This window comes from Phyllostomus discolor, chromosome 7, assembly GCF_004126475.2.
Source record: "Phyllostomus discolor isolate MPI-MPIP mPhyDis1 chromosome 7, mPhyDis1.pri.v3, whole genome shotgun sequence".
Lineage (NCBI taxonomy): Eukaryota > Metazoa > Chordata > Mammalia > Chiroptera > Phyllostomidae > Phyllostomus > Phyllostomus discolor.
This window is the reverse complement of record NC_040909.2, coordinates 98873599-98945687: the sequence shown is the minus strand read 5'-3', so window position 1 is coordinate 98945687 and position 72089 is coordinate 98873599. Positions and strand designations below refer to the sequence as shown.

The 72089-nt window shown below is 34.9% G+C and overlaps 1 non-coding gene and 1 pseudogene across 1 annotated transcript; both read right to left on the bottom strand.

Moving 5' to 3' along the window:
• Nucleotides 1–28390: 28390 nt before the first annotated feature.
• Nucleotides 28391–44339, bottom strand: LOC114514812 (annotated as a pseudogene).
• LOC114514929 lies at nt 29331–29437 on the bottom strand. Its single transcript, XR_003686148.1, has one exon. It is a non-coding gene; the product is annotated as a U6 spliceosomal RNA (small nuclear RNA).
• Nucleotides 44340–72089: the final 27750 nt, after the last annotated feature.

Below are 72089 nucleotides of genomic sequence, written 5' to 3'. Positions count from 1 at the left end.
TTCCCAGAGAGGAAATATATTACAGAAGAGTCTAAAATAAAGATGAAAGGACTTCTATTCAACTCTTCCATCCCCAGGGTAGAAGTAGAGGCTAGTTCCCTCCAGCATCTTTTAATGATGTTTTTCAGTCCTGTAGTCCAAGTGAAGGAGCTTGGAATCATTTCTCAATCACAATCATTTCTTGAGGAACAGTATAGAGAAATTGAGATATTTTAAATGAAAAATGTTCTGGCTAATTTTTTTTTGAGAGGGAGAGCATATCCTGACAGTTGCCCTCATTGTAACTCTGAAGAAAATCAGAGCCTTAAATATTCCTTTCCTGCACATTTTATAATCATCTTTTATAAACAACATAATTATTTTTTTCTATTCATTCTGTGTAATTATCTTTACTGAAATTTGGTCTCTTTAAGACACACGCAGTTACATCTCTCTACAACAAAATATCCTGTTTTGTATAGCTTTTCATATTTTAAAGTATTTTCATATTTAATTTTTATCTTTATCTGATACTCATAAAGCTGCTGCTTGTCAGACTTTTTGCTTTCAATTCACAGAAACATGATCAGATTACTTAAGCTAATGGGTGTGGTAAAGATCAATAAGGAAATGAAAAAAAAAACATTTCAACAATCTTGTAGGCAAAAGTCAGAGATCTTAGATTTCAAATTTACATAGTTTATTTAATGTACTTTGGATCGTATTTTAAAGCAGGGTTTTTTTTCTTGACAGTCTTGATGGAGGGTAGGTAGACACCTATTTACACTTTCCAGTGTCTCTCTGCCTCTGAATTTACTCTTTTCTACAATACTTTGAGCTTCATGTTCCTGCTGATTCATGATTTCTACCCAATTTGTAGGGTTTGCTTATTGCCTTCTCTCTGTGTTTCTTTTGAATTCAGTCTGTCCTAATACCTGTGAGTTCTCTGTGTCCATGAATATTGGATCAGCCTTTTTGTGTTGATTTCATGTCAGGCATGAATTCCTAACACAGAGATAGCAGGAAGAAGGATTTGTTTCCAGCTCCTGTACAGAAGGGGGTTGTGGGTGTAACAAGCACACGGAGTATTGCACTTTTCTCCCCCATTAGAGCCTGGTATTATTTTGATATGACAAATATAGAATGAAAATCTCAGAAAAGTTTCATGTTTAATTTATACCCATGCAGTTACTAGAGGCAGGCGTGGAATCAGAGCAGTTTTCCTGAATATTACATCCCATAGTCGTACAACTGCTTGGTTTAACTTGATAATATAAGCGCTTCTAATAAGTTATTCATCTTTATGAGCTTCACTTTTTTATTTGTAAAAGAAGAGCCTCCTAGAATTGTGAGATTAAATGAGGTCGTATCTATAAAGCTGTTAGCACGATGCTGTGGACTAATGATTCATAGCTGCTGTAGTTAGGCTCTGCAGTATCTAAAGTATTTGAGCATTTACATTTTATACTTTGCATTATTTTTGCCAATATAATCCACCACTCTCTTCTTTTTATTTTCTCATTTATTTGTCCTTTAAGAAATGTTCTCCTGTTTTTAAAAATTCTTTCAGGGTATTCAGCAGCAATGATAGAGATGAAGCTGAGGATGATGATGATAACTAAGATTTATTGAAAAGTAATCTGCAAAACACTTTACCTAGGTCAGTGACCTTTTAAACACTTCTTTCTAGTACGTCCTCTTATTATCTGAATTTACAGATGAAAAAACTGAGGCTCAGAAAGGTTAAGTCACAAGGCATTGCAAGATCCAGGTCTGTCTGACTTCAGGTCCGTAGGTTATAACCAGTATACTTGCTGAGACATTTGTTATTTTCACTTATCTTTTTTGGATAATAGAATCTATTCTTAAGTAGTCAAAGGACCATAATCTCCCAATCACTGAATATCATCACTACAGCTACAGTGATTATTCCAAGAGTTGTTTATCTGACCTGTGCATGACAAAGTAACCATTCTCTTATTTTATTATTATTATTTTTACTTTAACACAAACCTAGGAGGCAATAGTCTTTACGCTAATAATATGCTAAAACTCTGGATGCTAATATTGAATCCCAAAGCTGTACATGGCTGTGTTTTCAGTGCTGGGGGCAAGCAAGTCTGAGAATGAATTGACAGCAGAGGAGGTGGAGCAGACTGAGTCCTACTGGGTTCCCATAATTGCTTTCCGTTGCTCCTAAGGTAGCTGTGTCCTCCTTTAACTACTTTGGGTAGAACTAAATTTAGTTAGACATAGCATTCACCATTTTTTTAAAGCTAGTTCAACTTGCTAGCCAAGTATTTTGACTAATAAAATACTATGACTGTTAAAACAAAGAGAAGCTGAGTATAAGAGCATACAACTTAAAAAATGAGAAAAATAATTACAATATAAAAGAAATGAGCAAAAAGATATTGCAATGAACAATATAAAAATTTAGTGAAAAATTTAAAAAACTGAACTATAGGACATGATTATTAAATAGTGGTTAATTTTAGAAATGAAAACTTTATGATCTTTACATGAATGCATTTAATTCCATAACACAGTTATGAATTAATTTTTTGGTAATAATGCTGATGCTAAACTATAAATCTTATTAATTCATTCACCAATACCTTTATCTTTATTTATATTCATTTACCAGCTATTATTTATATGTCATGCTATATTTTGGCTTCTCTGCTGACAGGAACGTAAAAACCAATAGACACTGCCCTGTTGAAGCCCACAATCTAGTGATGGAAACAGTTAATTACAGTACAACCTGCTGGTCCTGTAGAAGGTAGTACTATGGGAGCAATGGGAACAAGGTGATTTTTTTGCAAATTAAAACATTATGTCAAGGAAAATCTTTGTGGGCATGACACGAAAAATAAAAATCATAAATGCAAAGGCGGCAATAAATTTGACTCTGTAAAAATAACAACTAGTGTACACACTCAAGCATACATGGGAATATTTGTAGGAACATCCAGTATGTACCAAAATGTTGTTAACAGCCAGTTTTAAGGTGTAGTTTAGTGATATAGGCAGAATGGAAAATCTTAGTTTCTACTTAGACACAGCTGCATATTTTTGTCCATTTAAAAAAATGAGTGTGACATAATCACATATTGAAATGCCATAAAAAGAAATATATTTTAAACAAAAATTTATTCAAAAGAGGAGGCAAAATGTGATTTTCCTAAGAAGATGGCATTAGCGAAAGGCAAAATCATTAAATGAAAGTGAATGTGGCCTTGCAAAGTGAAGAATAAATTGGTTTGAACATAAAAAAAGAGATTGTGTTGGAACTGAGGGAGTGGCTAATGGGAGGGAGACAAAAACAACCCAGGAAACAAAAGAAAAATAGGAGACAAGAGTCACCTCAGATCCCAATGCTTTGAAAGGCCAGAGTGCTGTTGATAGTTTAAGCCTTTATCACTTGCAGATCTCTTGTGGCTTGGGTATATGTATTTTCCCCTAGGATCTTTCCACTTAAGATTGCTTTATTAAGCAGAAATCATTGTAGTTGTCATCTTTAGCAAATCCCACATAGAAATTCTTCTACCTAAATTTTTGACACTACAAAACAGCATCTTTGGAATTATGGAAAGAACCAATTTATGAGCACATCCAGTCATTCCTTCCTTTCGTCTTCTATACCTCAGTCCTTATCATTTAGTGTTATCTATTTCTAAATGACTTAAACAGTTGAGATCCGAGCAGACAATAGATCTAATTTTCTGGAAATGTTTGTGATGTCCAGCTGAAATACACTGGTCTCTAATGACAACTTCTGACTTTGTTATACCTTTCTTCATAATATTTGTATCTTTAAACATATTTTTGAAGTTCTCTGAATGTTTTTTGAATGGATATTTCAGTTTCTTCTGCTTTTGTCATTATTTCTTGATTTAACGAATGAAATATTTTTCTGCTAGTTGAATTGACACTATATTATGTAAACCATGGTACATTTCTCAAAAAAAATCATTGCTAACAATTAATTTCAATGTGCACAGCCACATCAAATAAAAATGTTTGATTTTAAAGCAAGATTTTCAATACCTAGCATTCTCCCTAATAATACTTTGCTTTGGGTGTAGGGTAGTTGTTGAGAAAGTAACCGTCCTCTGCATTCTGACACATGGTTTAAAATTCATGGCTATTTCTCTTACCTTCAAAAGCATTTTGTGGGCTGTATAAGGGAAAAGGTGGGGATGGAAGGCAGTCTCAATAGGTTCTGCATTAGCTCATTAAATACTAAAATACCATTTCTATTTTACATAATTTAACATGGCAAACTATAAAAAAGGTGAAGCCAGCAACCCCTAGGCATGCGTTTTAAAACATCCTCATTTAGATGCTAATTTTGATTCTAAGTGTATGACTGGTTTAAAAAAAAAAAGCCATTAACAACGTCCAGATTACTTAAAGGGGATTATTAGGCAACTATGTGAGGATGTTCTGATATTAAGTGGTTCCTTTTATAACTGAATGCAACTACCCTAAGTAAAAAGGGATGAAAGTATTTGTTTTAAATTAAAAGAGAAAAATCATATATTAGATTTGAAAAAATGATAAAATTAGATATTAATCACATACATACGTCATGCAGCTAAAAATTAAGGTTAGCTGTCCTTAGTGCTAGAAGAACATGGGTAACTGTAACATCTATAGCCGTTAGAAATACAAGACACATGCTGGCTTGTGAAGCAAGCCTAAAAGAATCTGATTAATAACAATTTCACACCCTTCCTTTTGTGTAATGAAATCCATCATGACAGAAAAAGTGAAACAAGATAAATACAGACAAGAGGGAGAGTGTGTTGTTACCTTCAGCTGAGACTGAACTCAAGACTGGCAAAAATGATGCTAATAATGATATGAAAATGAAACCTGTCAGGCAAAAGAGGCCTACATAACTGTACCACACATACTGCCTGCATAAATAAGTGGAAGAGGAAGGGAGATGGTTCTGTAAGTGCTTCAGGGCCGAGGGATGCTGAACTGGCCTTGACTATGTTTTGCAGCCAACCTTATACAAATTTCTCAGGGAAAGGAGGCTGACTGGCAGAGCTAAAACATGCCAACCTACAGAAGTGGTTGCGTTTCACTTTTGAACTTACTAAACAATTAGTATTTTCCATTTCATAAATTGGCTTTTCTTATTTTCAGTCTCTTATAGCTTGAAGCTCTTCAAGAGGTTGCCAGATTAATTTTCTAACATGGCTTTGCTTTGTGTTATTACTAATTGTTTAATAGTTTTGTATGTGTTTTTTTTTTTTCTTCTTGTAAGAGTATGAGAAGTAAAGGGACAGGGGTTGTTTCTTAACCATTTCCTCCTGTACCTCATAGAAGAACATGCCTGTTGCTGCTTAATAAATTCCTGCTGTCTCTCTGGGTGGATGAATAGATGGACAATTTTAAAATTTTCCTCACTGCCTACTGAATTTTAAAACAATGTTCACTCTGACATCCAAGGTCCTTTTCCCCGCAACATTCTCTTCTATTACTTCAGATTACACATTATTCTCCAGCCAAATAGATAACTCACTGTTTCCTAAACCCACCCCTCCTTTCCCTGTTTGTCTGTGCCTTGGCCCATGCTTCGAACTTCATCTGGCATGTTCTTTCTCCTCTGTGCATTTGCCTCTCAAAATTCTACCAGCTTTCAAGTTCCATCATTAACATCAGCTTTTCCATTAAACCTTCCTCTTGTCATCACTTTTTATAATTTTCATGATGCCTGTAATATTCTTTTATTATAATCTCTCCTTCAGTTAAATTCTCAGGCTGCTTCTTTATCTCTTCCTTTTATTCTTATTTATTTATTCATTTATTTTGTTTTATCTTCTCTGTTTGACCTTAATGGCAGGAAGTAGAATATTATTTATCTTGATATCTTTTTCGTTCTTGTTTCAAACTGCAGATTTCAACCCATTAGTAGGTTTTAAAGTTAATTCAGTGGTTTAATTATTTTTATTAACTAGATCATTACTATGAATGATTAATTCAAATAGGTAGAAAATATCAAGATATATCACACATATTAAGGTTAATATTATTTCATAAAATATTAAGTCACATAAGTATATTTGTATGTGTATATATACCGTGTCATAAAATATGTTTCTTACTATCAAAATGTCCAAAAATCATTGCCCTACAGCCTTTAGCTCAGTTATTTGTACATAAATAGGCAATAAATAAACACTTTTAATGAAAGACTGGAATTCAGTGAATTTCCTCATTTGTTTTAAAACACCCCTATGTACCTATTTCTGTTTCAGTTCAGAAATGATGGGAGTTTTAAACATTAACAATGCTGTTTGAGAACAGGAGAGGAAAATTTCGGCTAAAGTGGAAAGTATAGTTACTTTTTAGAGGCACTTCAATGCTTAGCATTTGAGATTTTTTTATTTCAATAGTGTGGTCCATTTCTATTCATTCCTAATGCTTTTTGTTTGTTAATTCTAGACTCATGAAAAGGCTCTAAATAAATGTAGATTTCAATTAAAAAAGGCTAGACTGTTATTTATAATTAACCATCCTAATAGTGTGAGATTGTTTACTAGCCAAATGAAATAGAAATGGTGGCTTTTACAATAAATTTAGGGTTGGAGCTTGTTGCAGCACGTTTGACTTACTGTTATGCCAACACAGCTGGAGGCAGATGGTGCAAGTGGTTCCCAGCAGCCTGCCCATGAATAATGGTAGGCAAGGGGAGACCGGCCCTGCAGGAGGGCTCTGGCTCTGCCACTTTTAGGAGAGACTTGGAAATACCTCTTTGTATTTGCAGTATTGTTACCTTTGAACGAGCTCTAAACCTCTGCTAAAAAAAAAAACCAGGAAATAGGGAGCAAATGCAGTTTGAAATTAAAGTGACTACTTCACACATAAAAACACCCACACCCCTTAGCCAATGACAATGGGCTGTGGAGTTGCTCTCCCCCGGTCAGGCTCTCTGGAAGCCCTAAGGCTGTTTCACCTCCATGGGATCTTCTATCCATGCAGTTTGTGTTGCCCTACCTCCAGCCCTGCACAATGATGGTAAGAAGACTAGGGTGATAACAGTAGGGCTTAATGTTAATAAGTTTATCCAACTTGATAAGAAGTTAAAAAAATTTACTTCTGATTTGACAATACTGCACACACATTCATGCTGTTATGTCCACTATGGTAGCCCACACCTCTGTTTTATACACTTTTATGTCTCATGCTCCCATTTGTCACTGCATTTTCTCACTTCCTTCCTCTCAACATTTCCTGCTCATTGGTACAATGGCATTGGCAGGATTCTGGTCAGAGTAACACTTTGGCCATCTACAACTCTGGCTATCACTGCCATGCCATTGTCATAGACAACACCACCCTTCTATTCACATATGTCCCCTACTGGTAGTGATGGGAGGAAAAACTTTTCCTGGGCCCCTCATAGGGTCCCTGGCTTGTCCTGAAAATTAAACTGACGAAACAGATTAACAATAGAAAAGCATTTAAATTTATTTAATATAAGTTTTACACTATATGGGAGCCTTTATAATGCGATAAATCCCCAAAGAAATGATTGAGGCTCAGCATTTTTGTACTAGGTTTGATAAAGAGGAGAAAGTCATGGAAAAAATGTGATGACACAAGAGTACGAGCTAAGGGTAGTAAACTGGGGGAAACGTACCAAAGCCTGTGTGTTCGGATCCCTCTTTGTCTTAGAGACAAGGATGCTTCTTTCCTCCAAATGTGGGGGAGGCGCTTCTCACCAAAGGGCATTTGACCTGCTTCAGGGGAGGTGGGGAAGGTCAGAGAGCCCTTCCAGTACATGTCATTTCTCAATTCCTTCAGCTGAAAATATCCAGTGTGCCAAGGCACCATATTTCAGGGAAGTGTCCTCTGAACCCCATCACTGACATGACAAGAAGGCGGGACTGTACTGGCCTTTGAGAAATTGTAAAGAGATTTAAATGATTGAGCTTGAAGGATGTTGTTTACATTAATTAAAGACTTGAATTCAATAAGAGTTATTTTTCAGAAGATAATATTCTATCCTCCAGTCATGAGAGAATAAGGTTACTTTTGTGAAAATGTTAGCATGATTTCCCCTTAGCAGTAGCACTACTTGTTTGGGCTGACTGTGGAGTGTCTTGGCACCCAGGGCCTCCCTCCATGTTGGCATGTGGCCCAGTGCCAGTTTTTAAGGTGGAGGCTTTCTGTCTAATGCGGTCGTTTCTAATCACATGTAGTGATTTAATCCTTACTTAAATGAATGGAAATGATATAAATTTGATTACTTAATTGAGCTTTGTCAAGTGACCAATAGCCACGTGTCCTTAGTGTTTATGCTATTGGACAGTGTAGATAGAGAACATTTCAAAGAACTGCAAAAATTTATGGCTAGCACTGTCCTGGAGTCTTCTATCCTTAGTCCCACACTAGTATTCCAGGATAGTAAATGGAATTCCAGCGGCCATTTTGAAGAGCTGTATACTAGCTGAAGCTTTTTAGTGTCCACTTAATGTTTACATATTTTTTCTTTTTCCCTTCCTTTTTAAGGAATTAGAAATACTTAAGGGTATTTTGTTGAGATGATGAATGGGTAAGATAGAAATTAATATATTTTCTAGTAAATATTATTTGACTATGTGCCATGCAACGTGCTAGATATTACAGATAGCATAGCTATAGACACGATTCCCACTCTTATGGTGATAACATTATAATGAGGGACACAAATAAAAACTAAATATACATATGTCTAAGTGATAGAACCCCAAATTCCCTTCTTTCTTTAGTGGAAAATGAAAGGGAAAAATCTGAATCTGGGAGTGCTGAAGATGAACCAAATTTTCTAAATCAGTCCACTAACCTCTTGGTAATTTATTTAGTTGCAGGAGTACCTAGTGTATTTAAGTTACTCAATATAACTTAAGCTAATAATAAGTTACTGAATATAACTTAAGATAATAACTGAAGATAATCCTTAAAACCTAAGTACATTGCAGCCTGTGGCCAGGGGAAGGACATAATAAGAAAGAAGAGATGAAGCTAAGGAAGGATGGAAGGAGAGAACAAGGTCCACCCCCATTTTGGAGTTGACCCTTGGAATGGACCTCGGAAAAGGCTTTCAGAACTTTGACTCATCTTAGAAGTACATAAGCCATGCGTTCATTCATTTGCTTGTTCATTTATCTATTTAGTATTTTCTGTTTTTTGGTAATATGATAAAAATCCTTGAAGTCAAAGAACTTCAGGATCTAGTGTCACAATATAACTGGAATGCAGTGCAATTATATCTAAAATTTGAATGTTCTTGCCACATAGTTAAATAAAAGTGATGGAATATCCCTGTTCCATTATGTCTTTATGATGCCCACTTAAAACTTAGAAACCTTGAAAAAAGGCTCATATAAACCCAAATGAATTTGGTTATATCCTGCCTTTGCCTGGTTTAGGAAAGTTTGGTTTAACACAGGTGTTTGCTTGATCCATTGGGTCCAGTGGGGGATAGACCTGGATGAACATGCTGAGTATCTCCAGGACCTTGTCTAAATGGACATCTGGGTTCTTAGAACACTATATTTGTTTCCAGTAACTCAGAAGCAAATGGCCCATTTGCGGTCAAATACAGTCTGGTGTCAATAATACTTCATCTTAGCTCCTCCAACAACTTCTAAAAATCTCAAATGTTGCTGTTTTTATTCTTCTTGGTAAAAAGCACCTCTGCCCAATTATTGTATGCTTTGCTGATTTTTAGTGCTTGTAATCCTATTATATTATATGACCTCCTTTACAAAATTAATATATTGCATTAATTTTTGGGACTGGTACATAAGGAACATTTGTTGACTTCAACTATCCTGGGATCACACTTAGAGTAACAAGACTCTGAAGCCTCATTTCAATATTTTTGTGTTGCTTATTTGTGTGGCTACTTGAACACTGAACCTGTAAGTCCTGTGGAGGTGGGGATTGAATTTGTCTGATCCTCCTCACCAAACATGTGACTGGAAGACTAGTACATAACTTGCCCTGCCAGCACTACCCACTATCAGTTTTGTTGAAGAGATGAACATGGATGAGTTAATCGGTAATCATGTAATCATGACCTTTTCTTTTATACATAGCTCTTCAGAATTTTAGTAGGAGTACTTGAAATGACACTCTAGTGTATATTACATGTTGTGCAGATTGTATTCCTTCTTCCCTGGTGTATTTCAAAAGAAATTCCTCTGTATTTATTTTCTTGTCTCTCAAAAGAAAGGGGTAGGGCTATTAAAATAATTGTACCTAATTGTACACTGTAAAATACTTAAAATTGTGCCTGGCACATTGTATTTAATTAATTTTAGTTGTTATTCTTTTATTTCCCCAAGATTGTGAGCCTGTACTAAAATGTAGTAAATGCTAAACATGTAAATGAACAAATGAATGACCCCATGTTGAACACCTTCTTCTAGATTGAACTGAGTTCTGTGAGATTTTTTTCTAGCATTCAGGGTCTTTCACTGGTATGGAAGAGAAAGGTAAGAACCACACATGAAATAGCCTCTTGCTCTCTTGCCTCCTAAAACTGATAATTTTACTGGTGTACATGAATTGATTCCATGCTGCCAGGTTGATTTATTATTAAATTGTATAAAAATACCATATTTACATGTGAGAATGGGAATGAATGCAGAAATTAATTTTATTCATTAAAACTAAAATTAAAATTAAAACTAAAATAATACTAATAGCATCAATAATAATAGCAATTAGCATTTATTGGGTACTATGTTCAGTCATATATTTTATATATATTATCTCATCTAATCTCCATAAGACCCCTATGAGATGGGCACCAATATTACCTCATTGCGATAAAACTGTTGGGGAAATTAAGGACCTTAGTCAATGTTACATAGTAAAATGGGTCTTTCGACCCAGGCAATCTGATTCAAGAACAGGCAGCATAATCTGATACACTCACAGTTGGGAAGAAAGATTTGTCAATTAAGAATATTATGGTGAATTGGCTGTCTAAAAAGAAAGAAACATAAAACTTCTGTTTTGTAGCATACGTTGATTTCCATGGTAGAAATGCTCCCACTGGGGTTACCTCAGGTGCCAGTGTGACATCACCCAGCTCCCAGAAACCTGGATCTTAACAACCTGCTTGAGCACCAGTGGAGACACCCAAGCCTATCAGAGTGGCCCAGGAGCTTCCACACGGTGTTCAGTAGTTACTGATAAAAGGCAACAGGCCAGCGTGATGCACAGCAGGGAGGACATTTTGCCGCACTGCACATGAAAGTGCGAGAAAAATCTGGGCTAGGCAGAGAATGTCTGTGGTCTTCAGAAGGAAGAATTCGAATTTAGGATTATTTGGCAGAGAAAACCAGGAGCCAGTTCCTGGAAAGGATTTGATCTTAGTCTAGGGACTTAAGATTTTAAAAAGCAAGCAAGCAAACAAACAAAAACACAACTCCCTTATTAAGATAGAAATTTGATAGCAGAAACACTTGCTATTTTTCTTACTTGAGAGAGAAAACAGATAAAAGAATAGTCATATTTCCTATTTTTGTGATTCATAGGAACTTTTTCATGGAAATGTTTTTAAGCTTTGTCTGCAGGTGAATTAGACTTATGAAAGTAAAACTAGAAATTCACAGCTTCTCTAGCTGCTTTAAACCATTTCTAGAATAACAACTGGTATATTTATATGTGTGCATATAGATATATAACATGTATATGCATATACATATGTACATATAGTTCATTAATATGTGGCTGTCTGACAAAGCACCATCTAATATATTGAAAACACTTCTATGTTCACTGTCTAGAACCATGCAGGTTACGAAGTGAATGGAAATTAGCTGTGTATGGGTGCTCATCAGACACCGAAGGATGCAGTTGGGTTTTAGCAGCTGTTATTTTCTGGCAGAGACAAAATCATTTGGAATGCCATAGAATAAGAAGCTTCCTGTGACCTGGTGGCACTTACTCCAAGGGAGCAGAGGCCTTTTACTCCTGCCTTCCTCTGTGACTCTAGGAATCATTTGGTTTTCTCACTCAGCAGTGTCTGTTTTTCTCATTCACAAGGAAAAGCTATGAATAGACTGACTTTATTGCTCCTGTAGTAAAGTGTTTATATGTATGGATGGCACAATGGGTGGAATCAGCTCCTTTTTAAGATTTTTCCTGTAGTTTTCTGTTTAACCTGAAATAAGTCCTTCATGTATATAAATGGCCTAGTCAACAGGAATTAGCATTTTCTCCTGGGTATCTGGGAACGTTGTCAGACTTCAGGGATGGCAAAAGAAAGATCAAAGTAAAAGGGAAGGCACAATTGGTTTAATTATTTCAGATCCCACAAAGTCAAAGTTATGATATTCTTTGTTCTTCAACAGGTAGAATTGGTTTTAAGCCTCCTACACTCAAGTTCTTCTTAATAAAAAATAAAATCTTTTTAAAAAATGCCTCTTTGTGGGACATACAAGAATTTATAAAAGATGATGTGGTTTCATATGAGATTCTAGTTGTCCCCCTTTTATAATACCTGTGTCTCCACCTCCACATCTCCATCCATGATAGAGCTTCTGAGATGCTGAGGCCCCACCTACAAGGTGATCTACGAGAATATCTCATGGGTTTACCCGAGTTTATTATCTTTGGATTATTTTATGTATTCATACATATATACACTTGTCCTTCAGTTAGGTGATATTTGAATTATGCTTTTGGTTTAGTTATTAGAGTTCATGAACTTCCTGAAAAATCAGTCCCTAACTTTGTTTTCCTTTCAAGAGTGTCAGCAAAGCTGACTTCTGAATTTATTCCATTTACTTTGTCCCAGAAGCTGGGGAGCCTGCCACTCCTATCACTCCTTCTGGTCAGTCAGAAAGATGCTTGTATTTGGTCAAACTACTGTAATATATTTACATATTGATTTATTTTTCTCTTAACAGTCACCAAAATGGAGGAAAGGAGGGGAAATCTGTCCTGTTTTGAAAATAGCGCTTTATTATCTACAATCAAACATCTGTTTTTTTAAGAAGCCATAAAATTCAGCTCAATTCAATTCCTTTTTTCTGAGTACCTACAGGGTCATGTGGCACTGTACTAGTACCTATCAATACCCACTGTCTAGGGAATGTGACAAACTATTGTTGCCTCGTTTCAAGCCTCCTTAGTACCTTAAGTATGAACAGGGACTCAAAAATTACTCCTTCTCTTATGAAGTCTTATCTTTTTACTAACTACATAATAAAGCACTTTAAACTTCTCTCCATCTGGTTTATAGGTGGCTCCTTTAATGAAAATTTTGTTAGCTGCTAATTGGCAACTTTTCAAAAAGGTATTCAAGGTTATTCAGTTTTACTGCATTCTTTTTCATTTTGTTTAATAACTTGAGTAGCAACATTTACAAATTTTTAAAGAGTAATAGATGGCCTCATATAATGTTACATGTAAAAAAAGCAATGATCTAGTATACCTCTACAATATAAACTTAAAAAATTGGTGAAAATTTTATTTACTTAAATCATGTGTGAATTTCACAGAGGGCTTTTACAAATTTTTCCCTCATTTATTTAAAATTCAATTCCAGAACTTAATAATATTTTAGTTAAAAGCCTTAACATTTTTTATTTCTCTATGTAAATAATACATTAAACAGCACCATAAACAGACATATCACTAGTGTAGAAATGTCATTGTAAAAAATCAATTTTAATATAATCACTTAAGGAATTGTTTCAAATCCATTAAGGTTATTTCAAGTCATAACAATAATGGAAGGTAGGAAAGCAAAATAGGTTCAATTGAGTTGATTTTTAGACAAACTTATCCCATATTTCTGACATCCATCCTGTTTGAACCGAATAATGCAAAAGTGAGAAAGGGACTCTGGATGGTCTCGTAAGTGTTTCTGATTCAGTATGGGGTCTGAAAATAATGGGCCAGATGCATGTACTATAGGATTCTTCCCACAGTTGTATGATTAAGGGCATGCATCTGATCCTTTACAGAAATGGATTTACACAAAATTCAGATTTTTCAGTTTAAGGGAACCATCAGTTTATTTTGTTGTTTTGTGTTACATGAATAATGTATGTTGGCTTTTAAGTTTAGTTGGAAGTTTAGCTAAGTAAAAAAGTTGCCAATTTAATAAAACTTTATTTTAATGAGTAAAACACCCCCTAAGTTGCTTGTTCTCATAATTTATAGAGTATTTTCAAAAGATGAATAAGCTTTCATTAATAAAAGCTTTAGATTTAGCTTGTATAGTTGAAGGCATGCTGTATATATATTTGTAAACATTTTTGAATATACATTGTTATTCGGAATTACTCAACAGAAAACTTTATCTATTGAAAATAACATTTTTTACCTTTCTTCAGGTATCTCCACGCTGCTTCCCAAAGTGGCTGCACCAATCTGCATTCCCACCAATAGCGCACCAGGGGTTCCCCTTTCTCCATATTTTCACCAACACCTGTTGTTTGTAGAATTATTAATGGTTGCCATTCTGACGGTGTAAGATGATATCTCAATGTGGTTTTAATTTGCATTTCTCTGATGATTAGTGACATCGAGCATCTTTTCATATGTCTACTAGCCATCTGTATGTTCTCTTTGGAGAAGTGTCTATTCAGGTCCTTTGCCCATTTTTTAATTATTTTTTGGAGGGTGTTGAGTTCTGTAAGTTCTTTATAAATATTGGATATTAACCCCTTACCAGAGGTAATGGGAAATATATTCTTCCATTCTGTGGATTGTATTTTTATTTTGTTGATGTTTTCCTTTGCTGTGCAAAACTTTTAAGTTTGATGTAGGTCCATTTGTTTATTTTTTTTCTTTTGTTTCCCTTGCCTGCAGAGAGATATCTGATAAAATATTGCTACAAGCAATGTCCAAGGTTTTGCTCTTTTCTTCTAGGATTTTTATGGTTTCAGGTCTAACATTTAAGTCTTTGATTTATTTTAAATTTATTCTTGCATGCAGTGTAAGAAGGCAGTCTAGTTTAATTTTTCTGCACTTATCTGTCTAATTTATCCAATACTATTTATTGAATAAACTATCTTTAGCCATCGTATGTGCTTGCTTTCTCTGTCAAATATTAATTGGCTATAAATGTATGGGTTTATTTCTGGGCTCTCTATTCTGTTCTATTGATCTATCTGTCTGTTTTTATGTCAGTGCAATGCTGTTTTGATTACTATGGCCTTATAGTATAGTTTGATATTAGTGTGATTCCTCCAACTTTGTTAATCTTTCTCAGGCTCATTGTTGCTATACGGGGCCTTTTGTGGTTCCATGTACATTTTTGAAATATTTCTTCTAGTTCTGTGAAATATGTCATTGGAATCTTGATAGGAATTGTGTTGAACCTATAGATTGCTTTAGGTGGTATGGGCATTTCAATGATGTTAATTCTTCCTATTCATGAGCATGCTATGTGCTTCCACTTATTTGTATCCTCTCTAATTTCTTCAGTGTCTTATAATTTTCTGAGTACAAGTCTTCTACATCCTTTGTTAGGTTTATTTCTAGGCACTTTATTTTTTTGAGGCAACTGTGAATGGGATTGTTTTCTTAATTTCTATTAGTTCATTCATGTAAAAATGCATCTGTTTTCTGGATATTAATTTTGTATCTTGCTACTTTTCTTAATTCATTTATCAGTTCTAATAGTTTCTTGGTGGAATCTTTGGGGTTCTCTATGTACAATCTCATGTCATCTGCAAATAAAGACAACTTTACTTCTACCTTTCCAATTTGGATATCTTTTATTTCTTCTTGTCTCATTGCTGTAGCTAGGACTTCTAGTACTATGCTGAATAAAGGAGGTGGGAGTGGATGTCCCTGTGTTGTTCCCCATCTTAAGGGGAATGCTTGTAGTTTTTGCACATTAAGTAGGATGCTGGCAGTATGTTTGTCACACATGGCCTTTATTTTGTTTAGTTATGTTCCCTCTATTCCCACTTTGCTGAGAGTTTTAATCATAATTGGGTACTGGATTTTATAAAATACTTTTTCTTAATCTATCAATATGATCATACAGTTTTTATCTTTATTTTGTTTATGGGGTAAATCACATTTTATGATTTTTGAATGTTCTACTGACTTTGCATTCCTGGAATAAATCCCACAAAAATGGATCTGCCTTTTGATCAGTGGTCCCACTTCTGCAAATGTACCTAAAAGAATCCAAAACACTAATTTTAAAGAATATAAGCACCCCCATGTTCATCGTAGCATTATTTACAATTACCAAGATATGCAAGCAGCCCAAGTGTCCATCAGTAGATGAGAGGATAAAACAGCTGTGGGACATTTACACAATGGAATGCTACTGAGCCATAAGAAAGAAGAAAGTTTTACCCTTTGCAACATCATGGATGGAACTGGATAACATTATGTTAAGTGAAATAAGCTAGTCTGAGAAAGAAAAATACCATGTAGTTTCATTCATATATGGAATCTAATAAACAAAATGAACTAACAAAGAAAATAGAGACAGATGCATAGACAGAGAGCAGGATAACAGCAAGCGGGGAGAGGAGAGTAGAGAGTAGAAAGATTGTACAAAAAGGAAATAGGACACATGGACATGGACAACAGTGTGGTGATTGCAAGAAAAACAGAGTATAAAAGGACAGGGCACTAAATGATAATGGAAATAAATACAATTAAAAATTTTAAAAAATATTTACACTGGACTTGCCATGTTTACAAAATGCTTTCACATGAATGACTTGAACAATGTCTGTTGCACTTGAATGAAAATATGAAAGAATTATTTGTCTCAGTTTATTCTCTGAGAAATTCAGTTTTTTACTCCTATATTTCACAACAGGAAACTGAAGTTCAGTAATCATAGAACTTTTATTGGCAGAACTGAATCTAAATACCAATGTAATTTATCCCCAATCCAGTTTTGTTTGCTCTACATTTTTAATTAATAAGATAAATTGTAACTCCATCCTATACAGAATAATAGGATATACTATATTCTTCATTTCTTCCTGATTCTTATTCATAGCTTCTATGTCCTTTTTTCACACTGCTTTAGTTTCCATTTAGTTCCTTGTAATTGTCACTGAGTTCCTTGAGCATCCTTATAACCATTATTTTGAATTCTATGGCTGATAAATTGTTGGCCTCAATGTCATTCTTTTTTTTTTTTTCTGGTGATTCCTTCTTTCCTTTTGATTAGGGGTAATTTCCTTATCTTCTCATTTAAGAATACTCCTTTAGTTTGTTTCTTCATCTCAGGTTGCTCTGATTTTCCTGCCTGTCTTCATGATGTGGTCTTTTGTGGTAAGGAATTCGGTGAAACTCAGTGGTACAGTCTCTTTGATTCCTGTTCTGGGTGCTTTAGAGTTGCCCTTTATTCAGTTTATGTGGGTTGTCTTATTGTACTTGGGCTTTGATTATTGGTGGCTCATTCCTCGTTTGGGATCTCCCAACCCCTGCCACATCTTATATGCTGTTGTATAGGTGTTGGTTACAATACTACCAGCAAAAAACAAACAATACTACCAGGAAAATAAACCTACACCAGCAAACATACCCCCTGCCACATCAGTGATATCAAGAGCAAATGAACAGAGATTAATAAAGGTGGAAAGAGATTAAGAATATTATAAGATAGGGAAAATGAACTAGATGACTAAGGGAGAGAAAATTGATTTTGAGAGGGAGGAGGGAAGAAAAATAATAAAAGGGAATAGAAACAAGATAAAAAAAGGGAGAAAATAAAATTGTAAGTAAAAAAGGCAGGGTGATCAGAAAGTGGAGTAAGAAAAAGGAAGAGTATAATATGAGGTTTTAATTTAAAAAGTAGTGAAACAAAGGAGCAAAATTTTGAAGATAAACCACAACAGGGTCAATAATAATGACAGATGAACAAAGATTAATAAATATAGAAAGAGAATAAGAATATTATAAAAAAGAGAATTTGAGATCTACAGTAAAGAAAAATGATTTTGAGAGGATAGAGGGAGAATAAATAATAAGAGTAAGGAATAGAATCCAGGCTAAGAAGGGGGGAAAAATTCCAAACTCAAATAAGCAAGAGCCAGAGGAAAGCAAAATGGAGTAAGACATGGGGAAGTAACCTGAGATTTGAAATTAAAAAATAGTGAATAAACGGGAATACAACTGAAGAAAAACAGCAATAATCACAATATCATACCAAACAAATCATAATTAATAGAAGTAGAAAAAATAACAATATTATAAGAAACGGAAAAAGACTGGCAGTTGACTAAAGGCAGAAAGAATGATTTTGAGAGGATAGAGGGAGGAAAAATAGTAAGAGCAAGGAATAGGAACAGGGCATAAAGAGGGGGAAAATAAAATTTACAAGGAAAATAAGAAAGGGCCAGAAGAAGGCAAAATGGAGTTAAGACAAGGAAAGCTACTATATGAGGTTTTAAATAAAAATAAAATAAAAAATATAAATTAAAAGGGTGAAAAATACAGGACAAAAAAATAGTGAATTAGTTGGAATACTTTTGAAGAAAACAATGTTAAAGGGCTATGTGAGAGAGAAAAAATAACACAAATTCTGAAGAAGAATAAGGTGGAATTTGTCTCAGTAGCCTTTGGTGTTTGCCTTCTGTCTTCTTCTGAATCTGCCTCTGACTTTTTATCAGTTCGAGGTCCCAGGGTAGGTAGTTCGACTTCTAGCAGCATCACATATGACACCTTGACCTAATTCCAGACTGGGCTTCTATTGCTATTGTGAGGTTGGGACCCCTGGGTATCCCCTGGGAGGCACTGTTCAGTCCCCTGGGAAAATTGTGTGTGTGTTCTCCTTGCCCTTGCACCACCAATCCTGGTCCATCCCAGCTTATTTCCAATAATCTACAGTTTCTAGTGAACAAGCTGTTGGTTTCAAGGGAGAGGTCAGTCTGTGTAAGAGGGTCAGATCTTTCCCGCCTGGTTCTGCCTGCTCTGTGTGATAGCTGAGTCTGAGCAGGGTCCTGATTACCCCTTGCTTTATTGATTTCTGATCTCCCTGCTTTGCCAGCCTCAGTGGAATAGGGCCATAGGAACAAGTGTATTTTGTCTTCCTGAGAAAAGTTTAAAATGGGTCCTTTCTCAGAGATACTCTTCCTGACTTTTTCCTGCAGATATGCACTCTGCAGGGGGTTCTTGAGCCTGTCTTACCAATCCTGCAGGAGGTGGTGGCCGGGTAGTCAGTCCTCTTTCCAGGGGTCTTATTCCTGCCAAGCAAGCAGTTCTACCTGGCTGCAAATAATCTCAGGCAGTCAACTCTTGCCCACCTAATTCCTAGTCCACTGCCCTCATAATAGACACAGTCCTGAACTCTCCATTTTGCATAGCTCCCTGCTTGCTGGCCATGCTGGGCTGAGACCAGAAATCCCTTTGCTGTGTGATTTTCTGATCTCCCTCCCCAGCTGTATTCAGCGGGAGCAAACTGCACTTTCAAAGTTGTCCCTCTGTTGGCAAGGCAGCTTCATATGGGGTCCCTGCTCAGTACGCTTCAGCTCCCCTTTTGAAAAGCCTTTCTGTGGCACATCTACTGCAGCACCAAGTCACTGTGTGGCCTTCTGCCCACACCACCTCTCCACAAAGCCAGAAGTCTCTCATGGCTGGCCGGCTGGCCTTTCCGTCCCTCTCTGGCATGCTTCTGGTTGGTGTTTGGCACTGCAGTTATGGATGATGAGCTGCTCACTGTGTGTGATCTTGCACAACCTTCCAAGTCACTCCTGGCCCGGGTCTGTGGGCTCCTCTCTCATGACTGGGGCCCCCTGCCCTGGGAGGGGTGGGAGCCATAAAGCTGTGATTTCTGATCAATCTTTCCACATCTACAAGCACCAGACCTGGGGTATTTCCCCTTGAACTTATAAAATCTCCTTATTGCCCATTGTGAAGAGTCCCCTGTACTCCTTGGCTCAAAACTTCATATCAGCTAGGATTCCATTGATTATTCAAGTTTTTTTTTGGAAGATCAGCTGAGAATCTGAGTTGGGGGCAGGAGCAAGTGGGCTCAGCTTCCATCTACTTAGCAACCATCTTCCTAAATCCCAACTTTTCTTTCTTGAAGCTTACATTGCAGATGGGGAGAGAGTCAATAAACACAATAAATAAGTCAATGGTATGATATGTTATCAGGTATTAAACAGTATAGAGAAATAAGCAGCAGTAGCATGGGAAGTATGCTCTAGGGTGGAGTGGCCAAAGATGGCCTCACAACATGGTGTTTGATTAAAGATTTAAAACATGTGAGGGAGCTGGCCAAGCTGTTATGTCAGCGACCCTCTGGGGTAGAGCAGACTATGGGGTGGGAGAGGCATGAGGAGGTCAGGATAATTGAAGCAGAAGGGTGTGGGTAGTAAATGACTGGGTCAGAGGACAGAGGTGGGGCAAGGTGGCAGAGATCATGTGGACCTTGTAGGCCATTGTAAGATCTGTGGCTTTTACTTTCAGTGAAATAGTAAGTCATTGGAGGACTTTGAACAGAAGAGTGACATGATTTATTGTGTCCTTCAGGATTAGTTTGCTGCTGATTTGATAGTAAATTTTAGGGGATGTGATAGAAACAAAACCCCCTATTTGATAGCTATAGGAATAATCCAGGTGAGAAATGATGGTACCATGGGTGAGTTGTAGCATGAAGATGGTAAGAGATATATTTTAAATGTGCCACTGACAGAATTCAGTGTGAGGATGTAGGAAAAACAACAAATCAAAAATAACTCTCTAAGATGTTTGGACTTAGCAACTACATAGTAATATTAGATTGCCCTCAACTGATATAGACTGTGGGAAAAGCAGGTTTGGAAGTGGAGGGAGATTGTTCTTACCATGTTTAGTTTGAGATGTCATTTAGCCATCAAGAAAAATATGTCAGCAATTTGGAAATAAGAGTCTGGAATTCATAAATTTGGCAGTTACTAGAGTATGATACAGACCCTAAATGGTACATAAAGTCTTGATATTAGATGAGAGAGGCTATGCTGTGATTCTAGACAGAGAACTAAAAACAACCAAGAACTGAACTTGATCTACACCAGTGGTCAGAGATGGTGAGGAATCTGAGAAAGAGGTGGATGAGAAGTGGCAGTGAGTTAGAAGGTGAGGTTTGAGCACATGAAGCCAAAGGATGAAAGTGTTTCAAGGAGGAAAAATCAAGTGCAATGAGTTCTGATGTTACATTATGGAGTTTCAGAAGAAGGTTGAAGAGAAAATCCTTATTGGCATTTGTTAAAGAGAAATAAATAAATTTTTAAAAACTTGCTATTTAGGGTGGTGGAGAAATAGGTCTTAGGTGGTAAGAGAAATGGGGCTAAGTAGTTTTTTTCAGAAGAGGAAAGAAATATAGCATATTTATATCCAGTAGAAAGAGAAGGATATTTTAACCCAAGAAAGAGAAAAAATTTCTGGAACAATGTTCTTGAATAGACAAGAGCTATAGATTCTAATTCTTGGTGAAGGGGATTATATGGGGATGCAGATAGCTTACCTACAGTAACAGGAAAGAAGGTAGAATTGAGGGCATAATTATAGGGAAATGAATGATGTATTCATGAACATTTGGAATGCTTCTATTTTCTGAGAGAAAGAGGGAGTGAGGACAGATGCTGAGGATAAGAAGAGTAGAGGGGTGTAATTGGTGAAAATTTAAGAGGAGAAAGTGTACAATTATTATGTGGGGAAGCCAAATAACTTGGGAAAAAGAATGTAATTACAGGCCAGTGATAAAAGCCTATTACGTTCTCATGGATGTAATAACTATCAAATCATTGTATCAGCCAGTTAATATTTATTTCTTCTTATGATGCCAGCTACTATCAGACACAAAAATGTTATAAAATATGGTACTTTCTCATCAGAAAATAATGATTTATTTGTTAAAGTAAGTTATTATTGATGCACAGCCTGTTAATGCTCTTTTTATATAAAAATTATGCACAATTTATATGCAATTCAACAAACTTTTATTACATAACTACTATATAAAGTACTGTAGGGAATAATAGTATACTGGCATTGTTCTTTAGGGGTATATGATCCCAGAATATAATGAAAGAGAAAGTGACTCCACAATAAAGCCTGAGATAAATGCTGTGGAATTCTCTTAAAGAGGGAGAGAGAGAGATAGAGACATAGAGGGGAAGAGGGAGAAAAAGAAGGAGAGGGACAAGGAGAGAGACAAGGAGAGGGAGAGAGGTCAATGCCAATGGGTGCAATTTAAGAAAGTCACAAGAAAAACATGGGACTTGATATTGGTTCTCCAGGATATGCAGAGCTTTGACAAATGGAATGAATGAAGATAATAGTAAATTGTGCAGCACATTACATGATATATATGGCATATAGATATTAATTTAAGAACATTTAAAATAAATACAAAACTATGGTGACAAAGGTATATTTTGTGTTGTGCAGAAGTGGGATAAGTAGAATTCAATAATAGTAACTTTAAACATTTGTTTATTGATTAGATGCCCTCTAAAAAACTGAACACTTTTAATGCAGTATCTCATTTAATCTTAAACAAAAAAGAAAGGCTTAGAAGTTGCCTGGTGATGCATAACTATTTAGCTGGACAGCCATTATGTTCCAGAAGCATTTTACTCAAGACTCTTCATTAAATGACTTATTTGGGTCACCTATTCTTAAACTGAATTGGTGAATTAAAGAAGGGAGGCTGGATGTTTAGACAGCCTGGTTAGATTCCACATCCTGCTTGACTCTGCTTCTGGCTAGCAGTATGACAATACCAGTGTTAACCTCTTTCTTCCCACTCAGTTTGAGGTCAAAACGGCCAGTGCAAATCCTAGGGTGTGACTTGGGAATTTGTCCAGTTTTTATCCTCTACACCACTTTAGACATTTATTCTTTTCTAGCCAGGTAGCTACCCCATTTCTCTCTACAAGGAGTTTCTGTTTCTATTTAGCCCATTCTGATTGATAATATTCCCTCTAAACTTTTGGTGACCTTTCTTTTCAAAACTTTGCCACCCCCACTTGGTCCTTCTTCTGCTTTTGCTTCTAAGCACCTGGGACACCACATTTCTCAACTCCCATGGGCCTGGGAGATGTAATCAGACAAGTGGACATAAACCTGGGGAATCAAAAAGAAGCCAAGAAATGAGAGCTATGTTCATGGGAAAACCATTGTCCCATTTTGGGTGGAAATCACAGATGGCGAAAAGGCTTAATGTGAAAGAACCACTCCCCCCCGACTACCCTGCCTCCCAAACAGATGAAAAACCTAGCACAAAATCTTTGAATGCTAAAACTGCCAAGCTAGGTTTTTTGTTTGTTTGTTTGTTTTTGGTAAGAAGTGGGAGAGTATTTAGTATATTTAATCAAAGAAGTAGCATACTCTATATTTTTCATTATGAAGGTTAATTTGGTGGTTATGGATATAATGGATTGGCTGGGGAAGAGCCTTATGCATTAGTTAATAGAACTGGTCTGGAGTTATGGAATTAGGAAGGCAAGGAGAAAGAAATATGAGAGAACAATTTTGGAAGTGAAATCAATAGGCTATTATGACTGATTAAAAATGGGGCCAAGGAAGGGGCAGCAATGATGTAATTCTATCTCAAGAAGTGCTGGATAACAACATGTGCCTTTGAGACTCAGTGGATGAGATTACTAATGAGAAATAGAAACAAGAGGAGAAAGTGCTTTTGTGCCCAGGAGGGTGGTGTGCAGTGGTAGAAACAACACTTTATTTATTGTGAGAAGCTGAGGTGGGATACTATTTTGGACAAAAATGTATCCTCTATGAGTTTATTTTTCTCAGATAAATATGTCTCATGCAGACTGTTTAAATGAAGTATGTGTAATATTTGTGGAAGTTCCTAATCCAAAGGTGGTGCTCAAAACTTTCTTTGAAACTGAATCTCTGTGTAGAAAGGGGACTTGGTCTTAGTTCATCCCAGCTTGGTTATCCTTTCTATGCTTAAAGATGCCCCCCAGTTTCTGCACCATAGCCATTCTGCTCATATTGAACAGTCATGAATGCAATTTTCAGTACACTGTGTAAAGTGTCTTCCTAAAGCATCTATTTTCATGAGAACTGCAGCAGCTTAAGGTCCCCATGAGATTAGTACTGGGTTGATTTGTAGTCAGGAAAGGAATTTGTGCTTTAAAGAGTTTTCTAAGTGATTCTGATGAGGCAATTCTTTAATAAACATTCTATAACTTCATCTACATGTCTTATTTTGATCACTAAGTACTATAGAGAATAAAATGATTATACTGTAAGCAAATTGCTATTGTTTCCAATGACTGTCTTCTCCAAGTGTAATATAAAATTATATGGGTAGAAGTGCTTTGGAAAAACAAAGAAGCATATAAAACAACTTTAAATGTAATCTTGAGATAAAAGAATGATTTCCTAAGAAAATGATGGAACTAAAAATTATAATTTTCCCATAATAGCTAATATTTATTGAAACTTTCCATATATTATTTATAATACATGTATTGTATCTAATATTTATATTTTATTATTTCCCATTGTACAATTGAGGCTTAGAAAGGTTAAGTGTCTTTCCCAAAGTCATAAAGTGACACAGCCAAATATCAAAGCACATTTTATTGCCTTACAGGAAAACTAAAAAGATTTTTTTCTGTTGTAGCCAAACAGTGCCTGCAAGGAAACTCATGGATGTGGTACCACAAGAGAGACATGTCCACATTTGAAAGTAAGCACAACTATTTATGTACTAACATGTTCTTGTTCATCACATTCCTACTTGTTTGCATGGTTAGTGTTATTATGTTATCAGAAGTACTTAAACTACAACAAAAGAAACTGATTCCAAATAAGGAATAATTTGTGATTTTTACTGAAAATTTTTCTTTGACCTTAGTTCCATAGAGAAATCTGTGTGATAAACCAGGTATTGAAAATTCAGAAAAAAAATGTAAATGTAAATTGAAGAAAGTGAAGAGTAGGGCATTAAAGACTTATTTGGTCCATTTCACAATTTTGTTCAGAGATTGGTCTGAATTTTGTTCTGTGATTGGTCTCTATATATGAAGTGTAAACCAAAACATCTGAATCTACCAAGAGTTGTTTTACATATGGGAAATTTTATATTTGAGTAGTTATCTACTTATAGTAGTCTGCTTCTTTTTAGTTGTGTGCTTTTTAAGACTTATACAATTTAATGCCCTGAGTTCTATTTTTTCCCAAACTAAAATATTTCTTTTATTTGGTAATTATCATCCTGCAAAAAAGGGGACTTGTAGACCTGGCTTTTCTTAACTAGTGTTTCTCAGTCTTAGATGCAATATAATATCATTTGAAGAAGTTCAAGTACTATTGATGCTCAGATTTTACTGCAGACCAATTATAATTACAGAAAGCTTGGCATGGGATCTGGGGGTGATGTGTAATGAAGTTCCCAAGTGATTCTGATGTGCACCAGATTGAGAACTTGAACTCCATGTTTGCAGTCAGGTATAACATTGGAACCTGTACTCAGTCTTTTATGAAAAACATGAACAGTAACAAAACCAAAATTAAGTTCTCAATATCTGTAATCACTACAAGAACTATAGACTGTTGAAAGTTAAACTGAAAGCTTTGTGTGGGACAATCAAAATTTATGGAATGTGTATGACAAAAAGATTTTCAGACAGAAATGTGAATGATTCTCAGGGAAATATAATTGGTACTCAGATAAGCTTTTGAATCTAAGGGCAAAATTACAATTCAGACATCACCTGGGTAAAATTTAGCTTTTAATATCTTCATAATAATAAATCTGAGTTAATTTTAATCCTGGTTCTTAAAAAGTCAAACTTTCATTTAATGTTGCAATTTTGATCAAAGTCTACTTCCAAATAGAACAATTTCTTCTTATAAAGTTTGCAAATTTCCTAAGGCCTTTACTGTGGACACTTTCACTGTAACAACATGAGCAAAGAAACCTGGAAAATTGAAGTGCAAACAAACAAACATTATATTTTTTACTAATTCTTCAGTTCATATTTTTTTTGACAAATGAAGCACTGGCCACTGCATATTATTTATTTAGCTTTACTTAATTAAAAGGAGAATTCTTTGATTTGTCAAGTACTTGATTCTTTGATAAATAATAGATTGCATGTAGAAGTTGCTTTAGAGTCTTAGTTGAATGTTATGGGATCTTTTTCACATCATCAAGATTTACTTGAACTGAATGTAAGTGTATGAGCTCTTAGAAAACAAATCTAAATCATTGCAATATGCCAGTGGTATACTATAATGGTTGCTGGAAAGACACATAGCCTATAATTACTTTGATAATAAGGGTTCCAAGAAGTACCTGTGATTGACCCCCACAAGGCTAAGGGCCATCTCAACTGCTCAGGGCATTTATTGTGCTACAACCAGTAAGAGGTCTCAACAGGACACCTTGAGACTACAAATTGAGTTACTTTGACATTCTTTTTTTTCAAGAGTGATTTCTAGTTTTGATGTCATTATGAAAAGCTGTTACTGCTCCCACTGTGTTCCCCTCACATAAATTCTTACTTCTGTGATTTACTTTTACCTCATTCTTTTTCAAGGAAAGTTAGTTTGGTGTCATTTATTTCCTTATTGTTGAAGTGTTCTCTTTTTGCCCTTTCCCTTTGCCTACTTCCTTCCCTTCCTTCTTCCCTCCCTCCCTCCCTTCCTCCCTTCTTTTCTTTTATTTACCCCCTTTCTCTATTTCATCTTTCCCTTTATAGTCACAATTGCTAACCATAATCAAAATACAACAGTGAAGAGATATCTATTTAAGGACATAGGTCCACAGTAATAACAGTTCCAATTCTTAGGGGTTGTTTTGAAGTGTATAAATTGAGCTATTATTTCAGAGTATTTGAGCTTCTTTCTTTTTTTCTAGTGCTTTCATCTAGTTCTGCCTTTTAGATCTTTTTGCATCATTTTGCAAGGTTTTTTAAAGTTTTCCCTTTGTGGAAATGTATCACTTTGTTGAATCTCCTAGAATTTTTATTGATTTGCAATTCCTTCATCTTGTGACAAATCCTTAGTTATCTCGAATGATATATTTGGTGTTTTAGCATTCCTTTTATTGTTTGCTATATATGTTCTCTTTGATGTTTTGATTTTCCAATCTTCAAGCAAAGTTTTTATCTTGAGTTCTCAATGCAGAGTTCTCAACATTTTATGTTTGAATACTTTTTATTGAGGTTAAGTTTTTAAATAAAATTATTAATAATTGCATTGTCCCTCCCTTAATTGGTACTACTTGATGGCATTTCCAAAACACATGGCTGGCAGTTGTATTTTCTCTTTTTTATGACTGTTGATCTATATTTGTCCCTTTCTTTGATAAAATAAACTGTATTATGGCTCTTAAGCTGTTATTCAAGTCAAGTGTCTTTTCTCTGTATTTCAAAGGTTTGTTTTAAGTCACAAATGGTATAACATGTAACATTGTTAACTGTAAAGCATTGTGCAGAATTAAAAGATTATTATTACTTGAAAAAAGATATATATCTTAATCAATGTTAAACTTTGAAAAGTGTCAGTTTAGGGATTAAAGCATTTGATGGTAAATAAAGAAAATGGGTAAAAGAAAGAAAAAGTAATATCTGAAATATTAAAATATGAAGAATGGTAAATAATATAGTTTGAGACAGCATCTAAGAATGAAAAAAGAAATTGGAAGTTAGTACTAGTGTGTGATGATAAAAGATCATCACAAAAGATAGTGAAGGAAGTTATTTGTGTTGTTTTAATGACTATTTCTTTTGTTGTTGGTGGTGGGTGTGCTGATTATTCTCATGGCTGCAGACTTTTGTATTTATCCGCTCCAGTGCTGATGGGCATTTGCATGGTTTCCAGTTTGGGACTTTTTTAAAAAGTATATTTTATTGATTATGCTATTAGTTTTCCCAATTTTTCCTCTTTACCCACCCTCTGCCCTACACCCCCCAGTCCTCCAGCATTCCCTTGTTAGTGCATGTCTATGGGTTGTACATATAAGTTCTTTGACTTCTCTGTTTCCTATACCATTCTTAACCTTTACCCATCTATTTTATGACAATTTCTTAAAGAGATCATGGAGGATATGGAGATGGTTGGAGCAGATATGAATAGAGCATTTAGTAGCAAATTTATGATACCACTAGACACACACACCCATGAGAGTAGGTAAGCCTATTTAGAAATGAAAGTTTTTATCTGAACTCTAATTTTGTCTTATTGAAGATTATCTTTAGCAAATATTTAGAGTAAGCAAATATAGGCATACCTTGGAGATATGTTGGGCTGGGTTTTAGAGTACTGCCACAAATCAAATATTGCAATAAAGCAAGTCACACATTTTTTTGGCTTCTCAGTACACAGAAAAATTATGTTTATACTGTATATTATTAAATGTGTAATAATATTATATCTAAAAAAATGAACATACCTGAAGTAAAAAATATTTTGTTTCTAAAAAACATTAACCATTATCTGAACCTTCAGTGAGCTATAATCTCTTTGGCGCAGTAGGGTCTTGCCTTGATGTTGATGGTTGCTGATGATCAGTGGTGGTTGCTGAAGGATGGATGGCTGTGGCAATCTCTCACAATAAGATAATAAAGTTTGCTGCACTGATTGACACTTCCTTTCAGGACACATTTTTCTGTAGCTTGTGATGCTCTTTCATAGCATTTTACCCACAGCAAAACTTATTTCAAAATTGAAGTCAATCATCTCAAACTCTGCCACTGCTGTATCAACTAAATTTATGTAATATCCTAAGTCTCTTGCTGTCATTACCATGATCTTCACAGCATCATCACCAGGTATGGATTCTATCATTAAAAAAACACTTCTTTTGCTCATTCATAAGAAGAAATTTCTCATCCATAGAAGTTTCATCAGTTTTATTATTACATTGTAGCAATTCAGTCACATCTTCAGGCTCCACTTTTTTAATATACTCTTGTATGCCCTTTTTTTCTTTTCCATAAAGATTTTATTTATCTATTTTTAGAGAGAGGGGCAGGGAAGGAGAAAGAGGGAGAGAACATCAATGTGTAATTGCCTCCTGTTCGCCCTCCACTGGGGACCTGGCTTGTGCCCTTGTGCACAACCCAGGCATGTGCCCTGACTGGGAATCGAACTGGTGACCCTTTGGTTCACAGCCCATGCTCAATCCATTGAGCTACACTAGCCAGGGCTGGGCTCCACTTTTAATTCTAGTTCTCTTGCTATTTCCACAACATCTGCAGTTACTTCCTCTGCTGAAGTCTTGAGATGCTCAGTTATCTATAAGGCCTGGAATCAACTTCTTCCAAACTCCTGTTAACATTGAAATTTTGACCTCTTTCCATGAATCACAAATGTTCTTAATGTCATCTAGAATGGTGAATCTTTTCTAAAGATGTGGGTTTTTAAAAAATATGGAATGCTTCATGAATTTGGGTGTCATTCTTGTGCAGGGGCCATGCTAATCTTCTCTGCATTGTTTCGATTTTAGAATATGTGCTGCCAAAGTGAGCACTCCAGAGATTTTCAACTGACTTTGCCCATACCCATCAGAGGAATCATTATCTGTAGCAGCTGTAGCTTTATAAAATTGATTTTTAAGTAATGAGACTCAAAAGTTGGAATTATTCCTTGAAACATAGGCTACCAAATGTTACCTTAGCAGATATGAAAAAAAGATTAATCTTATTGCTCATCTTTATCAGAGCTCTTGGGTGACCTAGGGCATTGTCAATGAACAGTAATGTTCTTAAAGAAATTTTTATTCTGAGAAGTAGGTGGGTTTAAAGTATTCAGTAAACCATGTTGTAAACAGATGTATTTTTATCAGGCTTTATTGGTCCATTTATAGAGCACAGGCAGAGTAGATTTGGCATAATTCTTAAGGGCCCTAGGATTTTCAGAATGGTAAAGGAGCACAGATTTTAACTTAAAGTTACCAGCTGCATTAGCCCCTAACCATAGAGTCAGCCTGTCCTTTGAAGCTTTGAAGCCAAGCATTGGTATCTCCTTTCCAGCTACAAAAGTTCTAAAAAGCATCTTCTTCAAATATAATGCTGTTTTATGTACTTTGAAAATTTGTTGTTTAGTATAACTACCTTCACTAATTGTCTTAGGTAGATATTCTGAAAAACCTTCTGCAGCTTCTATATTAGCACTTGTTGCTTCTCCTTTCACTTTTATGTTATGGAGATGGCTTCTGTCCTTAGACATTGTGAACCAAAAACTGCTATTTTCAAACGTTTCTTCTGCAGCTTCCACATCTATTGTAGGCTTCATAGAATTGAACAGAGTTAAGGCCTTGCTCTAAATTAGCAGTTAGTATAGGGGAAAGTTGTGGCTGGTTTGCTTTTCCATCCAGACCATTGCTGTTATAAAACTTCCTTTATATCAGCAATAAGGCTGTTTTGTTGAACCTTAAATTTCTTCCCTCAGTTTTGTATTATTTTGGACTCTGTTAGGTGAGACACATTTATAATTGTTATATTCTCTTGATACAATGGACAGTTTATTATTATATAATGTCCTTCTATCTTTCATAAAATTTTTGTCATAAAGTCTCTTGTATCTGATGTTAACCATTCCAGACTTTTTGACACTGTTTGCATAAATTGTCATTTTTTTCTCTTTTTATTTCAACCTATTTGTGTTTTTGGATCTAAACTGAGTTTTTTGTGGATGACCTATTGTTCATATTACCTATTGTTAGATCAGTTTTTAAAACTATCTGTCAATCTTTGCCTTTTAATTGGAGATGTTAATGTTTTCACTTAAAGCTGTTACTAATAAGGAAGAACTTACTTCTACCATTTTGCCATTTGTTTTTCCTATGTCATATCATTTTGTTCCTCAGTTCCTGTAGTACTGCGTTCTTTGGTGATTAATTGATTTTTTCTAGTACTCTATATTTACTCCCTTCTGATTTATTTATTATATATTTTAACATATTTTCTTAGTAGTTGCCCACTAACATTTTAATGCAGTTAACAACTTAATTTATAACACAATCTGTTTTGAATTAATGCCTCATTAAAATTAGATTCAGGACTATACACGATTTTTCTCTTATAAAGTTCTAAACCCCCTTTTTATCATTATTATAACAAATTACCTCTTTGAACATTGTTTGCTGGTCACTGTAGATTTGTAAATATTATTTAGGTAGTTGTATTTTAAATTATATAGGAAAGATGATGGGTTGCAAACCAAAAACACAGTACTACCTATTCTATATTTACCTATATAGTTACCTTTATGATTTTCTTTATTTCCTTAAAAGGATTCAAGCTTTGTCAGCCTGAAAGACTTACATTAGCATTTCTCCTGAGGAAAGTTTACTAGTGGTGAACTTTTCCATTTTTTCTCTACTTGGGGCTATCTCTTCATTTTTGAAGGATAGCTTTATGAATTATTAACAGTTTTTTTTTTCTTTCATGACTTTGAATATGTCATTGCATAGCCTCCTATCTTCCGTGGTTTCTGATTGGAAGTCAGCTGTTACTCTAATCAAAAATCCCTTGTACATGATGAATCTGGTTGTTGCTTTTCTTGCTTCTTTCCAGATTCTTTCTTTGTATTTAGCATTGATGGTTTGATTATAATTTGTCTTGGTATGGATCTTTTTAAGTTTCTCCTACTTGGACTCATTGACCTTATTAGGTGTACAGGTTTATATAGTTTGGGAAGTTTTCAGCAATTACTCTTCAAATGTATTTTCCCTTTTCTCTTTCACTAAAATTTCTATTATTCTTATGATGGTACACCTTATGAGGTCCTACCTGTCTCTTAGGTCCTGTTGATTTTTCTCATTCTTTTATCTTTGTGTTTCTCAGACTGACTAACATCAATTGACCTAGTTCAAGTACACTGATTATTTTTTGCTTGCTGAAATTCAAGGTTGGACCTCTCTAGTGAAATTCTTATTTCAGTTATTGTACTTTTTAGCTCTAGGATCTGTATTTGATTCTATCTTATAATGTATATCTCTTGATATTCTCTATTTGCTGACACAACATTTACATGGTTTTCTTTAGTTCTTTGTACATGGTCTCTTCTAGCTCCTTGAGTACACTTAAAATATTTCATTCTAAGTCTTTTTTAAGTCCAATATCTGGGATTCCTCAGGGATAGTTTCTATTCATTTTTTTTCCTGTGTACGAGCCATATTTTTGTATGCATTATAATATTTTGCTAAAATTAAACATTTTGAGTATTATAATATGATAAAAATAGGGATTAGATTTTTACTCCTTCCTTGATCTTTTATATTACTGGTTGTTGGAGTAGTTGCTGTTCATTTGTTTAGTAGTTTTTATCAACTAATTTTCTAAAGTCTATATTGTTTGTTTTATATGGCCACTTACATTTCTTTTCTGTTAGCTTGATAAACAGCTAATGATTTGACAGAATTTCTCTTCAAAACAGAGATTCAGTTATTTTGTTCTTGTTTCATTATTCACCTGGTTGCTGTAATCTTTTGACTAGTTTACAGATTTCTCATAAATTTGATTTTAACTGTTATTGCCAGTTTACTTCCCACTTGTGTGGAGGGGACAGTGTTTTGGAGTTACCTGTTCCCTGAAGTCATTCGACATATGTTGTCATTCAGTCTTTATAATAAGTTGCTTCTGTTTAAGATAATGCAAATGGAATCTCATCTTCCTGGTTTCTTCATCATGTGTTCATCTGAAGGACCTGGATTCATAAGAAAGTCCCCAGGTGGGAACATTGACTCCACTTAAAACTGAATGCTTGGCTTGTTCTCCAGTTGTGACCCTTCCCATTGTGCTCCAACTGTGTGAGCCAAGCCTCTGCTCACAAATTTCGAGCAGTTTCGCCCTCAGCTCCTCCCATGACAACAGGTTCTTATACATTTTCTTGAAAACATGAAATAATCATATTTGCATATTCACATTTTACATTTTTCTTAGAGTTCTATTTACTATTATATGTAAAAACATTAACCTGGGTAACTATATTTATATTATTATTTCATGAATACTTTTTATGCTTCAATGAATCAGTTTTGAACCATTAATTTAGTTTTGGGAATCAAGAATTTAAATAAACCTAATAATAAGAAGAAATATAAAAAACCAACTAATATGTCATGCAAATAATGAGAAAAGACATGTTTTCCAAGATTGAAAATAAATACCAGCACAGTCCTTGAAAGTGCATGCATGACACTTAATGATGAATGATTATTCAATACATTTGGCATTTTTTTGTAGACATTATAGTCTTACATTTCAAATTGTTAAATATATGTTAACAAAACTGTTTCATTGTTTCTTTTCCTGGAACGCACAGATTCCTGTATACTCTAGGTGATTCGATTACTAACGATCTATGCACAAAGCACCTTGAAGAATTTTGTGCTGAACCACAGTTTAAAAATGCCTATGATGATATTAATGAAGGTAAACTCCTGCTGCAGAGTTTTAGATACTTGCTGAGCCTGCTCCATCAGAGTGTGTGTGTATGTGTGTGTGTGTGTTTTCTTTTACTCCAGTGGCATTAGAATAGCACTAATTTTAGGGCTGATGTTAGAACCAAGATGGAATAAAACTTCCTTGAAGACACTAGCAATTTCCACTAAATCATACTTTTAGAATCTTCAGGTTTTATATCACAAAGTTTCCCCCCTCTCTAGTTTATCAATCTTCTATTATGAAAGTTCATTAATTGAAATTCTATATTATATGTGCCATTGTTATAGACAAAAAAAGTAGATCCAGTTGTTTTGCTGCTTCTTGCTCACCACTTAAATGTTGATGTTTTACCACATTCCGTATTTGGCCCTGAGTTCTTCTAAGTCTTCTTGACCTCTCCTGACAATCTCACATTAATAGGGATTCAGTACAGCCAATGAATCCAAAGTTTGTTTCTCTCGTTTTGACCTCTTTCGTAAGATTTCAGCAGCATCTCCTCTTAGACATCTACAAACACTTCAAGCTCATCTTGTCCAAAGGTTATTAAGTTAAAAGGAGGTCATTATGGTTAGAAAAGAATAATTAATTACTTCCACTCCTATCTTTGGTCAGGGTTCTACGGAGATATAGATGCAAATATCTATCTATATATGTATCTACATATCTATCTATCTGTATATATATAAAATCTCACGTGATTATAAAGGCTGAGGAGTCTCACAAAGTGTATCTGAAAGCTGAAACCCAGGAAAACTAGTGGCATAGTTAAAAGTGAATCTGAAAGCCTGGGAACCAGGGGAACATATGGTATAAATCTTAATTCTAGGACAGAAGAAGACAAGGTGAGGTGTCCCAGTTCACCAGTGAGGCAAGAGGAAAGGATCAAATTTCTCAAATTCCTCCTTCTTCCAACTTTGGTTCTATTCTGGCTCTTCATGGATTGGATATTGCCCGTCCATATTGTGGAGGGCCATCTATTTTACTGAGTTTATTAATTCTCATCCAAATCTAATACAGTAACACCCTTACAGGCACACCAGAAATAATGTTTAATCTGGGCTCTTTGTTAACTCATGTTGACACATAAGATTAATCACCGAGCATGTCCATTCCCAACATAGTCTTCTTATTTTTCCCTTACTTCAGCTGGTGGCGTAATCTAATATCTCATCACTCAAACTAGAAATTCAGTAATGGGTCACCTGCTACTTCTAACTCTGTGTGACAAATATTTTCTTTCAAAGCTCTTTTCTTCTTTGCCCCACCACCTGCCTTTGTTGAGGTCCTCCTTGGTTACTCCTCCTTGTCCTGCCTTGTTGGCATGGCTTTCTCACCAATCACCCTGCTGCCATATTTTCATTTTTATATCATTCCTCCACAGCACCCAGAAAAGTCCATCTAAAATGTGAATGTGACCATATCACCCATCTGTGTCTCAATGTCTCCCTGTCTCCTTCAGTATAAAGGATCACTATTTTTTGATGTACCTATGACTACTTTTCTTCAAATTAAAACTTATTCAAAAATTCAAGAGAAAACTGAAGAGAGGTGCTAGGAAAGTAGATGTATATGAGCGCCATTTAAAAATGGAGCAGATTTATATACTGCTTTAACAGAATGCACTTTTAAAAGATGGATAGTACCTCCAATATCTGTTTCACACCAATTATTATTTTTTTCTTAGTTTAAAGTAGACTTTTATTTTGCATTTAGTGCTATATAGAGAGAAAATTTAGATAGTCCAATTTACTTCCCACAGTTGGTCAGCCAAATGCATTACTTTCTTACTGTTTTCAGTTATTTGTTATCTTCAGAATAGTGCTTTAAAGAAAGTTACAGAATCAATCCAATTATGATAAGGTACTATAAAAACAGGTTTCTGTTAACATCATATCAAATATTATTAAAGCTGACTGCATTCTGTATGAGGATCATTGTATATTTAATTTATATATATATAATTATAACTTATATATGTGATTCATTAATCTAAATAAGCCTAGTTTTTATTCCTGAAAATTTATTTTGAACCATGTGATATAAAACTTACTTTTTCACAGGAACAAAGTTACATATGGGAATTACACTTTCAGAAAACGACCCAAAGACAGTGGATACCATGAAATAAAAGAAATAGAGGGGAAAATTTTAAATAAGATTTGGATCAAAATAACATTTTCAAAGATAGCTATCAATAATGTGTCTCATAATTCTGGAAGTAGTTGTTTGCTAAAAACAAAACAAATCAACAAACCCAAATGTGATTCTGTCAGCTGAGTCACTAGGGAATGTTTGTACTATTATCCTTAACAACTTGAACAGAAATGCTTAACTCCTACTCTTTCCAACAGTTTTTTTTCTTTCTTAGTCTTCTTCATCACAATAAAATACTCTATTATCCACTCAAAAATTTGAGGCAAAAATCTGCATATGATCTGTGAAGCAGCCCTTCCTTTTATCCCTAATATCTAATTCATCAGCAAATTCTTAGGGTTCTCTCTCCAAAAGATATCTTAAGTCCATCAATTTCTTTTAATCTCTATTCTTTCTCACAATCCATTATATGTCATGTAGTTTTTTTCCATTTCCTCCTAAGTATTCTTGGCATTTTCTATTTAGCCTATCTACAATCTATGCTATGCACAAAAAGAAGTACAAATGAGTAACAAATCAGGTAAGTCACTCATCTATTGAAAGCCATCCAAGATGGCCCACTGTTTCAATGAGATTCAAACATATTGCTATGCTCTGCATGGTTCTTTCTGTATGATCTGGCTTTGCCTTCCAGCTTGACTCTCTTACCTACCATTCACCCCTTATTTATTTTGCTCTAGGAACACTGGATTTCTAGATGGACCATCTTGCCTTTGAGGGGTACTCATGCCTGCCTTCAGACACTTCATGCACTGTGTGATATTCTTTGTCAGACTGGTTTTGGAATTCTTTGTCAGACTGGTTTTACTTCCTTGTTAGTTTACATATAACTATGTATTATGGTCTGAATTTTGCTTCCCTCAAATTCATGTTGAAATCCTAATCCCCAGTACCTTAGAACTGATTATATTAATTTGTTAGGAGTTCCATAACAGAATTCCATGGACTGGGTGGTTTAAACAACATAAATTTATTTTTTCAGTTATGAAAGCTAAAAGTCCAAGATCAAGATGTAAGTAAGTTTGGTTTCTCCTGACACCTCTCTCTTTGGCTTGAAGACAATCATATTCTTGTTGTGTCCTCATGTGGTCATTCCTCTATGTGTGCACATCCTTAGTGTCCTTCCTCTTTCTATAAGCACACCAGCCTATTGGATTAGAGTCCTAATCTTATGATTTATTTAACCTCAATTGTTTTCTTAAAGACCCTATCTTTACAAATAGTCACATTGTAGGTTAGGATTTTGATATTTAAATTTTGAGTGTACAATTCAATCTACAAGATTGACTATATTTGTAGATAGAGTTATTTGAAAGGTTATTAAGTTAAAAGGAGGTCATTATGGTTAGTCCTAATCAAATAGGATTGGCGTGCTTATAAGAAGAGAAGATTAGGACACAGACTTACACAGAGGGAAACACTGAGAAGATAGCCATCTACAAGCCAAGGAGAGAAACCTCAGAAGGAACCAACCCTGACAAACACCTTGACCTTAGACTTTTGCTTCCAGAATTATGAGAAAAAAGTACTTCTGTTGTTTTTGTTATGCTATTTGCTGTATTTTGTTATGATAGCCCTAGCAAAGGAATAAACCTCCTCAACCTGGCCTTTCCTAACCACTCAATGTAAGCAGCCCTTCGCTTTCCCTGTTGTATTGTCTTATCACTGGAAGATAACCATGACAGAGTAGGGATGTTGTGTTGTTCCCTGTACATCTTCAGCACTCAGGGAAGTGCCTGGCCTATAGGATTATACACCTTTTATTGAATAAATGGATGGATGAAGGACTGACTGGCTGAATAGTTAAATGGATGAATCATCTTATAGACAACAAACCTAGAAGAAGTGGAACATGGACAGGGTTAATTTTGAATAAAGGAACTTTATAGAACTCTGCCTAGGAAAGAACAGTGAGATCCAGAGAAGGGATGGTATTGGGTCAAATGGTTAACGGGAGTTTGAAGAGCCTAGTGAAGAGACATGGAGACAGAACAACCACAATGGCTATCACCATATAATTGAACAACTATGACCACTGAGTTGAAAATGTAATGTGGTTGTCTTCCTGTGAGATTTAAGCAAGTGAGAGATAGGCTGTTCACTTAGGGAACTGGCAGGAAGGAGAAAGAAGACTCTACAGATATTCTCCCCAAAATACCCTTTAATTCTGGCTGCTATGCGAGCCAGATCTCCCTTTTGAATGCAGCCTATCTATCTGTCACATTCAGATATTCAGGCTCTCCTTCCTTTTATGAAATGAGAATGCCCCAGTCCTTGCTTAAATCTGACCTCTCAGGCCCACTCACCTCACAAACTTTATGTATGCTATATACCTGGCAGGATTTGCTATGCTTGTGTTTATATATTCCCACTTTGTCTCTATGATGTCTGATCCTTGCCTAAGATAACTCAAACCCTGATTTTCATTGTCCCTAATACCAAAAGCTGAAATTACAGAGACTATGGTCTTTGCCCAGGCCCTAAGGAAAGTCCAGAGGACAGAGAAATCATAAAGCCACTAACCAGCACATTAACATCTAAGGGGAATAGCCCCAGAAAATAAAAGAAAATCAATTTTAGAAAAATCAAAGTAAAAAAAAAACATTAAAAAATCACTTCTTTGATATTGTATAACTATCAAAACACCACTTTTAATTTAGTAAAATTCACTGTCTCCATGAACAAAAAGTATTAATATAAGCTTGAACCTGAAAATGTACTTGTAGAATGGAACTGAAGGCTACCATGGTATTATTAAAACCTGATTGAACCTGTATAAATACACTTGCTGATTTCAGGACTCATGTTGTAAATGGCTTCTACAGATCATTATTTAGGGATTGAAATAAATCAAAATTACCAAGTTCAGTTTGGGGGGATATGGTGATATATTTATCAATAAAATAAAGCTTTCTCAGGTAGGTTTAATTTTTAAAACTTTTCAATTAATTCCATTTTATGAATAGCAGTAGTTTTAAGCATTACTTCATTAAGTATTTACAACTCTGTGAGGTAGGCACTATGATTATTTCAATTTATCTATGAGAAATCTGTTTGAATATGTTGCCCTAAATCCATAAGTGGTAATGTCAGGAATTAGAGCTAGGAAGTCTGATTCCAGAAAAAGTTCCTATAACCATTATACATGTAGAATTAGAGGAAAAAAATGTTTTCTACCAGATACATATACAATTTTAAATCAGTGGTTATTTTACTTATACTTGTAATTGCAAGGTTTGGTAACTATTTTATGCATATATATGTATAATCCATGTGCTTTGGACATAATTTTATATAATGTAGATAATGTCTTCAGCCTAAGTAAAAAAAGTGCATGCATAGTCACATACGTGTTATGGCATTTGATTGATTGATTGATATTTACCTCATACCTGCATTGATTTCATGATGAAAACTTTTCCTTGGTCATGAGCTTGACAAAGATAAATTGTGAATGGCTTTGAAGTTCCCGTTTTTAATTGCTGCATGTGTAACAAAAAGTTATTTGTTTGTAGAGTTGATATTCAGACACAGTTTTCTTTCTCTTTTGTTCATGTTACTCTGCTTTCCAGCTTCAGTCCAAGCTTCATAGTCATGTTTTGATTAAGGGACTAATGCTTTATTAAATTTTGAATAGAATCTGTTATCAGTGTAGTGTTATTCTTATTGAAATAGCAACATAATATTCTTCAGCTGCTTTGTGAAAGGAAAGCAAAGTGTGATTTCTATTCTGACTCAGATTCCTAGTTGTTTACAGAGGTTTAAATAATGCTTTTTGTGAAGGCTCCCAATTTTGGTTTGAGATGATACTGGGCTGTATCATTGATGCTATTGTCATCAAATACAGTGAAGGTGTGGGCCACCTATTCCAATTTTATTACTTCTTGAGAGATGGAGATACATTTCTATGAAATACTGATTTCTATGCTGAATTCTGCTTATTGGGTCCAAGTTTTACAGTTAATTTCTGAGGGTCAGAAGACATCTTCAAAGTTTTCCTTGTATCTTCTAATTGTTTTGATATTACTTGGTCATCAAAATAATAAAGTGTGTGAAGAATTTATTTTTAACCAAAGATGCATGAAAGCAGCCACAGTCTAGAATTCACAGCCCTCTCGGATACACAGCCCATTCAGAAAGAATTCACTTTCATGTGTCTAGGCCTCAGTTGCAGTGTCTATGAAAGGAGGGAGTGGCACTAAATGATATTTAATCTTCTAATTTGCAACTTTATGTTGAATGATTTCATTACTTTAGTCTCCTATGTTGTAGTAGGCTCTACAGATATATTGATAACACATTCATGCATTTATTGACTACTGGGTAGGATAGATATGGTTGATTTAAGCCTCTTAGTCATTCCCTTATGGCACAGGGGGCAAACATGAGGCCCGCAGGCCGAATCCGGCCCTCCACCTTGTTTTATCCAGCCCACACCTTGTTTCTACCCAGTAGTAGTGCCAAGCCCTTGCTTAACTGTTAGGGAGTAGTTACATTTATACAGTCCTAAAATTACATTCAGCCCTTTGGAGGTAACCACAAGGCTAATGTGGCCCCTGGTGCAAATAAGTTTGACACCCCTGTCCTATGGCAAGGGTTTCACATATATGAGATACATTTATTCATTCAACAAATGCTCATTCACTGTTTTGTGCAAAGCACTGTACTAAGGGAATGCATGCAGGAAAAGTAATGGATCTTATATAATCAAGCAGCTTCTTGATTGTTGGGAATTTGGAGAGTAGTCTATGTCCACAGAACCTCACAGAAATAAATGAACAAATGAAATTCAAACTTGTGGTTTTAAGTTCATTATCAATGGGCTGAAGTCTGTTGGTGGGTGGGTGTCCTTTCTGGAAGTGTTAGGAGAGAATCCATTTCTTGCCCCCTCCAGCTTCTAGAAGCTGCTGCCATTTCTTAGCTTGATTTATGGCCATATCACTCCAACCTCTGCTCTGTCATCACATCTCTTCCGACTTGGAAATACCTGCCTCCTTCTTATAAGAACCCATATGACTATTTTTGACCAATCCAGATAATCAAGGATACTCTTTCCACCTCATGATCTTCAACTCAATCACATTGTCAAAGTCCCTTTGCCAAGTACTGAGGATTAGGATGTGGGCATCTTTAAGGAGCTATTATCCTGCCTACCGCATATTTTTTTAATGGAAATGTATATATTAACAATAAAATACATAGAGAATTTCTACTATGCAGGGTGTCTGTATAGTAATATTTTAATTTTTAAGCAATTATACTAATTAATGGGACAGTTATGATGCTGTGTCCACCATGGCTCAAACTTTCTAAGATGTCTACTTGGTAACTGCTATTCAAGAATAGAAAATATTCTCCGCAGATCTTAATCTTCCAAAACTAAAATGTATTTATGTAATATTTATGTCATATGGAGCCCCAAACTATTGAACACAATGATTGCTTCCAATGAACATTTTGGATTTTAACAAAAAGAAACAAATAATTACTGCTCCAAAGAAATGAGGCTGATTTTTATTATGTAATAACAATAGTAGTATGTTATCATTATTAGTGCCAAGCCATCTGCTAGGTGCTTGTACATTTATTAATGTATTTAATTCTTATAACAATGAGATGCCATTATCCCCTCATTTTAAAATGAGAGAACTGGAGCACGGAAGTTAAATAAGTTACTCCAAGTCACATAGCTAGGAAGATTCGGAGAGATTTGAGCTCAGGCAGTCTGGCTCCAGATTCTAGACTCTCTAGGCAGCTCTGAAAAATATTTTAGAGCCAAAGTCCTTCAGGAGGATTCAAATGCATTTATTATAAATACACAGTTGGGTAGATTACAGGGCTGAGTGTTTGAGGCACCTGCCAGCGCTTTTATTGTGACATCCTCATTCTGAATTTTAAATGACTTCTCTCTGTTATGAAGCTTTCTTTTGGGAACACTTCTTGTTTTATATTTTGGATATATTTTGATTACTAATACAGTCATATCTCGGTACTCATCAGCTTCAGAACTCATCAAACCCTGTACTCATCACATTTTGGTGGGAAAAATGTTTCAGCACTTGGCACTTGCTTGGGACTGATTGTTAAAATTTGTGAGTCACAATGCTGCCCCCTGCAAGAAAAAATGCTTCCCCACTCATCCCTTGGGCTGCACTCGGCGACCCTCTCTCTTGATGAACCAGAGGTCAGTGAGTCAGTTTCACAGTAGCTCTGGAACATGCAGAATCCCCACATATTTGCCATTACTGTCTTGTATTTTTGTGCATCTTAAGTGCTAATCGTGGGTCACAAAAAAGGCTAAGAGTGACACCACCAAGCCTAAAAGACAATTCATAAGAACCACAATTGAAAGAAAAAAAGATATTGTAGCTAAGTATGAGAGTGGTATAGGTGTGACTGATGTCACTCTTATGTTCAAGATACCAGGAACAATGATCTCAACGAAAGTGAGGAATAAGGAAGTAATTAAAGCATCAAGTGTTGGTAAAGGTGTAAGTCTGTGAGTAAGCAACATTCACAGACATTGGAACAAGCAGGACATTTGCTTTACATATGGATTAATGAAAAATAGCATGTGATAGCATATCTGAGGCAAAAAATTGCAAGAAAGCTAGGCAATTGCATGCTGATCTGTTAAAAGACAAGCCTGGAACAAGTGGTAAGAGCACTGAATTGTTTAAAGCCAGCCATGGGTGGTTTGATAAATTTTAAAAGAGAACTGGCATTCCTAGTGTGGTGAGGCTCAGAGAGGCAGCTGGTGCCAACAAAGCCTCTACATTCTCCTGATGAAACCTATGTCACCAGGTTTAGGGAGAATGTAGAGATTGAGGGTTTTGTCCCCCTAACAAGTGTTTAACTTCTACAAGACTGGTTTGTTCTGGAAGAAAACGCCTAACAGAACCTATATCACTCAAGAGGAGAAGTCATTGCCAAGGCAGAGGCTGATGATGGACAGGCTAGCTCTGTTGTTGAGTGGGAATGCTACTGGGGATTTAAAACTTAAGCTCCTGCTGGTGCATCACAGTTAAAACCCATGAGTTTTCAAGAGAGAGGATGTGATAACCAGCAAGTTCAGTGTGATATGAAGGGCTTATACTGAAGCTTGGGTGATGAGGCAGTTCTTTATAGAGTAGATGAACAAAGTGTTTGGCCCTAGTATGAAAAAATATTTGCAGGAAAACGAACTCTCTGAGGGGTTTGTTAATTATGGACAGTGCTCCTGTTCACTCTCCAGGGTCAGAGGGCAACTTACTGGAAGAGTTCAGCTTCATAACCGTGAAGTTCCTGCCCAGTAACATAACTTCTTTGCTCCAGCCCCTGGAGCAGCAGGTCATTTCCAACTTCAAAAACCTCTACATGAAGGTCCTTTTCCAGAAGTGTTTTGAAGTAACCTCAGATACACAGGTAACACTCAGAGAGTTCTGGAAGGACCATTTTAATATCCTCCACTATGTTACTATCATAGATGAAGCCTGGTGTGCAGTCTCTTACAAGACCATGAACTCTGCCTGGAAGAAACTATGGCCAGAAGCTGTAATTCCATGGGACTTTGATGCTTTGAGAATGATCCTGGTAGCCCAATGGTGGGCATGGTTTGTCTCTGGGCAAGTCCAGGGGCCTGGAGGTCAGTAATGAAGATGTTGAAGGGTTAGTGGAGGAGCACAGAGCAGGGCTCAGCACTGAGGAGCTGCAGGAACTTTGAAAGTAGCAGCAATGGAGAGTGGCTGAGGACATTTCTTCAGGAGAGGAGGAGGGAAGGGAGGGAGCATCTAGTGCACTGACAAAAGAAATTTGTGGAAAATGGGTTTAGTTCAAACCTTAAGGAAAAAGTATCACCCAGACAAAGCTCTAGCAAGCTGAAATGTGGACCTGTTTGAACAAACAATGGCATACTTTAGAAACATTTTGAAACAGACAGAAACAAGTTTCTTTTGACAGGTTTTTAGTGAAACCCCCGAAATCTGAGTCTCCAACAATGTTCAGTGAAGCCAAGAGACAGAAAAGAGAAGATACCCCTGGGAAATCACCTTACATTGTCCTGGAAGAGGACTTCTTTTCCAACAGTTAACCTTTCCCTTCCTCCTCCTCTAACTTCCCCCCCATCTCATTATGCCGGGAACTCTTCTTGGTGGTACAGGTAAAGTGAAGTTAAATTTTATTTTATTTTTGTGTAATTAATTGTTTTTTATCCATGCCTGTTTAGTTTTGAGGTTCTGTATTACAAAACAACCTCATTACTTAATATTAGCCCAATAAAATGTAAAAGTTCTGAGGAACTTTCATGAATTATTTCTAACGATATTATTTCTTATGGGAAAAATCTTTTCAGTACTCTCAGTTTCGGCACTTGTCCCAAGTTCTGGAACAAATTAACAATGAGTACCGAGGTACCACTGTATTCTAAGAAGCCACTAATCAAATGAAAATGAGCATTATGATTTTAATAATTTTAATCTTTCTTACTAGGCCATACTCTTTGTAATCAGACATGATCACAATTGTGTCTGCAAGGTAATATGACTGAATTTTAGCAAATATGATAGAGTTTTCCTGTTCAAATTAGTACCTTTTCTAGTATTATCAGAGTGGTTTCATTAGAATTGGTTCAGAATGCCATTTAGTTATCACCTTCTCTAATTTAATATACTCTCAAAAGAAAATAATGTCTTCATAAAAGTTAAAAACATACATCAAGAACTCTGAAAGCAAACCCATAAGAGATCTTTTCACCATGGCTTGGACAATGCCATAGTTCTTCAGAGCTGCACACATCCTCTCCAGGTCATTGCCCTGAAGACAGTCCGCAGAGCTGCAGGCAATGAGCAGCATGTTGTCCCATTGGTTCGGCAGGGGTGCTACTTCTTTGGTATCACAATGGGTACCAAAATGTTGACTCCAGTGGTTTATTTACAGCCTTATCTGGAGGATTTCTTGTATCCAAACATTAACAAAATAATTAGGCTTGAATTAGTAAATCCATAGTCTGGAAAGATATCTAGGCATAATTGATTTAAATATAACGTACAACCAGCCATAATGATACTTGAGGATTCTGAAATACTTTCAATATTCCCTCATTGGGAGTTGGTGAAAAATACTTCTTAGCCAAGGATAGTTATGAGAAATATTCTGGTCTGGTTCACATTTTTCTTCAGTTGTTCACAACCTGTTAAAAGTGTTCCGGGTGACTGTTCCTAGCCATTGTGTTTTGGTCTGGTTCCTTCCTTTGAGCTTGCTCTTTTCTAATTACAACTTCTCCAAAGCTCATCTCAAGCACAGGATGACGTAAATAGAATAATGTGGGGACTTTGCTTACTTCTACTCTTTAACATGCTTACTTCTGTGTGCTCATTTTTGGGGAAATGGCTTCTGTTTATATTTGTGTAGCTTTAATCTCTGGATCTGTTTTCACCCCATATGGGTGATGGTAGGCTTCTGAGATGGTGATGGAAGGAATATTTTTAATCCACTTATTTTGGTAAAAAGAGTAAGTTGCTAAATAGGATCTAAGCCAAAGATGGATTTTCCCAATTGGATAAAATATAGCACATGCTCACACATATATGCATACATACATGAATGTGTATAGAGCTTTAATACTTCAAACTTCTTGCTTAGCACAACTAAGCAGTCCTCCTGGCTTCCACTGCTCAATAATGTTACTCTTTATCTAATTCACATCCAGTGTCACCCAAGCAAAACCTGCATTTTAGAGAGTGTCATCACTCTAACTCATTGCTGATGGGTAATGCTTCAGTTCCCAATTGCCTTTAAATTCATCTTAAATCACGTGCCATAGCTTTATATAACTTAGACAACATGGTGTCTCTGGATATTATAATCTAGAAGTTTCTAAATATTGAGCCTCAATACAGAAACTCTTATAAATCAAGAAATAGCTGGTGGAGGTTGTCAGGAGGTTGAGGCCTGGCTATGCCATCACCTAGAAAATTCTGCTTTCTTACAGGGTGCATGGATGAACTTTCCCACAAGGGATAATAGCTCAGCTGCTTTCAAAATAGGAAGTGAAGTATATTTAAGTATTGTACTTTATAAAGCATTTTAAAGAAGTGCTTTCTATTTAGTGTTGTGCATACAAACAATAAAAATCATAGGCACAAAGGCTAACCAATTTAGGTTGAAGAAAATTATAGACATCAAATACAAAGATTTTCAAGAATGTATATTTGGAAAATGTACATGATAAAAGTATGGGTTATTCATTAAACCAAAAAATATCTAAACAAAATATCTTACTTTTCCAAATATTGAGCAAAATATCTTAATTATTTAATATTATAATAATTAATTCTTTTTTGCATGCAGCTTATTTTGCATAACACTTCAACCTTTGAGTCATTGAACAGGAAATCTAAAACAAGAGGGCTTGGTCAGCTTTCATTAGGATAGACCATAAATGCTCATCTATTAAGACTTTGGAATATGCCAGCCTATTTATTTTAGATTAGATGTTTGTCCTTCTAGAAATGTTGAATACTTTATGCATAGCTAAAATGCTATCTTAATTTAATTTTAACCAACTTAAGCATCAACTCTTTACCATCCTATTAATTATTTTAATCACATGAAATAATTACTAATATTAGAAATGTGCCTATGTTAATAAAATATGAATATTTAAAGAGTATTATTCTTAGATGTATTTAATAAACTAGAAAAAAGAATACAAGTGTTGTTAACTCAATGCCCATAGATGAAGGTCTGGTCAAACATTATTTTACAATGTCAAGTGTATAATAAAGTTGCCTTAACAATGCTCTCAGCTTACATTGTCACACTCAAAGAAATAGACCGACAATTTCTTTGTACATTTTAAATCTACTTAATAAATTCTTGTCAGGTAGACTAAACATGTGTTGACTAGACATTAGCCATTTGAGAGAGATCTAACATGCTGTAATGAAAGACTTCATAACACCTACAGCAGCAGTTTTCCCAAGGATCAAGACAATTACTTTGACATTATGTAGAGAGAATGACCAGATCAGTAGAGCTGCTTCAGCACTAAGTTTCCAGATCAAACAGCTGCTTACAAAGGCATTGCAAAACTTTATCAGGTGTTTTATGTGTATTGGAGGTTAAATGAAACATCTGGCCCTACCTGAAAGCAAAGTTACAAATGAGCATCACAATTGACCTGATTATGTAATTAAGGCAACAGCTGGGTCAGAAGAGGAGGTTTTAAAAGGTAGTATTAAGTAGCTCTAACTTTGGCTAATGAGTTATTTCTCTTCAAGAAGCTGCTTTATAGTTTGACCTGTACTTATCTCAAACTTGGGTTATGGCAACTCTCTCTAATATATTGTAACATACTCAAAGGGTGTCAAATAAATCTACTAACTCTAATCACTGCTGATAACTTTTGAATTTGCTTATACATCTTCCTGGACATAAGCATATTTAAATAGCTCTTGAAAAATTTATTGTTGGACTTCAGAAAATGCCAGCGAGAATGTGGAATCTACTATTTAGTAAACCTTAAAAAGTGACTAAATATATAGGAAGTTTAAATTTTTAAGAAAAATATCAAACCCTTTACTGGTATGGCTCAGTGGGTTGAGGATCATCCCACAAAGCAAAAGGTTGCTGGTGGTTCAGTCACTGGTCAGGGCACACACCTGGGTTGTGAGCCAGGCCCCCGGGTGGGGGCATGTGAGAGGCAACCCATTGACATTTCCTTCACACATCATTGTTTCTCTCCCTCTCTTTCTCCCTTCTTTCCCCTCTCTCTAAAAATAAATAAGTAAAATATTTTAAAAAATACTAGATAGACACTAAATCTATGACCAAACTTAAGTTGCTAAATAAATACTGGCAAAGATGGTATCTCATGGTCTGTTAAGGTCCTAATTTTAGATAGTTCATACATTTAAGTAGATCATTGTTATTTAAAGGAAAGCACAGTCAATAACAAGCTTTTTGGTTGGTTCAACCTATGATTTTTTCTTTTCTTCTTGCCAGCCACAATGTAGAAAACTAGATGTCCATTGGTAATTGCAAGAGAAGAGGAGGGAAGAATGAAAATCTAGCTTATCTTTTTAAAGTATTTTTTATTGTTATGCTATTACAGTTTTCCCATTTTTTCTCCTTTATTCTCCCTCTGCCCTGCCTCTGAAACCCTCCTGCATCCCCCACCTTAGTTCATGTCCATGAGTTGTACGTATAAGTTCTTTGAGTCCTCAGTTTCCTATACCATTTTTTATCTCTCATCATCTATTTTATGCCTACTAATTATGCTTCTTCTTTCCTGTACTTTTCCCCCTCATTCTTTTCTTCCCCTTTCCTACTGAAATTCCTCTGTGTGATACCCATTCTCTGATTCTGTTCCCATTCTAGTTGTTTGCTTAGTTTTTGTTTTCATTGTTTTTTTTCTTTTAGGTTCATTTGTTGATAGTTGTGTTTGTTGTCATTTTACTGTTCATATTTTTTTTCTTTTTATTAGATAAGTCCCTTTAGCATTTCATATAATAATGGCTTGGTGATGATGAACTCCTTTAACTTGACCTTTTCTGGGAAACACTTTATCTGCCATTCCATTCTAAATGAAAGCTCTGCTGGATAGAGTAATCTTGGATGTGGGTTCTTGCCTTTCATGACTTCAAATACTTCTTTCCAGCCCCTTCTTGCCTGCATGGTTTCTTTTGATAAATCAGCTGATAGCCTTATGGGCACTCCTTTGTAGGTAACTGTCTCCTTTCCTCTGGATTATTTTAGCATTCTCTGTTTGCCTTTAATCTTGGTTAACTTAATGATGATATGCCTTGGTGTGTTCCTCTTTGGGTCCAACTTCTTTGGGACTCTTTGGGCTTCCTGGATGTCTATTTCCTTCTCTAGATTGGGAAAGTTTTCCTTCATTATTTGTTCTAATAAGGTTTTAATTTCTTATTGTTGTTCTTCCTTCTGGCACCCCTATAATTTAGATATTGGAATGTTTCAGGTTGTCCAAGAGGTTTGTAAATCTCTCTTCATTTTTCTGAATTCTTGTTTCTTCATTTTGTTCCAGTTGGATATTTATTTTTTCCTTTTGTTTCAAATCGGTGTTTTGACTCCTGGTTTCCTTCTTGTCACTGTTGGTTCCCTGAATATTTTTCTTTATTTCACTTTGGGTATCCTTCATTTGTTTTTATGGCATCTTTGTCTAGACAAAAATTCATAAGAAATTCTGAAGGTTTTTCAGTCAATTTTGTATATATATATATATATATATATATATATATATATATATTAAGTTCAGCTGCAGTAATGTAGACCAATTTAGAGTGGATTCATGGAGTAGACATGATCTGGGGTGGCTTCACAATTCCACTCAATCTTTCTCCAAGTTCAATGCACAGACACAGCTTTTCTGCTATATCCCAAGGGTATATCCTGTGTTTTCTCCTGGGGATCTTCCTTAGGTCTTCTCTTCTACTCCATAGCCCCTAGCCCTTTTAATCTTCCCATCCCCACCCCCAGTTATTCTAGGTTCTAGCTAGTTGCACTGCTTACCAAGAGAAGTGCAACTTCTCTCAGAAGAGAAGAGGAGCTTGAAGTCTCAAGGTTAAGGGTACAGGAAGATGAGACCTCTCAACAGTCTAAACCGTGGGGAAAGTTTTTAAAAATAAGCAAGCTGTCATAGTTATTCTTTTGACAGTAAAGCTCCTCTACCTGATCGAGCTAATGATTTTCTGTCTCCCTCCCACTGTTGAGTTTTATGACATAAGACTCCCTGTGTTATGTCAGATCTAGAAAGATATATTTATGAGTGTGTTTGTGTGTGAGTGCATGGTGGGGTTGGGGGGGAGATGATAGTGGTGAGGTAAGGGGATTAGGAAGAAAAACTTGTCCCATTATGAAATCATGGAAGACACATTAAGAGAATAAAATTTCAAATAATCTTGTTCAATTTTGACGCATAAAAAGTCATTGCTAGTTGCCAGGTGTTTATATGAAATACCTTTGTTACCAGGAAAAGCATTGTAGAATGTGATTTTTGGCATAATTTGTACTTCACTTAATAAACACACTGATCCCTTTTTACTCAGTAATACATGCCAAGAAGCAGTCTTTCTTAAAAACTGGATAATATATCCTCATCAGAATGTTATAAACATAGTTTTATCCTTAAACAAATAGTGCCAAACAGATCATAGGTTTTATACATAATATGTCATAAAAGCAACTGTAAAGCAACTATAAACCTCTATAATAATGCAAAAACATAAAAATAAGCTGCTAGTTCTATAAAAAGAACATAAATCTTCAGTACACATTATTTATAAAATAGACCCCAACTTCCAATGAAATGTATGTATATGATTAGACAAAAATTCTAGTGCTTGATAATTTGATAATGTTTGATAATGACCCATAATTGATAATACCAATCAAATACATAATAAATATTAATACAGAAAAACAACACCATTTTGATCATTATCTTAAAATTTGGAAGATACTTTGGAAAATAATATTGTTTCTAGTTTCTTTAAAAAATCTGTCAAAATTTTTGAGTGATTATTTTACTCTTGAATGTCTTAAAAGGAAGAGAAATATTTAAAATTATTTTAATATAGTAAGAAAACTATAATTGATAATTTGAAGAAATTATTCCTCTTAGAATATTACATAATTATCCAATAATAGCACCAATAATCATAATGGATACCATTTCTTTTTAAACTTAGGTTGTGCCAGGAACAATTATTTGGTTTCTCTACTATCATAATTTACTCTTTCATTTTCTTCTGCATTTGCAGATTATTGTGTCTCTGGCCAAATACTTTTAGATCAAGTCAAGACTTCCAAGAATAGAAGTAATAGCTGTAAAAATGCTTCATTTTAAAGAATAAGACAATGTTTCTGGTCTTCAGGAGAATTGGGAGTTCCAAAACCCCTCTCACATAATCTAAAAAGGAGGTTTAGGTGGCACCCTAACTCCACATGTGTACTAGAGAAGTAGATGAAACCTTCCACTGAAGAGAAAAGCATTAGTTCAGTTGGAAGGAAGCTGTGGCATGTTTCAAAGTGCTTCCATTCTCATAGTCTCCACACATAATAAATAATCTATCAAAACAACACTTTTTACATGTATCACTTTTTAGTATAACCTGCTATATTAGGAGACTCATACTTTACAGAAAATACTTAGTAATGAACATAAGTATCTCTTATTTGTTTGTTAGGTAGTGAATTATTTACTTAAGCAGAGGCAGTTATCCTTCAGAAAGAATAGTCCCCAGTCAATTCCACTGCCCTACCAACAATAATTTATTTTACTGAATTTGAAAATTTTATTTCCACTTGATTTTATATTTACACTGTTAGAATATGTTTCATGAACAGTAATGATGTTATGCTTTCTATCTGCTCTTAAATAAGACTTTTCTTATTGTTGACACTAATATAGCTGTCCTGTTTCCCCCCATTTGTTCATCTACACCCAACCCCCACCCCCCTTTTCCTCTGGGCATGGCCACACTGTTGCCATGTCCATGGACCTTGCATGTATGTTCTCTGCTTAATCTCTTCACCTTTTTTCATGTAGCTCCCCCCTCATCCCTTCACTCTGACAGCTGTCAATCTGTTCCATATTTCCATGCCTCTGTTTCTATTTTGTTTTTGTATTTTGTGTTTTGTCAGTTTATTTTGTTCATTAGATTCCACATGTAAGTGAGATCATATGGTATTTATTTTTCTCTGACTGACTTATTTTACCTAACATATTATCCAGAGCCATCCATGATGTTGCAAAAAATAAGATTTCCTTCTTTTTCATAGCCATATTGTATTTCATTGTGTAAATGTACCCCAGCCTTTTCTATTGATGACCACTGGGGCTGTTTCCAGATCTTCCTTTGCTATTGTAAATAATGCTGCTATGAATATAGGGGTACTTAGGATACATTACCAAAAGTGGGATCTCTGGGTCAAAAGGCAGGTTCATTTTTAATTTGTTAGGGAAAGCCCATACTGTATTTTACAGTGGCTGCATGAGGCTGCATTCCCATCAAGTACACCAGGGTTCCCTTTTCTCCACATCCTCACCAGCACTTAACTATGTTGACTTATTGATGGTAGTCATTCTGGCAGGTGGGAGGTGATATCTCACTGTGGTTTCAATTTGCATCTCTATGATGATTAATGACATTGAGATCTTAAAATACTCTTACTAGTGTATCTTGCTGCTAACAGGAGTGTTTTCATATAAATTTCTTTCACTTGGAGACAAGTTTCCTTACCTTGTGGAGGTCTCAAGAGCATCTTCCCTCTTGAATATTTGTTTGTTTCTCCCTAGATGGAGGTCACCTCTAAGTCCTAAATATTTGGACTAATAAATTGATGAGAAATATAGGTAAATTAAAGCTGAATAATTTATTTTCTGAAAATGTCTTTCAGAAAATATGTGATAGTCACCTCCATTATGATATATAAATAGTATTTTAAAACAATAAAATAGGCATTTTGTCTTCATTGTGTCCAGCATTATACCTGTATAGCTGCAGGTATTTATTTTTAAGCCACAAACCTGGGAAATCAGTTTAGGTATTATTTTTTCTTGGTTTTCCCCCTCACTCTTCCTTCCATCTTGTTTTAGAAGTGTGTAAAGTGATTGATAAAATAACAAATAACTATATTAAGCATAATAAAGTGTACTTTAGTATTCATGTGTTATAATACAAATATTAAGAGTCTAGAGAGACCAATACTGAATTATAATAATCAATAATTTGTTCCTTGCTCCCTGGGCTTCTTAAACCTAAGAATTCTTCCAGTTTCTAGAATATTTTTTTTCTAGTTTGATCTATTACAGATCTAGATTAGAGATTATCTGGACCCAGTAAAGGCTCCTTAATATGCCTTATTAATTAGTCAATAAATTAGTTCTTTGTATCTTTCAGTTAGTAATTAAGTGGTCTATGGGACAAGGACAGAGGATATACAGATATAGTCTTCAAAGAGTACATAGTCTCAAAAGGGAACGGTTGTAAACAAGTAATTAAAGTGTTGCTTTAGAGGTGTAATGATGTCAAACAGCAATAGTACAAAGAACTGTATAATCAGCATAGTCCAGGGAGGTCAGATGTCTCATTGAGGGGAAGACCCTTATGTGGATTATTGAGTATGAGTAGCAGTTTGCCAGGTGGTCTGGGGAAGGGGACAGTACATGACCTGCAACCTTATGCTCTATGAATCAGCATGACAACTGAAGGAGAATTGCAAGTGGTGGGGTTTGTCTTTCTAGAACGTTGGCTGTCTGCCAGTGTTTGGCAGGGAATGACACTGGAGAGCCAAGCAGGGACCACAGTGTCTGGCCTGTCATGCCAGATACTCAGTGTTATCTAGGGGACAGGATAGACATTGAAATGTTTGGAGCTCGCAGAAAATTTGTCTGGTTTACCTTTCAGGAAGACGGACTTATAAACTGTGGGGAAGTTATCAGAATGGTGAGATGAAAGTCAAGAGGTCTCTTTGGGAAACGTATCAGTCCGCTGAGCCCTGCCAGGACAGAACACCATAGACAGTGTGACGTAAACAGCATAATTTATTTTCTCATAATTCTAGAGGGTACAAGTCCAAGGTTAAGGTGTCAAGAAGGCTGGTTTCTCCTGAGACTTCTCTTCTTGGCTTACAGATGGCCACCTTCTCTGTATCTTTACATGGCCTTGCGTATTCACAATGCTGCTGTTCCTTCCGGTGAAGATACCAATCCTATTGGATTAGAGCTCCATCCTTATTTTTTAAATGTATTTCAGATATTTTTTATTTCTTCCAATTTGTTGTTTATCAGGAATGACTGAAATAAAAAATAGAATTGAGTCTTACTATCACCATGGAAATGGCCTTAAGAGAAAACTGGTCAGATGATATTATTGCTTCCCATTTTCAACCAGTAAATAGTTGCTATTAATAAATAGCCAACAACATACCACCCTTATGATCTCGTGTAACCTTGATGACATCCTTAAAGATCCTACCTCTAAATACAGATACACTGGGATTAGGGCTTCAACATATGGATTTGGGGCAGACAAAGTTCATTCCATGACACTACACACTCTGGACTTTCAAAATTTATGTTTTTTTTTAATATGTGAAATAAGTTTATCTTATCCCAAACATCCCAAAGTCTTAACTCATTTCAGCATCAACCCTCAGTCCAAGGTCTCATTTAAATATCTAAATCAGGTATCAGTGATCCTTGAGGTAATATTACACCTAAGGCAGAATTCCTTTCCAGCTGTGAACTTGTGAAACCAATAAATTTATGTGCTTTCAAAATACAGTGGTGGGACAAGTATAGGACAAGCATTTCCATTGCAAAATGGAGAAATTGGGAAGAAGAAAGAAGTCAAAGTTCCAAGAAGAAAGAAAGAAGTTCCAAGCAGGTCTAAAACCTAGCAGGGTAAATTCTCTTAGATTTTAAGGTTTGAGAATAACCTTCGGCTTGATGTTCTGTTCTTCTGGCTCATTGTGGCAGCTGCAATGTCCCCATAGTCCTAGAAAGTGGCTCTGCTCTTTGGCTCTGGGTGGCAGACTTGCATTTGAGGCACTGAAACCTGAGAGGAGATAGCCTCACCCTGAAATACTGAGGAGGAGATGGCCTCACCCTTTGAAACTGAGGAGGTGACAGTCTTGCCCCATGGGCAATGGCCCCTCAGAGTCATTCTTCCTTTTCTTGAAGGATGTGACATGTTTGCAGCTAGACAGCTCTAACACCCTGTCTTGTAGAATCTCAGAAGTATGAAGGCTTTCTTTTATTTTGTTTCAACTCTGTCCCCTTTAGTCCAACCAGGAAGTGTCTCTTCCCTGCTGGTATAATTGTATTTCTATGCCTGGCTATGCTGTATGACCAATTAAACCCATGGATAATCTCTTTATGGAGTGTTTGCCCAACCACATCACTGATGGTCTCTTCAGAACACACCTTCTCTCTCTCTCTTTTTGCACTATAGGTAAGTTGAAAATATTCCAATCCTCAAATTCTTGTATTTTTTTGCTTAACAATTTCTTTAAGCAGTAATGACAGAGCAGAACATCTAAGTTTATAACTTTTAACTTCTACTTTCCCCAAAACACAGGAGCATACTTCAGCCAAATTCTCCACCACTTTATAACAAGGATCAACTTTCCTACATTTTCCAACAACATGTTCTTCATTTCCAACTAATATTTCTGCAGAATCAACTTTATGTCCATATGCCTACCAACAGTCTCTTCAGAACAATCTAGGCTTTTCCTAACATGCTCCCCCAACCTCTTCCAGACTTTACTTATTACCCAATTCTAGAGCCACTTCCACATTTTCAGATATTTGTTACTAGCAGCACTTCATTTCTTGGTACTAAAATATTTATTAGTCAGAGTTATCCCAAGAAACAGCCAATGGGATAGATAGATAGATAGATAGATAGATAATAGACATATTTATTAGGATTTGGCTTCTGTATTTATAAAAGTTGGTGAGTCTAAATCTGTGGCTCAAGACCCAGAACTGCCAATGGTGCAGATGAAGTTCAAAGTCAGTCTACTTGCTAATCTTTGGTGCTATTCAGGGCATCATCTGGATAACGCTCACCCACATTATGTAGAGCAATCTGCTTAAATCTGATTTAAATGGTATTCTCATCTAAAAACACCCTTTAAGTTGACACATAAAATTAGCCATCATCAGAGTGAATTGATTAGTCTGAGTGAGAAATGGTCAGAGTTTGAACTACAATGGTAATATAAGTGTTAGGTCAAGGATGACTTAGTTTTCAGACTAGGGTGACTAGTAGTTGATGTTATTGTAAACTAATAGTGAACATGCTTTAAGAAAAAAGTTTAGTGAGGAAGATAATAAATTCAGTTTTGTTGGTAGCAGACAACAGAAACCTGTTAGAGTAAGCTTAACTAAAAAGCAGAGGATTTGTTTTAAGGGTACGTATGTTTTCCATGGAAGCCAACAGTTCTAGGCTGATAATGAACTGGAAGTAGGTTCATTAGTTTATTTGTTTGTTAATTAATTTATTTTGTTTAAGATGAGAAATAACCAAACTTGTCTATGTGCAGTTTAGAAAGAGCAACTGAAAAAGAAAGACTGAACATAAATTAAGATAATAAATATTGGGAAAATATCCATGAGATGAATGGAATTTAGAACACTACTTCTCAAACTTTAATGAGCATGGGAATTACCCAGGGATCTTGTATGAAATCCAGATTCTGACTCATTAGGGCAAAGGTGGGGCCAGAGGTTCTACACTTGTAATAAGCACTCAGTTGTTGGTGTGCTGTTGGTCCACAGACTATACCTTGAGTTGTAAAATTAGGGCCCATTAGGGCCCCCCAAAATTAGGGCCCAAATATGACTTTTCAATGGGATATGTATACCTCTTTCTCTAAAACATGAAGACATTGCTCAAAGAAAACCTGTGCTTAAAATTTGGTCAACTTCATTCTCAATCTCATGGTATATAAGCATTTAAAGATACTTCTAACTGGAAAGTGAATTTTTATTTTTTAAATATAATTTAATATGAAAACACTCAAACATAAAGATGAAACCTAATATGCCCATCAGCCAATTTTGATAATTATCAATTGATTGTGCTTTTGTTTCATCAGCTATTGCCGACTTCCTCACTGTACCGCTATCACTGGAGTATTTTAAAGATATTTTCACATATCTATAATTTTGTCCAAAAATACTTCACTGTATATCTCTAACAAATACAAATTTAAAAAATCATAGGGCCATTATCATAAGGTTGGAACTGCAATTGTCTAAAAAATGTATTCTCATAGTAAATTCATTTGAATGAGGAAATCACAAAGTTTCTACATTGATTTTGGTTAACCTATCTCTTAAGTATGTTTTAGTATAACAGTTACTCCTCCCCTTTTACCTTTCAAAGCATTTATTAGTTGAATAAACTGGATTATTTTATTTTCTATAACATCTTCCATATTCTAGAGATGCTCAGTATATCTTTATATGATGTTATTTAACATGCTCCACTATTCTTCATATTTCTGTAAAATAGTAGTGGTCTTAGAGACTTGATTCAATCTGGTTAATTATTTATTGACTAGAATACTTCATGGATAATGCTGTGTAATTCTTTGCTTCAAGTCATAAAGCCTGGACTTTCTTGTCCCAGTTTGGTGATGTTAATATTAATAGTGGGTTCAGTGCTGGCAGTCTCATCTATCCATTATACAGTCCCCTATTAACTTCTTAGGTAATGATTTTAATAGCCATTGATCATTGCAACTTAGATACATTATTTGAATAAAGGTTTCAAAATGACAACTTTTTCTGCTATTTCTTTTTATATATTAAATGTAATCCTTCTTTGAAAAAGAATTTTCTATGATAAAATGTTTGTTGTCAGAAAGGCAAGATAAATTGATGATTTTTCTTTGTATTTAATGTTTCTCAGAATAATGACTGCTAGTCTAGCAATTTCAAAAAGTGACCACAAGACTGAAATTAACAAAATTCAGGCTGTAGGAAAAATATATAAAATGAAGTTACCAGTTTTTTAACCACTAAATTAAAAGCAGTAAAAAAGAAAGTAGAGGAGGAGTGGGAACACAAAGACTTAGGTGCCGACCTACCAAACTCAGTGTGAGTCTTATTTGGTTGTTACCACAATAAACTTTAAATATGGCATTTGAAAATCAATTTAGACCTGAATAAAATATTTTATGATATTAATGAATTAGTATTAATTTTTAAAGTGACACAATATTGTGGCTATCTTTAGAAATATGCTGAAATATTAATGGATGTAATAATACAGTAACTGAGATTTTCTTAAAAATAACATGAGAGAAGATATAGATAAATAAGACAGGCCATGAGTTGATTTTGGTAAAACTGGTGATGTACAAGTGAATACATTATACTATTACTTCTTTTATGCATATGCATGAAATTTTTCATAGTGACAATTTTGAGAGTCTATCCAGGATAGGAAAATGAGAGTAGGAGTTAAAGTCAGAGTACATTTTTTATTTGAGATCCTTAAAAATATGGACATATTACTTTGATATTCAGAAATAGCTTTCATCATATTTCATATACTTAATTCTATGTCTGTTTAGTTGTTTTGTTTTAACCATGCAACGACAAGAGAGCAGAAGATGTTTTTGTTGTTGTTATTGTTTTTGTATTTTAGCACCTAGCAAAATTTCTGGTATGTAGGGAGTTATCCTCAAAAATTTTAAAAAATAAACGGCTTGTATCTTTAATACCATTATCCTATGCAATCATAATTTTAATTTGGAATTTATCATTTGAAAAATCACATGCACATGGTCAAAATAGTAACCAAAAGGTAAAGTAAAACAAACCTAGGCAATATTATATATAATTTGTAAAATTTAGACCCACTTAAAATTTCTAGAGCTTACAACCATTCCATAGCCTAATTTATGGAGACAAGACAGCTTTATCTGTTCTATTATATTTTAATTTGGGCATTGTTCATGTGAAATTTTATGTTTACAAATTGTGATGGAAAGTGATTTATTGTTAAGAAATTATTGGAATCTTGCAGTAATCAGAAGTTGAGATGGAGGACTGGTCAACTCATTTCATATTTTTTGACTGTGCAATGTGATTCTCAGGGCAGATCAGAACTCTAATTAGGGGTCTAATTTGCCTTTGATGTTGATGGCAACTCCTATTAGTATTAATGTATATGGAAGAGAGAATAGATTTTTAAATAATTTAAAAACAGCTTTGTGTATTATGAATACAGACATATGAAAGATTTAATGGTGTGACTTTTACATATTTATACTGTGGTGCACATAAACACACACTCCATGTATTGTGTATAACTATGTCTTGGGGACTAAATGAAGCTCATAAAATTTTGCCATTAATTATGCTGACAGAGGGAATATCCTTTTGTGTTTATTCATTCATTCCTCAAAATGGCTGGAGCTTCTTTTAACAATGATCTGCCCGATTTTCAAAACTTTGATTTCCCTAAATTGAGGAACACACATTTTCCTGTCATGGTACATTTTTACAGGGGAAGCCTCAGCTATATGTCTTTATATGTCAGGCATATGAAAGCATGCATTTCTTAGTAAAAGTGTTTCACAAGAGTTGGCATTTTCTCTCTCTCTCTCTTTTTTGTATGCTTCTTTTATAAATATTGTGAGCTACAGATGTAATCCTTTTCTGGGCATGAGTGACCTACAGTGTGGTTGTACTGCATTGTATTTATAAGTCATAAGTGGTGCTTGACATGACAATAAGAATAGCCTGTCTGTGATTTCCACTGTGAGAGGCACTGAGGTTTTGTTGGTCAGGGGGTGTGTTTTTCAGTTTGTATGACAGAGCTTCGGTGTTTGAATGGTTTAGTTATATTTACTGGTACATTCTAGCTTTATACATGGATTGCTTAACACCCAAATTATATCTTAAAGAAACTTTAAAAGCAGAAACAGAAAAATATAAGGCTAAGTAGGTTTTCATTCAGGGATCACAGACACAAAGCTAATGACAAAACTAGGGTTTATTCTTATCAGCTCAAATGTAAGGCCCGAGCATCTCAAATTTCCTATATGCATAAATAATTTTTTTCTTTTGGAAACACTGCCCCTGAAAAGCAGCTCTGAAAAGGTTGCAGTAAAGCCCCCTTTGAAGGATTCTCAGTGCAGGTCAAGGAAGGAACAATGCCAAGGGGCAAGGTCTTTGTTATGCAGGAGGCCGCTGGCCATTTCAGAGCAGCTCTGGGTGTCAGGGAACCCAGTTGATGACAGATGGTGTGACTGTCCTTGCAAATTTTTCACCTTAAAATGACAGCTTATATGGAAACACCCTGTAATCATTGGGGAAAGATACTCTAAAAGCCCCTTGAAAATTACAAAAAGGGAAACAGTTTTTATTTCAGGTAGGGTTCTGGGGCTCTTTTGATATTTAAGAAAGCTGGGATGTTTGCAATGAAGAAATAGGAAAGAGAAGAGTGTTTTAGCTCAGAGGATACTTGTTCCTATTCCTCTGCACACACAGCAATAAATGCACCCCTCCCCCCCCAAAAAGCCAAGATAATTGATATTCTTTCAGATCCTGCCTTTAAATTACATACATTGTGTGACTTAATGCACCAAGTTTGTTAACCTCTTTGGATGAAAGGCAATTCTTCTGGTAACTTAAATTACTGCAGAAACCAGCGGAAATAATTAGGAGGATTTTCCAGGTATATCCCTGGCCAGATGTATAATACAAAATTAAGCAAAAATGTGGTTTGCTTCAGAAATTATTGTCAGTGTACGTTTGGAGGATTAAATATATATTTTCCTTTCTCCACTTGTTCTTATTGAATCTATAAAAAAGGATAACACAGGAGAAGAATTCTGTAACTTCAGCAACAATTTTGGGTTCCCTAAACATCTTTTTCATTTTTAACTCTATATTTTTCAAAATCATCAAGGAAATATTAACAAAATTCTGAGCAACAGTGAAGAGTTTCTGACTTACATACTCTATAGATTTCCAGTGACAGTCGGTGCCATAAAACTGAGACATATTAAAAAGTCTTGGTTAATTCTGAGTACAAACATTGTTTTAGGTTGGCTTTAATGAGAAAATCATAGCTGTCATTTCCACTTCACATTCCTTCTCTTGTGCTGTAATTTGTTCATACAATGCATTGTGCTCTCGAAGTATATGTCAAGGAGCAGAATGAGTTCACAACAAAAGAATCAATAGTTGATTATTTTTTTAATTCAATTATTTGTATGTTCCTTCAGTAATGTTGTTAAAATTAGAAGACTGAAAATTAAAACATTGGGAACAATTCATTAAATTGTTGCTTTATGTTCTTAAATGGGATTTTGCCTTAAGCTTCATGTAAGAATATTAATCATCTCTCTCTAAAATATAAAATAGTAGCAGTCACATCATCACACATCCCCGAGACAACTGAAGGTGCCTGTGCTTCACTATTGGAATTGAATGTCTTGAGATTTGGATGGAGTTCAGTTGTATGTTGCAGTTTACTCTCTTATTTTTACAGCATTTAAATATGACTGAGCCAATAAACTAAATTTTGGTGAATTTGCCTTTGAGAATTTTGTTATAAAATGTAAAGAAAGAGAAGGAAGGAGAAAAAGGGGGGTTGAGGATGAGAGGAAAGTAAAGTAAAGACTTCTAGACAGATAAGACAATTCCACTTTAATGCATTAGCATTCTAAATTAGAATCTACCATGATTTTCTATGGCCGCTTGCAACATTAAAGAAAAAAAAATAAACAGCATAAAATTTAAAAAAAAAACTCTAAAAATTATCTTCAGGAATGGTCACTTTGTCATTTTTTCTCTACCTGGAGAACAGTGCTGACTTGACAGAAAGGCAGTGAGAGCTCAAAGCTCTGGGGAAGCTGTCCTTTCCTCGCTTTACGTGCAGTGGTCTCATCTTTCCCAGTATCCTTCAGCCTTCTCTATCCACAATGGTAGGGCATAGTTCCACCAGTCATTAAACCATTTTAATGCCTTAGAAATCTGTTTTGAAATTTGCTAAGGTTGAAGTGTGCTATTTAGATGTATTTAAACAGGTTTCTTACATACAGTACTTTTCAGAAACTTTATATGCTGAAGTTAAGTTCTGTCAAAACTGAAGTTACATGTGGATATTTCATACGTAATTGATCAATGAGTTATTTTCCCCCATTCTGGAAAGACCTCACAGGACTCCTTGTCACAGGACATGTTCAGCGAAATTCTGACACGTGTAGTAGTGCCCTGAAATTACACAGCTGGGATCAGTGGATTAGGAGGGTTAATGAAGAGTAGATGATAAGCTTCTTCTCAGGCCAGGTCTGAAAACCTCATCTGGCTGCATTGTCTAAGCAAACATCCTTTACACAGAAGGAACATATATTTGTCAGGTAAGAATCACCAGACCACTTCCTACCTAGTCACTTCAGCTAGCAGCTCTTTCAGGCTTACTTCATAAGGTTATAAAGAGTAAATTATGTTTGATAAATCACTCTGAAAACAGCAAAGCACAAAGTCAACACAAATTTTTTTTTGTATTGGATGCAGCTATAGAGTGAAAAATGTACAGGATCTAACTGTACAAGTTATGATTCAGGCTTGTGATATTCAAGAGGTGTAAACTTGGCCAACTTTTGTGACCTCTGTGAGTCTTCATTTCATCATCCCTAAAATGGGGACAATTATTGCAAATTCAAAAATTGTGAGACAGCATGTTTCAAAGCTAGAATTATGCAAAGGTGATATATATATTATATATATATATATTATATATATATAAATTCTTTTGGTGTTTCCTGCTGAAAATGGTTCTCTTGGTTTGACAATTCCTGGGATACACTGAGAAAATGCTTAAAGTTCCATCTTACCCAGGACTTGAGACTTTAATCCCACTTGCACTTATCAAATAGGTAACAGTACCAGAATGAGGAACCAAGATACTGCAATAGGGAGTTAGATAATAAAGAAGTACCACAAATGTGAGTCATGAAAATAACTTTGACTTTCTATTAACCCACTTCATGAAGTGCTCTGAAAATGGTCACATATTCTATTTGGGATGACTTTAGTCTTGTGCAATTATTTGAGAGAGAAGCTCTATTTTATTTCTTCAAAGTTCCCCTTGTTGCTTGTGTGACTTCGCCAAAAGACAAAGGAAGAAGAATAAATGTTATTCAAATCGATCACCTAGGTAACATTGTGTAATATTATACAGTCCATGCTTTTACATTTAGAGTGATGATTCTTTTCTGTAAGGCTAGAGCAAAACATGGAATACACCCTTATTAGCCATAGTTGTTGCACAGTATGGCATGGAGAGGATGCCTCCAATGTGCAACTTGTTAATAATCTCATAGAAGTGCAAATTTTCAGCTTTATTTTTTTTCTAAGGAGATGTTTTGTTTTTCAAGTTAAAGATGTATCTACCCACAAAAGTTGATTAAACATTTTGCCAAATGACAAAAAAAAGGACAATATATCAGGCTTTTCGCCTCAGAGCTTGCACCCTCATTCCCCATTCCCTCTCCTGAGAATGTTCTCAGAGATATTCCCTTTTGGCTTCCACCTTCTCAGTCTTTTAGACCTTGGCTCAAGTGTCACTGCTTCAGAGGGGCTCTCTTCAATGACCCTCTCTCATCAGTCTCTGTGCCCATCCCCATTTAGGCTTCACTTTCTGATTATGTCTTCACTTATTATTTGTTTATACTTTTTCTTCACTTTAGGCCTTTTTGTTTCTGCTTGAAACTTAGTAGGTATTCTGAAATTATTAAATTAAAATATGCACAGATTTGGGCTAACAGTTTTTGTGTTTTTTGCAATATGACAATAATTATTACATATGTCTTGTGTATTGTGTATTATGTTTCAGACATTGTTCTGATCCTTTTGTATGTACAATTTCATTTACTCCTAACAGCAGCACTGTGAGGTAGATATCACTGTTATCCCAATTTTAAAGCTGCACTCAGTGAGAATAGAGAACTCTAGAAGGTTGAAATCATGAGCAATGATTTTTCCACTCAGTATCTCTTAGTGTACTCTTAGACAAGTAACTTAATTTTACTGAGTCTTGATTTCTTCATCTATTATAGCGTGTTAATAATGCCTCCCACAAGTAGCTTTCCTGAAGATTGACTGGACAAAGGCATAGGACTGCATTATCAGGGGCAAATCGCTGTTCAAAAAATGAGCATATTCTTCCTATGTCATTAGTCATCTACTTTTCACCCAGTTCTCCTCATGACATCTTTGGAATTTGCTTAGTCTCCAGGCACCTCAAGCCTGGTTGCCATCCTATTATAAAATCTCATTAAGATGGTAGCAAAGGTTCAGCTAAGTCAGGTATTTTCAAGTACAAACTACTCCAAGTACAGACTTGGAATTGCCAATTCATATGAAAAATGGGGAGCTAAGAAAAGGAGGGAGGACCCTACCAGGTGAGGATTTCCTTGGAAATAGCACTCCAGACTCTGTGCATAGCAAGTGTCCATGAACTGTATACAGCATACACAGAAGGGCCACCAAGAGCCAAGCATCAGCAAATAGCAATGAGATCCTTCAATCCTCCTACCTCTGATCCAGATTCTCTAATATAAGTCTTATACAAGACTGCATGCTGAGATTGTGGAAACAAAATTTAGCAACTGAGCCCTATTGCTGAATTTAGATAGAAATTTAAAATTGTGGATCATTAGAGCTAAGTTCATGATAAAAGTATGTATAGTTAAATATATTTACATTTTTAATATATATGTGTATATGTATCTATATATGAGACATTGTGTATATGTATATATGGGTATGTGTATATAAATGCATGTACATATAAGTATATACAAACATATTTAGAAAAAAATTTAAAATTTTGTGTATGTATGTATGTATATAAATGCATGTACAAGTGTATGTGTATATATGTATATTTAAGGGAGGAACCCCCACAATAGAATTATCTTATGGAAGGTGGGCCCCTTGTAGTATAGACTTCCTCTGCTAGGTGAGTGTTTTAGGAACTCATCTGTGTCAGAGTATCAGATGGCATTGTTGTGAGAGGCTGTGTTTGACTTCAGTGAATTTCTCTGAAGGCTCATTCAATGCATTTGCCCATTTCATAATGGGTGATTTATGAGCATACCTTCCCACACTGAGCTAGATATTCAGCAGTTTATTTTTTGTTTTTTTTAAGTATATTTTATTGATTATGCTATTATAATTGTCCCATTTTCTCTCCCCTTTATTCCCATCTTCCCTGCAACCCTCCTCCCAGTAGCATCCTCCACCTTAAATCATGTCCATAGGTCATACATATAAGCCTTTGGCTTCTCCATTTCCTATACTATTCTCAACATCCCCTTATCTATTTTGTACCTACCATTTATGTTTCTTATGACTCCTGTGCCCTACCCTCACTATTCACCAGATCTTGCTCTGAGTGGCTTTTTTTGTTGTTGTTGTTTCCCTGTATGAAAAAAGTCCTCAAAGGCAAATGCTTTGCTAATGTGAAAGAGGTGAAACAAAAAAAGCAGAAACACTAAAAGACATCAAAATCAATGAGTTCAAAAACTATTTTGAGCAGTAGGAAAAAGTCTCATAGGTGTATTACAACAAATGGAGAGAACTTTGAAGGTGACTGAAGATTAAATATATAAGAATAAATACACAATTTTTTATAAATAAATTCTGTTTTTTGAGTGCCCCCTTGTATGCATGTATATGTATGTATATAGATGCATGTACATGTAAACACACACATCCATACATATTTAGAAAAAATTTTTTTTCTAGCTTATCTTTTTTTTTAAGATTTTATTTATTTTTAGAGAGGGAAGGGAGGGACAAAGAGAGAGAGAAACATCCATGTGCAGTTGCTGGGGGCCATGGCCTGCAACCCAGACATGTGCCCTGACTGGGAATCAAACCTGTGATGCTTTAGTTTGCAGCCTGTGCTCAATCCACTGAGCTACGCCAGCCAGGGCTAGAAAATTTTAAAAAAACTATGCTCAGGGTCCCAAGGTTAGTTTGGGGCAGACAGGGGATTGCAATTCATATCTATCTGACTCTAATGATTATTCTCTAAAATCATATTATCATTTGAGTTAATAATTATACACACACATGGAGTAATAGTTACTTTTAAAAAACATTTACTAATTGTCATGCTCTATGTTCTATGTCTCTTATAAGCCTCCTAATTACTCTGCCATATAGGTTTTTTAGCCTCACTTTACAAATGAAAAAATGACTTCAAAAACTTTGTTTAAGGTTGCATAGCTGGTAAAAATCATAGTCTCAAGCCGAACTTTGTTCTCCTTTACCCCAAGCTTCACCCAGGCCTTTATTTTTAATTTTTCCCTTCCCCTATGCTGCTGCTGCTCCTAATTTACTAAATGTATAATAAATCTAAACTGAAAACATATGCTTATTTTCATAATATTCCTTCAACCATGGTGGATCTCACATAGTAGCACTAATCACTCATGTTTTCTTTCTAACCACGTAAAAGTATTTGATTTTTTTAATGGTATAATGGGAAAACATTAAAAGGGAAAAAAAGCCAGAGGTGAAGCAGTTTTTATGTAAACTCCACTGTCTCTTCACTATTTGGCTACTTTGTAGTAAATCAAATCTATTTTATATAATGAAACTTGTCTTTATTATCCCATTATGGTTGCCTTAGAAAGGAAATAGTGTGTATGCTTCAGTTTGGGGTCATTTGTAATTATAAAAAGATATTCAGGAAAGCCATGGTCTCCTTGTGTGCCTTTAAAAATCTCCTCCTTTGGTTGTTCTGCACGTTTTTACTGTTTTATAAAGAAAGTGTTAGAAAGCTGTGTTTTTATTGCCCTGATGCCTTTAATAGTACATACTGTGAAACTAAGCTGGATACCTGATTGATGCCATTCCTACCTGTCTAGGAAGATAATGATCAAACATCGAGGGGTCTGTTCTCCAGGTGATGTGTGCATGGAACTCCCATTAATGTTAATGGGAATCCTGCGGTTAAGCACAGTGACTGGAGACAAGAGGCTGAAGGTGTGGTAGGTCCATTAATACTTATTTCTTTCATAGCAGCTCGTTGGAATATAAGTGGTAGGCCGCTCTTTTGAAGCTAACAATCAGCCATATTTAAAAAGTGCAGCTTGTGCAAGACATGTAGATGTATTATCAATAAACTCTTTGTGTAAAATACACTCATGCTAAATTTTACCATACACAAAGAATTCTCATGAAATGCTTGCTTTTTAAAATGATGTTCCTGTAATTCATCTTCCTCAAAATGGCTGATGAGTAGTTTATGGAGAATTTTTGTAATTGGTAGTTAATTGAAAAATACAGATATGAAATTTAGGAGCCAAAAAAAGTAGTTAAAAAGGTTGATGACATACACTAAAATGTATGAAAGATAGAAAAGGTAAAATTCCATACTTAGGCAGTCATATTTTAAAATAATTCAGAGATAAGATACATGTATATTATATATTTAGCATACATAGGTGTGAATTAATCCACTAACAAAACAACATATATTTCCAAATAACACAGAGGTAAGATACACATATACAATATATAATATATATGCACATTCATATACATATGAATTAAACATTAACAAATAACATATATAAATATATATATATTTATTTATTCTACAATATTTACTGAGGGCCAGACATTTAGAAGTTTAGGGTATTGCACTGACAGACTTAGGCCTTTGTTTCATAACAGTTATAATCTAGGGGAATTAAAAGGAGATACAAAGCTTAGAAATAGCACATTCAACCTTCATTTTCTTCTACAGACAGAAATTGACACTCAGAGCAATCTGTTGACTTGCCCATTGCTGCAAAACCGGGTAATGACAGAGTTAGCATCCGAATACTGGTCCATATGTCTAACCATGTAAAGGGTAAATGTACTCTTTTGCTGTGTCCTCTGCACCAAACACAGTGTTGGTTATACAGTGTTGGCCACCAGTAATAATTTGTTTACTCAATAAAGAAGGAAATTATACTTAAAAATTGGTCTTCACAGCAGCTTCTATAGTACCTAAATATTCTAACTTGTAAAGTCAGGAGATCTGGGAATAATCAATCTCTGCTTTTCTTTCTTTCTTTTTTTTAATTGTGCAACTCTTAACACAATATAAAGTATAACTCAATTTAACAAACGATTCATTACATAGTGTGTATTTATCACTTTGAAATATGCAAAAGAATCTTCTTGCTTCTGATTATGATAGAGTATGTTGCAATAGACCAATGAGTCTACCAAAAACAATTAGAACAACCATAAAAATCCAAAATGAAGAACAGAAAAAAGCCAGAATTTCATGGACTTGTCTGTAGAGAAGAGCTCTGGCTGAAGAAAAGCATGGGTCACCAAGATACTGGACTTGTTAAACATGAATCTTAAATAAAACTATAATTAATTTGTAGTTTTATATGAGATATAAAAGAAATAATTAACCAGATGGAGAATATTATTGGAAAATACTAATCTACAAGACATAACCAAATGGCTATTTTAAAAACTGGGAAATAATATAACTAAAAATAAGAACTCAGTAGATACATGTAGAAGATATAGAAGACAGGGAGAAGGCCCAATATATATTTAGTGGACTCCTGGAAGTAAAAGAAAAAGAAAATGAGGCATCAGTTACATTTAAAAAGATACTATCTAACAATATGCTTAAATTCATGAAGAAATCCACCCACAAATTCAGGAATCCATTAAGCACCTAATCTGAAATAATACAAAAACCACACTGAGGTTCTTTTCCCCACTGTGTATTTTTGTCTCCTCTGCCACAGATTGACTGTGTCACTCTATGTGACACAGTCACATAGATATATAATAGAGTATATATATTATATATATAATATATACACACATATATAATAGGTTTACTTTGGGGTTCTCAATTCTGTTTCATTGATCTATGTGTTTGTTTTGTGCTAGTATCATAGTGTTTTTGTTACTATGGCTTTGTAATATAGTTTAATATCAGGGGAACATGATACCTCTAGCTTTGTTCTATCTTAATATTGCTAGGATCATTAACATTTCAATATTTTCTCCTCAAATTTGAGATTCAATAAAATTTTAGTATAAATACCAGTAAACTTTGGGGGGATATAGAAATTAACAGGTTTAATCTTAAATTTATATAAAAATTCTAAGGCTAAGAGTAGCCAAGATAATCCTTAAAAAATATGCAGGACACATATTGCCATATTTCAAAACTTCACTGTAAATAAAGGCCTTAAAAACAAATAGAATTTACCTGATTAGATTTCAAATATCTTGGGATTGGTCATTTTTTCTTCTACATTCTCCTTTTTTTGAACAGAAATATCTGTGACATATTTTCCAAGATTCCTATGCCTGTCCTACTATTGTATTTTGGGAAGATATAACTTGTTTTCTAGTTTCATATGCCCAGAGATGGAAAACAATTTTATTTATTTACTTTTTTAAAAGTATAATTGACCTACCATATTTTATTTGTTTCAGGTATACAACATAGTGATTAAATATTTATATACATTGCAAAATGATCACAAGTCTAGTTACCTTCTGTCACCACACAGTTATTGAAGTATTGAGTATATTCTGTATGCTGTTCACTAATTTCCCATGACATTTATTTTAAAACTGAAGGCTTAGCCCTGGCTGGCATAGCTCAGTGGATTGAGCGCGGGCTGGGAACCAAAGTGTCCCAGGTTTGATTCCCAGCCAGGGTACATTCCTGGGTTGCAGGCCATAACCCCCAGCAACCACACATTGATGTTTTTCTCTGTCTCTCTCCCTCTCTCTCCTTCCCTCCCTAAAAATAAATAAATAAAAATCTTAAAAAAAAAAAACAACTGAAGGCTTGTATCTCTTATTCCCCCTCACCAATTTTGTCCATCTCCCTACCATCAGTTTGTTTTCTGTATCTATGAGTCTGTTTTATTTTATTTATTCATTTGTTTTGTTTTTTCAGATTCTACATAAGTAAAATGATATAGCATTTGTTCTTCTCTGTCTAACTATTTTCACTCAGCATAATACACTCCGGGTTCATCCATATTGTTACAAATGGCAAGATTTCATTCTTTTAATGGCTGAGTAATATTCTATTATATAATGGATTATATATATATATATATAATTCTATTATATATATATGATATATATCTCACATCTTCTTTACCTATTCATCTTTCAGTGTATCCTTAGTTTGTTTTGGCTATTCAGGTTCTTTTGTGCTCCATACACATTCTAGGATTATTTGTTCTAATTCTGTGAAAAAAACCTTTGGTATTTTGACAGAGCTTGCTCTGAATCTGCAAGTTGCTTTGGGTGTGTTCAGTGTAATCATGGTAGCCTATACAGGATGGTTAAGGAGGGTCAGAGTGAGAAGTGTACTGACAGAAGCAGAGGTCAGAGTGAGGTTATTGCTGGAAGGAGATCACAGCCATGGAATGCAAGTAGCCTTCACAAACTGCAAAAGACACGGAAACAATTCTCCTTTAGAGCCTCCAGAAGGAATGAAGCCCTGATGAAACACGGATTTTAGCTCAGTAAGACCCATTTTAGACTTCTTGCCTCCAGAACTGTAAGAGAGTAAGTTTGTATTGTTTTAAGTCACTATATTTTTGTTAATTTGTTACAACAGCAGCAGGAAACTAATATGTGTTAATGATTATACAATGATTTGTATACTATATCATACAAAATATGATATTACAAGGACAATAACTACAGATGAGTAGAGGGGAATGTAGAGTTCAGAAATAGATAAAGCACTGAGTCAATGGGTTTTTGACAAAGGCACAAGAATAATTCAATGTGAGAAAGGTGAGTTTTTTTAATAAATTATGTCAAAAACACTGTATATCAGTGGAAAAAAATAGACCTCAACCCCATCTCACACGATACACTAAAACTAATTTGAGATAAATGATAGGACTAAACATAAATCCCAGAACTACTCTTAAAGGAAACAGGAGAATATTCTTGTAACCCTAGACTAACAAAGTTTTAATAGGCTACAAAAAAATTTAACATAAAAATGATAAATTAGAATTAATCAAAATAAAAAATAACCAGGTAATGAATAGTAGTAGAAGACCAGAAAAAATTTTCCTTAACATATATCTGATGAAGGACTTATATACAAAATATTGTAGAATACTCTTAACACTCAATAATACAATGCTAAACAAGGTAATTTTTAAAATAGACAATGGGCAAAGACTTTAGTAGACACAACAAAGGAAGATGTACTAATGACCAATGAACATAGGAAAAAAATAAGATTTAGTTGTCAGAGAAATATAAATTACCATAACAAGGAGGTGTCATCTACTAGATCCTATAGCATAGAAAAAATAAAAGACTGATAATATCAATTATGAACAAGGATGTGAAGCAAGTAGAACTGGTGAGAGTATAGAATGGCTCAACAACTTTATAAAACAGTTTGGCAACAATTTATTCCTAGGCATTTATGCAAAAGAAATAGCAACATATGTCCACAAAAATACTTGAACAGAAATTTTCATAGCAGCATTGTTCATAGTAGCAAAAAAATGTGGAACAACCAAAATGTCCAGAAACAGGCGAATGCACAAGAAAATGTGGTATTTTCCTATAATGGAAAACTACTGGCAATAAAGAGAATAAATTATTGATATACAACAACATGGATGAATCTCCAAACTATCATACTGAGAGAAAGAAGGCAGATTTAAGATGGCACACATAATTCCATTTTTAAAAGTTCTATAGAAATAAATGCTATTCTGTGTCAGAAAATAATCAGAACAGCAATTACCTCTACATGATAAGGATTACCTGGAAATAATACAAGAAAAATATTCTATCTTAATAAGAGTATGAGTTACTCATATATTTGCACCAAATTATACATATATGAGTATATTGTGTATGAAAAAAATACTCAAATAAATATAAAGTAGTTTAAAAGTCCAAAAAGGTTTTATTTAATCATTTTAGTTACAAAAGAAGGTACCATTTTTTTCTTGATATTGAGTAAAAAAAGAATTTTCAAGGTGATAAAATGGTTGGAAAACATTAAAGAGAAGGCTGCAATCTGAAAAGATTAGATTATATATTTTTTCCCAAAGACATATTAGATACTCAATAGACATTGATCACATACATGTACTCAACAGATCTTCAAAATTAAAATTTTCACTATGTAAGTACAAATAAAATGATAAATACAGAAAATTCAAAAGAAAAGAAAAAATTCATTTACAGTTGAATTTCCTTCTAATTTTTTTTTAAATTTCTGTTTTCTAGTTTGATTGATTGATTGATTGATTGATGATTGCCACTTTTTAAAAAACAGCTGCAGGGATAAAACTGCCTATTTAGTAGGTGGATTATGAGGATAAGAGCTGAACATAATGCAGAGATTGGGCACATGAATAAGTAGTTACTAGTATGATTATTATATCCGCTAAAATAATGAATGATTTGAATATATGATCTGATCAGTTATTTAGCTCTGACCATCAAAACTTAAATATTATGTCACATTTCTGCACAAGTTATTCAAAAGCATATTGTCTTGTATCAGGTGCCCCCAAAGCAGCCCCTGGATTGAGGACTTGAGTGTAAGTAATTTATTAAGGATGTTTTCTTTGTATGAGCTTTACTTTTATACAGTGTTTACTTTTAAACACTTTATGAAGTTGTTTTTCTTTTATTATAATGTCGTAAACAATTTAAAAATGGTATATGCTCATTGTAAAAGTCATTTTAATGGTTGCATTATGTTACATTGAGTAAATCTTTCAAAATGTATTCTTACTTCTTAAGTTCCTATACATTTATAATTCTTGTGCCTTTCAGATGGATTATTTCTGATGGTAGTGACTCTTTTAATCACTAATAAATTTCTTTTGCATTTAAGTATATTTTGTTTGATATGTATATGTAAATTTATGAGCTTTCTTTTGGTTAGTAATTGCCAAATGTGTTGTTTTTATTCATTTACTCCCAAATTTCTTATGACAATAAGGTTTACGTTTATCTTTTTGTAAGTGACATGAAAC